The sequence below is a fragment of the Salmo salar genome, chromosome 03, assembly GCF_965601325.2.
Source record: "Salmo salar chromosome 03, fSalSal1, whole genome shotgun sequence".
Lineage (NCBI taxonomy): Eukaryota > Metazoa > Chordata > Actinopteri > Salmoniformes > Salmonidae > Salmo > Salmo salar.
The window spans coordinates 95,866,952-95,939,040 of NC_138293.1; positions in this window are offsets into that span (position 1 = coordinate 95,866,952).

Genomic DNA, 72,089 nt, shown 5'->3' on the forward strand with positions numbered 1-72,089 from the left:
TCCATAGTGATATTGATAGTTTATATTCCTCTCCAGAGATCTCCATGGTGATATTGATAGTGTATAATCCTCTCCAGAGATCCCCATGGAGATACAGATAGTTTATATTCCTCTCCAGAGATCTCCATGGTGATATTGATAGTTTATAATCCTCTCCAGAGATCTCCATGGTGATATTGATAGTTTATAATCCACTCCAGAGATCTCCATGGTGATATTGATAGTTTATAAACCTCTCCAGAGATCTCCATGGTGATATTGATAGTTTATAATCCTCTCCAGAGATCTCCATGGTGATATTGATAGTTTATATTCCTCTCCAGAGATCTCCATGGTGATATTGATAGTTTATAATCCTCTCCAGAGATCTCCATGGTGATATTGATAGTTTATATTCCACTCCAGAGATCTCCATGGTGATATTGATAGTTTACAATCCTCACCAGAGATCTCCATGGTGATATTGATAGTTTATATTACACTCCAGAGATCTCCATGGTGATATTGATAGTTTATAATCCTCACCAGAGATCTCCATGGTGATATTGATCGTTTATATTCCTCTACAGAGATCTCCATGGTGATACTGATAGTTTATAAATCTCTCCAGAGATCTCCATGGTGAACTTGATAGTTTATAAACCTCTCCCGAGATCTCCATAGTGACATTGATAGTTTATAATCGACTCCAGAGATCTCCATTGTGATATTGATAGTTTATATTCCTCTCCAGAGATCTCCATAGTGATATTGATAGTTTATATTCCTCTCCAGAGATCTCCATGGTGATATTGATTGTTTATAATCCTCTCCAGAGATCTCCATGGTGATATTGATAGTTTATATTCCTCTCCAGAGATCTCCATGGTGATATTGATAGTTTATAATCCTCTCCAGAGATCTCCATGGTGATATTGATAGTTTATATTCCACTCCAGAGATCTCCATGGTGATATTGATAGTTTACAATCCTCACCAGAGATCTCCATGGTGATATTGATAGTTTATATTACACTCCAGAGATCTCGTTGGTGCTATTGATAGTTTACAATCCTCTCCAGAGATCTCCATGGTGATATTGATAGTGTATAATCCTCTCCAGAGATCCCCATGGAGATACAGATAGTTTATATTCCTCTCCAGAGATCTCCATGGTGATATTGATAGTTTATATTCCTCTCCAGAGATCTCTATGGTGATATTGATAGTTTATAATCCTCACCAGAGATCTCCATGGTGATATTGATCGTTTATAATCCTCTCCAGAGATCTCCATGGTGATATTGATAGTTTATAATCCTCACCAGAGATCTCCATGGTGATATTGATAGTTTATAATCCTCTCCAGAGATCTCCATAGTGATATTGATAGTTTATATTCCTCTCCAGAGATCTCCATGGTGATATTGATAGTGTATAATCCTCTCCAGAGATCCCCATGGAGATACAGATAGTTTATATTCCTCTCCAGAGATCTCCATGGTGATATTGATAGTTTATATTCCTCTCCGGAGATCTCCATGGTGATATTGATAGTTTATATTCCTCTCCAGAGATCTCCATAGTGACATTGATAGTTTATAAACATCTCCAGAGATCTCCATGGTGATATTGATAGTTTATAATCCTCTCCAGAGATCTCCATGGTGATATTGATAGTTTATATTCCTCTCCAGAGATCTCCATGGTGATATTGATAGTTTATATTCCTCTCCAGAGATCTCCATAGTGACATTGATAGTTTATAATCCACTCCAGAGATCTCCATGGTGATATTGATAGTTTATATTCCTCTCCAGAGATCTCCATAGTGATATTGATAGTTTATATTCCTCTCCGGAGATCTCCATGGTGATATTGATAGTTTATATTCCTCTCCAGAGATCTCCATAGTGACATTGATAGTTTATAATCCTTTCCAGAGATCTCCATGGTGATATTGATAGTTTATAATCCTCTCCAGAGATCTCCATGGTGATATTGATAGTTTATATTCCTCTCCAGAGATCTCCATGGTGATATTGATAGTTTATATTCCTCTCCAGAGATCTCCATAGTGACATTGATAGTTTATAATCCACTCCAGAGATCTCCATGGTGATATTGATAGTTTATATTCCTCTCCAGAGATCTCCATAGTGATATTGATAGTTTATATTCCTCTCCAGAGATCTCCATGGTGATATTGATTGTTTATAATCCTCTCCAGAGATCTCCATGGTGATATTGATAGTTTATATTCCTCTCCAGAGATCTCCATGGTGATATTGATAGTTTATAATCCTCTCCAGAGATCTCCATGGTGATATTGATAGTTTATATTACACTCCAGAGATCTCCATGGTGCTATTGATAGTGTATAATCCTCTCCAGAGATCCCCATGGAGATACAGATAGTTTATATTCCTCTCCAGAGATCTCCATGGTGATATTGATAGTTTATATTCCTCTCCAGAGATCTCCATAGTGACATTGATAGTTTATAATCCACTCCAGAGATCTCCATGGTGATATTGATAGTTTATATTCCTCTCCAGAGATCTCCATAGTGATATTGATAGTTTATATTCCTCTCCGGAGATCTCCATGGTGATATTGATAGTTTATATTCCTCTCCAGAGATCTCCATAGTGACATTGATAGTTTATAATCCTTTCCAGAGATCTCCATGGTGATATTGATAGTTTATAATCCTCTCCAGAGATCTCCATGGTGATATTGATAGTTTATATTCCTCTCCAGAGATCTCCATGGTGATATTGATAGTTTATATTCCTCTCCAGAGATCTCCATAGTGACATTGATAGTTTATAATCCACTCCAGAGATCTCCATGGTGATATTGATAGTTTATATTCCTCTCCAGAGATCTCCATAGTGATATTGATAGTTTATATTCCTCTCCAGAGATCTCCAGGGTGATATTGATTGTTTATAATCCTCTCCAGAGATCTCCATGGTGATATTGATAGTTTATATTCCTCTCCAGAGATCTCCATGGTGATATTGATAGTTTATAATCCTCTCCAGAGATCTCCATGGTGATATTGATAGTTTATATTCCACTCCAGAGATCTCCATGGTGATATTGATAGTTTACAATCCTCACAAGAGATCTCCATGGTGATATTGATAGTTTATATTACACTCCAGAGATCTCCATGGTGATATTGATAGTTTATAATCCACTCCAGAGATCTCCATGGTGATATTGATAGTTTATAATCCTCTCCAGAGATCTCCATGGTGATATTGATAGTTTATATTCCTCTCCAGAGATCTCCATGGTGATATTGATAGTTTATATTCCTCTCCAGAGATCTCCATGGTGATATTGATAGTTTATATTCCTCTCCAGAGATCTCCATGGTGATATTGATAGTTTATAATCCTCTCCAGAGATCTCCATGGTTATATTGATAGTTTATTAACCTCTCCAGAGATCTCCACGGTGATATTATAGTTTATAATCCTCTCCCGAGATCTCCATGGTGATATTGATAGTTTATAATCCTCTCCAGAGATCTCCATGGTGATATTGATAGTTTATAATCCTCTCCAGAGATTTCCATGGTGATATTGATAGTTTATAATCCTCTCCAGAGATCTCCATGGTGATATTGATAGTTTATATTCCTCTCCAGAGATCTCCATGGTGATATTGATAGTTTATATTCGTCTCCAGAGATCTCCATGGTTATATTGATAGTTTATAATCCTCTCCAGAGATCTCCATGGTGGTATTGATAGTTTATAAGCCTCTCCAGAGATTTCCATGGTGATATTGATAGTTTATAATCCTCTCCAGAGATCTCCATGGTAAAATTGATAGTTTACAATCCTCTCCAGATATCTCCATGGTGATATTGATAGTTTATAATCCTCTCCAGAGATCTCCATGGTAATATTGATAGTTTATATTCCTCTCCAGAGATCTCCATGGTGATTTTGATAGTTTATAATCCTCTCCAGAGATCTCCAATGTGATATTGATAGTTTATAATCCTCTCCAGAGATCTCCATGGTGATATTGATAGTTTATAATCCTCTCCAGAGATCTCCATGGTGATATTGATAGTTTATATTCCTCTCCAGAGATCTCCATGGTGATATTGATAGTTTATTAACCTCTCCAGAGATCTCCATGGTGATATTGATAGTTTATAATCCTCTCCCGAGATCTCCATGGTGATATTGATAGTTTATAATCCTCTCCAGAGATCTCCATGGTGATATTGATAGTTTATATTCCTCTCCAGAGATTTCCATGGTGATATTGATAGTTTATAATCCTCTCCAGAGATCTGCATGGTGATATTGATAGTTTATCATCCTCTCCAGAGATCTCCATGGTGATATTGATAGTTTATAATCCTCTCCAGAGATCTCCATGGTGATATTGATAGTTTATATTCCTCTCCAGAGATCTCCATGGTGATATTGATAGTTTATATTCCTCTCCAGAGATCTCCATGGTTATATTGATAGTTTATAATCCACTCCAGAGATCTCCAATGTTGATATTGATAGTTTATATTCCTCTCCAGAGATCTCCATAGTGACATTGATAGTTTATAAACCTCTCCAGAGATCTCCATGGTGATATTGATAGTTTATAATCCTCTCTAGAGATCTCCATGGTGATATTGATAGTTTATAATCCTCTCCAGAGATCTCCATGGTGATATTGATAGTTTACAATCCTCACCAGAGATCTCCATGGTGATATTGATAGTTTATATTACACTCCAGAGATCTCCATGGTGCTATTGATAGTGTATAATCCTCTCCAGAGATCCCCATGGAGATACAGATAGTTTATATTCCTCTCCAGAGATCTCCATGGTGATATTGATAGTTTATATTCCTCTCCAGAGATCTCCATGGTGATATTGATAGTTTATAATCCTCACCAGAGATCTCCATAGTGACATTGATAGTTTATAAACATCTCCAGAGATCTCCATGGTGATATTGATAGTTTATAATCCTCTCCAGAGATCTCCATGGTGATATTGATAGTTTATATTCCTCTCCAGTGATCTCCATGGTGATATTGATAGTTTACTTTCCTCTCCAGAGATCTCCATGATGATATTGATAGTTTACAATCCTCTCCAGAGATCTCCATGGTGATATTGATAGTTTATAATCCTTTCCAGAGATCTCCATGGTGATATTGATAGTTTATAATCCTCTCCAGAGATCTCCATGGTGATATTGATAGTTTATATTCCTCTCCAGAGATCTCCATGGTGATATTGATAGTTTATATTCCTCTCCAGAGATCTCCATAGTGACATTGATAGTTTATAATCCACTCCAGAGATCTCCATGGTGATATTGATAGTTTATATTCCTCTCCAGAGATCTCCATAGTGATATTGATAGTTTATATTCCTCTCCAGAGATCTCCATGGTGATATTGATTGTTTATAATCCTCTCCAGAGATCTCCATGGTGATATTGATAGTTTATATTCCTCTCCAGAGATCTCCATGGTGATATTGATAGTTTATAATCCTCTCCAGAGATCTCCATGGTGATATTGATAGTTTATATTCCACTCCAGAGATCTCCATGGTGATATTGATAGTTTACAATCCTCACAAGAGATCTCCATGGTGATATTGATAGTTTATATTACACTCCAGAGATCTCCATGGTGCTATTGATAGTGTATAATCCTCTCCAGAGATCCCCATGGAGATACAGATAGTTTATATTCCTCTCCAGAGATCTCCATGGTGATATTGATAGTTTATATTCCTCTCCAGAGATCTCCATGGTGATATTGATAGTTTATATTCCTCTCCAGAGATCTCCATGGTGATATTGATAGTTTATAATCCACTCCAGAGATCTCCATGGTGATATTGATAGTTTATAATCCTCTCCAGAGATCTCCATGGTGATATTGATAGTTTATTAACCTCTCCAGAGATCTCCATGGTGATATTATAGTTTATAATCCTCTCCCGAGATCTCCATGGTGATATTGATAGTTTATAATCCTCTCCAGAGATCTCCATGGTGATATTGATAGTTTATAATCCTCTCCAGAGATTTCCATGGTGATATTGATAGTTTATAATCCTCTCCAGAGATCTCCATGGTGATATTGATAGTTTATATTCCTCTCCAGAGATCTCCATGGTGATATTGATAGTTTATATTCGTCTCCAGAGATCTCCATGGTTATATTGATAGTTTATAATCCTCTCCAGAGATCTCCATGGTGATATTGATAGTTTATAAGCCTCTCCAGAGATTTCCATGGTGATATTGATAGTTTATAATCCTCTCCAGAGATCTCCATGGTGATATTGATAGTTTACAATCCTCTCCAGATATCTCCATGGTGATATTGATAGTTTATAATCCTCTCCAGAGATCTCCATGGTAATATTGATAGTTTATATTCCTCTCCAGAGATCTCCATGGTGATTTTGATAGTTTATAATCCTCTCCAGAGATCTCCAATGTGATATTGATAGTTTATAATCCTCTCCAGAGATCTCCATGGTGATATTGATAGTTTATAATCCTCTCCAGAGATCTCCATGGTGATATTGATAGTTTATATTCCTCTCCAGAGATCTCCATGGTGATATTGATAGTTTATTAACCTCTCCAGAGATCTCCATGGTGATATTGATAGTTTATAACCCTCTCCCGAGATCTCCATGGTGATATTGATAGTTTATAATCCTCTCCAGAGATCTCCATGGTGATATTGATAGTTTATATTCCTCTCCAGAGATTTCCATGGTGATATTGATAGTTTATAATCCTCTCCAGAGATCTCCATGGTGATATTGATAGTTTATCATCCTCTCCAGAGATCTCCATGGTGATATTGATAGTTTATAATCCTCTCCAGAGATCTCCATGGTGATATTGATAGTTTATATTCCTCTCCAGAGATCTCCATGGTGATATTGATAGTTTATATTCCTCTCCAGAGATCTCCATGGTTATATTGATAGTTTATAATCCACTCCAGAGATCTCCAATGTTGATATTGATAGTTTATATTCCTCTCCAGAGATCTCCATAGTGACATTGATAGTTTATAAACCTCTCCAGAGATCTCCATGGTGATATTGATAGTTTATAATCCTCTCTAGAGATCTCCATGGTGATATTGATAGTTTATATTCCTCTCCAGAGATCTCCATGGAGATACTGATAGTTTATAATCCTCTCCAGAGATCTACATGGTGAACTTGATAGTTTATAATCCTCTCCCGAGATCTCCATGGTGATATTGATAGTTTATATTCCTCTCCAGAGATCTCCATGGTGATATTGATAGTTTATATTCCTCTCCAGAGATCTCCATGGTTATATTGATAGTTTATAATCCTCTCCAGAGATCTCCATGGTGATATTGATAGTTTATAAGCCTCTCCAGAGATTTCCATGGTGATATTGATAGTTTATAATCCTCTCCAGAGATCTCCATGGTGATATTGATAGTTTACAATCCTCTCCAGATATCTCCATGGTGATATTGATAGTTTATAATCCTCTCCAGAGATCTCCATGGTAATATTGATAGTTTATATTCCTCTCCAGAGATCTCCATGGTGATTTTGATAGTTTATAATCCTCTCCAGTGATCTCCAATGTGATATTGATAGTTTATAATCCTCTCCAGAGATCTCCATGGTGATACTGATAGTTTATATTCCTCTCCAGAGATTTCCATGGTGATATTGATAGTTTATATTCCTCTCCAGAGATCTCCATGGTGATATTGATAGTTTACAATCCTCTCCAGATATCTCCATGGTGATATTGATAGCTTATAATCCTCTCCAGAGATCTCCATGGTAATATTGATAGTTTATATTCCTCTCCAGAGATCTCCATGGTGATATTGATAGTTTATAAGCCTCTCCAGAGATTTCCATGGTGATATTGATAGTTTTTAATCCTCTCCAGAGATCTCCATGGTGATATTGATAGTTTACAATCCTCTCCAGATATCTCGATGGTGATATTGATAGTTTATAATCCTCTCCAGAGATCTCCATGGTAATATTGATAGTTTATATTCCTCTCCAGAGATCTCCATGGTGATTTTGATAGTTTATAATCCTCTCCAGAGATCTCCAATGTGATATTGATAGTTTATAATCCTCTCCAGAGATCTCCATGGTGATATTGATAGTTTATAATCCTCTCCAGAGATCTCCATGGTGATATTGATAGTTTATATTCCTCTCCAGAGATCTCCATGGTGATATTGATAGTTTATTAACCTCTCCAGAGATCTCCATGGTGATATTGATAGTTTATAATCCTCTCCCGAGATCTCCATGGTGATATTGATAGTTTATAATCCTCTCCAGAGATCTCCATGGTGATATTGATAGTTTATATTCCTCTCCAGAGATCTCCATGGTGATATTGATAGTTTATAATCCTCTCCAGAGATCTCCATGGTGATATTGATAGTTTATATTCCTCTCCAGAGATCTCCATGGTGATATTGATAGTTTATATTCCTCTCCAGAGATCTCCATGGTTATATTGATAGTTTATAATCCACTCCAGAGATCTCCATGTTGATATTGATAGTTTATATTCCTCTCCAGAGATCTCCATGGTGATATTGATAGTTTATATTCCTCTCCAGAGATCTCCATAGTGACATTGATAGTTTATAAACCTCTCCAGAGATCTCCATGGTGATATTGATAGTTTATAATCCTCTCTAGAGATCTCCATGGTGATATTGATAGTTTATAATCCTCTCCAGAGATCTCTATGGTGATATTGATAGTTTATAAGCCTCTCCAGAGATTTCCATGGTGATATTGATAGTTTATAATCCTCTCCAGAGATCTCCATGGTGATATTGATAGTTTACAATCCTCTCCAGATATCTCCATGGTGATATTGATAGTTTATAATCCTCTCCAGAAATCTCCATGGTAATATTGATAGTTTATATTCCTCTCCAGAGATCTCCATGGTGATTTTGATAGTTTATAATCCTCTCCAGAGATCTCAAATGTGATATTGATAGTTTATAATCCTCTCCAGAGATCTCCATGGTGATATTGATAGTTTATAATCCTCTCCAGAGATCTCAATGGTGATATTGATAGTTTATATTCCTCTCCAGAGATCTCCATGGTGATATTGATAGTTTATTAACCTCTCCAGAGATCTCCATGGTGATATTGATAGTTTATAATCCTCTCCCGAGATCTCCATGGTGATATTGATAGTTTATAATCCTCTCCAGAGATCTCCATGGTGATATTGATAGTTTACAATCCTCTCCAGAGATTTCCATGGTGATATTGATAGTTTATAATCCTCTCCAGAGATCTCCATGGTGATATTGATAGTTTATCATCCTCTCCAGAGATCTCCATGGTGATATTGATAGTTTATAGTCCTCTCCAGAGATCTCCATGGTGATATTGATAGTTTATAATCCTCTCCAGAGATCTCCATGGTGATATTGATAGTTTATAATCCTCTCCAGAGATCTCCATGGTGATATTGATAGTTTATATTCCTCTCCAGAGATCTCCATGGTGATATTGATAGTTTATATTCCTCTCCAGAGATCTCCATGGTGATATTGATAGTTTATATTCCTCTCCAGAGATCTCCAATGGTGATATTGATAGTTTATAATCCTCTCCAGAGATCTCCATGGTGATATTGATAGTTTATAATCCTCTCCAGAGATCTCCATGGTGATATTGATAGTTTATATTCCTCTCCAGAGATCTCCATGGTGATATTGATAGTTTATTAACCTCTCCAGAGATCTCCATGGTGATATTGATAGTTTATAATCCTCTCCCGAGATCTCCATGGTGATATTCATAGTTTATAATCCTCTCTAGAGATCTCCATGGTGATATTGATAGTTTATAATCCTCTCCAGAGATCTCCATGGTGATATTGATAGTTTATAAGCCTCTCCAGAGATTTCCATGGTGATATTGATAGTTTATAATCCTCTCCAGAGATCTCCATGGTGATACTGATAGTTTATATTCCTCTCCAGAGATTTCCATGGTGATATTGATAGTTTATATTCCTCTCCAGAGATCTCCATGGTGATATTGATAGTTTACAATCCTCTCCAGATATCTCCATGGTGATATTGATAGCTTATAATCCTCTCCAGAGATCTCCATGGTAATATTGATAGTTTATATTCCTCTCCAGAGATCTCCATGGTGATATTGATAGTTTATAAGCCTCTCCAGAGATTTCCATGGTGATATTGATAGTTTATAATCCTCTCCAGAGATCTCCATGGTGATATTGATAGTTTACAATCCTCTCCAGATATCTCCATGGTGATATTGATAGTTTATAATCCTCTCCAGAGATCTCCATGGTAATATTGATAGTTTATATTCCTCTCCAGAGATCTCCATGGTGATTTTGATAGTTTATAATCCTCTCCAGAGATCTCCAATGTGATATTGATAGTTTATAATCCTCTCCAGAGATCTCCATGGTGATATTGATAGTTTATAATCCTCTCCAGAGATCTCCATGGTGATATTGATAGTTTATATTCCTCTCCAGAGATCTCCATGGTGATATTGATAGTTTATTAACCTCTCCAGAGATCTCCATGGTGATATTGATAGTTTATAATCCTCTCCCGAGATCTCCATGGTGATATTGATAGTTTATAATCCTCTCCAGAGATCTCCATGGTGATATTGATAGTTTATATTCCTCTCCAGAGATCTCCATGGTGATATTGATAGTTTATAATCCTCTCCAGAGATCTCCATGGTGATATTGATAGTTTATCATCCTCTCCAGAGATCTCCATGGTGATATTGATAGTTTATAATCCTCTCCAGAGATCTCCATGGTGATATTGATAGTTTATATTCCTCTCCAGAGATCTCCATGGTGATATTGATAGTTTATATTCCTCTCCAGAGATCTCCATGGTTATATTGATAGTTTATAATCCACTCCAGAGATCTCCAATGTTGATATTGATAGTTTATATTCCTCTCCAGAGATCTCCATAGTGACATTGATAGTTTATAAACCTCTCCAGAGATCTCCATGGTGATATTGATAGTTTATAATCCTCTCTAGAGATCTCCATGGTGATATTGATAGTTTATAATCCTCTCCAGAGATCTCCATGGTGATATTGATAGTTTACAATCCTCACCAGAGATCTCCATGGTGATATTGATAGTTTATATTACACTCCAGAGATCTCCATGGTGCTATTGATAGTGTATAAACCTCTCCAGAGATCCCCATGGAGATACAGATAGTTTATATGCCTCTCCAGAGATCTCCATGGTGATATTGATAGTTTATATTCCTCTCCAGAGATCTCCATGGTGATATTGATAGTTTATAATCCTCACCAGAGATCTCCATGGTGATATTGATAGTTTATAATCCTCTCCAGAGATCTCCATGGTGATATTGATCGTTTATATTCCTCTACAGAGATCTCCATGGTGATATTGATAGTTTATATTCCTCTCCAGAGATCTCCATGGTGATACTGATAGTTTATAATCCTCTCCAGAGATCTCCATGGTGAACTTGATAGTTTATAATCCTCTCCCGAGATCTCCATGGTGATATTGATAGTTTATATTCCTCTCCAGAGATCTCCATGGTGATATTGATAGTTTATATTCCTCTCCAAAGATCTCCATGGTGATATTGATAGTTTATATTCCTCTCCAGAGATCTCCATGGTGATATTGATAGTTTATATTCCTCTCCAGAGATCTCCATGGTGATATTGATAGTTTATTATCCTCTCCAGAGATCTCCATGGTGATATTGATAGTTTATATTCCTCTCCAGAGATCTCCATGGTGATATTGATAGTTTATTAACCTCTCCAGAGATCTCCATGGTGATATTATAGTTTATAATCCTCTCCCGAGATCTCCATGGTGATATTGATAGTTTATAATCCTCTCCAGAGATCTCCATGGTGATATTGATAGTTTATAATCCTCTCCAGAGATTTCCATGGTGATATTGATAGTTTATAATCCTCTCCAGAGATCTCCATGGTGATATTGATAGTTTATCATCCTCTCCAGAGATCTCCATGGTGATATTGATAGTTTATAATCCTCTCCAGAGATCTCCATGGTGATATTGATAGTTTAGAATCCTCTCCAGAGATCTCCATGGTGATATTGATAGTTTATATTCCTCTCCAGAGATCTCCATGGTGATATTGATAGTTTATATTCCTCTCCAGAGATCTCCATGGTTATATTGATAGTTTATAATCCTCTCCAGAGATCTCCATGGTGATATTGATAGTTTATAAGCCTCTCCAGAGATTTCCATGGTGATATTGATAGTTTATAATCCTCTCCAGAGATCTCCATGGTGATATTGATAGTTTACAATCCTCTCCAGATATCTCCATGGTGATATTGATAGTTTATAATCCTCTCCAGAGATCTCCATGGTAATATTGATAGTTTATATTCCTCTCCAGAGATCTCCATGGTGATTTTGATAGTTTATAATCCTCTCCAGAGATCTCCAATGTGATATTGATAGTTTATAATCCTCTCCAGAGATCTCCATGGTGATATTGATAGTTTATAATCCTCTCCAGAGATCTCCATGGTGATATTGATAGTTTATATTCCTCTCCAGAGATCTCCATGGTGATATTGATAGTTTATTAACCTCTCCAGAGATCTCCATGGTGATATTGATAGTTTATAATCCTCTCCCGAGATCTCCATGGTGATATTGATAGTTTATAATCCTCTCCAGAGATCTCCATGGTGATATTGATAGTTTATAATCCTCTCCAGAGATTTCCATGGTGATATTGATAGTTTATAATCCTCTCCAGAGATCTCCATGGTGATATTGATAGTTTATCATCCTCTCCAGAGATCTCCATGGTGATATTGATAGTTTATAATCCTCTCCAGAGATCTCCATGGTGATATTGATAGTTTATAATCCTCTCCAGAGATCTCCATGGTGATATTGATAGTTTATAATCCTCTCCAGAGATCTCCATGGTGATATTGATAGTTTATAAGCCTCTCCAGAGATTTCCATGGTGATATTGATAGTTTATAATCCTCTCCAGAGATCTCCATGGTGATATTGATAGTTTACAATCCTCTCCAGATATCTCCATGGTGATATTGATAGTTTATAATCCTCTCCAGAGATCTCCATGGTAATATTGATAGTTTATATTCCTCTCCAGAGATCTCCATGGTGATTTTGATAGTTTATAATCCTCTCCAGAGATCTCCAATGTGATATTGATAGTTTATAATCCTCTCCAGAGATCTCCATGGTAATATTGATAGTTTATATTCCTCTCCAGAGATCTCCATGGTGATATTGATAGTTTATAATCCTCTCCAGAGATCTCCATGGTGATATTGATAGTTTATATTCCTCTCCAGAGATCTCCATGGTGATATTGATAGTTTATATTCCTCTCCAGAGATCTCCATGGTGATATTGATAGTTTACAATCCTCTCCAGAGATCTCCATGGTGATATTGATAGCTTATAATCCTCTCCAGAGATCTCCATGGTAATATTGATAGTTTATATTCCTCTCCAGAGATCTCCATGGTGATATTGATAGTTTATAAGCCTCTCCAGAGATTTCCATGGTGATATGGATAGTTTACAATCCTCACCAGAGATCTCCATGGTGATATTGATAGTTTATATTCCTCTCCAGAGATCTCCATGGTGATATTGATAGTTTATAATCCTCTCCAGAGATCTCCATGGTGATATTGATAGTTTATAATCCTCTCCAGAGATCTCCATGGTGATATTGATAGTTTACAATCCTCTCCAGAGATCTCCATGGTGATATTGATAGTTTATAATCCTCTCCAGAGATCTCCATGGTGATATTGATAGTTTATATTCCTCTCCAGAGATCTCCATGGTGATATTGATAGTTTATAATCCTCTCCAGAGATCTCCATGTGATATTGATAGTTTATAATCCTCTCCAGAGATCTCCATGGTGATATTGATAGTTTATAATCCTCTCCAGAGATCTCCATGGTGATATTGATAGTTTATAATCCTCTCCAGAGATCTCCATGGTGATATTGATAGTTTATAATCCTCTCCAGAGATCTCCATGGTGATATTGATAGTTTATAATCCTCTCCAGAGATCTCCATGGTGATATTGATAGTTTATATTCCTCTCCAGAGATCTCCATGGTGATATTGATAGTTTATAATCCTCTCCAGAGATCTCCATGGTGATATTGATAGTTTATAATCCTCTCCAGAGATCTCCATGGTGATATTGATAGTTTATAAGCCTCTCCAGAGATTTCCATGGTGATATTGATAGTTTATAATCCTCTCCAGAGATCTCCATGGTGATATTGATAGTTTACAATCCTCTCCAGATATCTCCATGGTGATATTGATAGTTTATAATCCTCTCCAGAGATCTCCATGGTAATATTGATAGTTTATATTCCTCTCCAGAGATCTCCATGGTGATTTTGATAGTTTATAATCCTCTCCAGAGATCTCCAATGTGATATTGATAGTTTATAATCCTCTCCAGAGATCTCCATGGTGATATTGATAGTTTATAATCCTCTCCAGAGATCTCCATGGTGATATTGATAGTTTATATTCCTCTCCAGAGATCTCCATGGTGATATTGATAGTTTATTAACCTCTCCAGAGATCTCCATGGTGATATTGATAGTTTATAATCCTCTCCCGAGATCTCCATGGTGATATTGATAGTTTATAATCCTCTCCAGAGATCTCCATGGTGATATTGATAGTTTATAATCCTCTCCAGAGATTTCCATGGTGATATTGATAGTTTATAATCCTCTCCAGAGATCTCCATGGTGATATTGATAGTTTATCATCCTCTCCAGAGATCTCCATGGTGATATTGATAGTTTATAATCCTCTCCAGAGATCTCCATGGTGATATTGATAGTTTACAATCCTCTCCAGAGATCTCCATGGTGATATTGATAGTTTATAATCCTCTCCAGAGATCTCCATGGTGATATTGATAGTTTATAAGCCTCTCCAGAGATTTCCATGGTGATATTGATAGTTTATAATCCTCTCCAGAGATCTCCATGGTGATATTGATAGTTTACAATCCTCTCCAGATATCTCCATGGTGATATTGATAGTTTATAATCCTCTCCAGAGATCTCCATGGTAATATTGATAGTTTATATTCCTCTCCAGAGATCTCCATGGTGATTTTGATAGTTTATAATCCTCTCCAGAGATCTCCAATGTGATATTGATAGTTTATAATCCTCTCCAGAGATCTCCATGGTGATACTGATAGTTTATATTCCTCTCCAGAGATCTCCATGGTGATATTGATAGTTTATATTCCTCTCCAGAGATCTCCATGGTGATATTGATAGTTTACAATCCTCTCCAGATATCTCCATGGTGATATTGATAGCTTATAATCCTCTCCAGAGATCTCCATGGTAATATTGATAGTTTATATTCCTCTCCAGAGATCTCCATGGTGATATTGATAGTTTATAAGCCTCTCCAGAGATTTCCATGGTGATATTGATAGTTTATAATCCTCTCCAGAGATCTCCATGGTGATATTGATAGTTTACAATCCTCTCCAGATATCTCCATGGTGATATTGATAGTTTATAATCCTCTCCAGAGATCTCCATGGTAATATTGATAGTTTATATTCCTCTCCAGAGATCTCCATGGTGATTTTGATAGTTTATAATCCTCTCCAGAGATCTCCAATGTGATATTGATAGTTTATAATCCTCTCCAGAGATCTCCATGGTGATATTGATAGTTTATAATCCTCTCCAGAGATCTCCATGGTGATATTGATAGTTTATATTCCTCTCCAGAGATCTCCATGGTGATATTGATAGTTTATTAACCTCTCCAGAGATCTCCATGGTGATATTGATAGTTTATAATCCTCTCCCGAGATCTCCATGGTGATATTGATAGTTTATAATCCTCTCCAGAGATCTCCATGGTGATATTGATAGTTTATATTCCTCTCCAGAGATTTCCATGGTGATATTGATAGTTTATAATCCTCTCCAGAGATCTCCATGGTGATATTGATAGTTTATCATCCTCTCCAGAGATCTCCATGGTGATATTGATAGTTTATAATCCTCTCCAGAGATCTCCATGGTGATATTGATAGTTTATATTCCTCTCCAGAGATCTCCATGGTGATATTGATAGTTTATATTCCTCTCCAGAGATCTCCATGGTTATATTGATAGTTTATAATCCACTCCAGAGATCTCCAATGTTGATATTGATAGTTTATATTCCTCTCCAGAGATCTCCATAGTGACATTGATAGTTTATAAACCTCTCCAGAGATCTCCATGGTGATATTGATAGTTTATAATCCTCTCTAGAGATCTCCATGGTGATATTGATAGTTTATAATCCTCTCCAGAGATCTCCATGGTGATATTGATAGTTTACAATCCTCACCAGAGATCTCCATGGTGATATTGATAGTTTATATTACACTCCAGAGATCTCCATGGTGCTATTGATAGTGTATAATCCTCTCCAGAGATCCCCATGGAGATACAGATAGTTTATATTCCTCTCCAGAGATCTCCATGGTGATATTGATAGTTTATATTCCTCTCCAGAGATCTCCATGGTGATATTGATAGTTTATAATCCTCACCAGAGATCTCCATGGTGATATTGATAGTTTATAATCCTCTCCAGAGATCTCCATGGTGATATTGATCGTTTATATTCCTCTACAGAGATCTCCATGGTGATATTGATAGTTTATATTCCTCTCCAGAGATCTCCATGGTGATACTGATAGTTTATAATCCTCTCCAGAGATCTCCATGGTGAACTTGATAGTTTATAATCCTCTCCCGAGATCTCCATGGTGATATTGATAGTTTATATTCCTCTCCAGAGATCTCCATGGTGATATTGATAGTTTATATTCCTCTCCAAAGATCTCCATGGTGATATTGATAGTTTATATTCCTCTCCAGAGATCTCCATGGTGATATTGATAGTTTATATTCCTCTCCAGAGATCTCCATGGTGATATTGATAGTTTATTATCCTCTCCAGAGATCTCCATGGTGATATTGATAGTTTATATCCTCTCCAGAGATCTCCATGGTGATATTGATAGTTTATAATCCTCTCCAGAGATCTCCATGGTGATATTGATAGTTTATAATCCTCTCCAGAGATCTCCATGGTGATATTGATAGTTTATTAACCTCTCCAGAGATCTCCATGGTGATATTATAGTTTATAATCCTCTCCCGAGATCTCCATGGTGATATTGATAGTTTATAATCCTCTCCAGAGATCTCCATGGTGATATTGATAGTTTATAATCCTCTCCAGAGATTTCCATGGTGATATTGATAGTTTATAATCCTCTCCAGAGATCTCCATGGTGATATTGATAGTTTATCATCCTCTCCAGAGATCTCCATGGTGATATTGATAGTTTATAATCCTCTCCAGAGATCTCCATGGTGATATTGATAGTTTATAATCCTCTCCAGAGATCTCCATGGTGATATTGATAGTTTATATTCCTCTCCAGAGATCTCCATGGTGATATTGATAGTTTATATTCCTCTCCAGAGATCTCCATGGTTATATTGATAGTTTATAATCCTCTCCAGAGATCTCCATGGTGATATTGATAGTTTATAAGCCTCTCCAGAGATTTCCATGGTGATATTGATAGTTTATAATCCTCTCCAGAGATCTCCATGGTGATATTGATAGTTTACAATCCTCTCCAGATATCTCCATGGTGATATTGATAGTTTATAATCCTCTCCAGAGATCTCCATGGTAATATTGATAGTTTATATTCCTCTCCAGAGATCTCCATGGTGATTTTGATAGTTTATAATCCTCTCCAGAGATCTCCAATGTGATATTGATAGTTTATAATCCTCTCCAGAGATCTCCATGGTGATATTGATAGTTTATAATCCTCTCCAGAGATCTCCATGGTGATATTGATAGTTTATATTCCTCTCCAGAGATCTCCATGGTGATATTGATAGTTTATTAACCTCTCCAGAGATCTCCATGGTGATATTGATAGTTTATAATCCTCTCCCGAGATCTCCATGGTGATATTGATAGTTTATAATCCTCTCCAGAGATCTCCATGGTGATATTGATAGTTTATAATCCTCTCCAGAGATTTCCATGGTGATATTGATAGTTTATAATCCTCTCCAGAGATCTCCATGGTGATATTGATAGTTTATCATCCTCTCCAGAGATCTCCATGGTGATATTGATAGTTTATAATCCTCTCCAGAGATCTCCATGGTGATATTGATAGTTTATAATCCTCTCCAGAGATCTCCATGGTGATATTGATAGTTTATATTCCTCTCCAGAGATCTCCATGGTGATATTGATAGTTTATATTCCTCTCCAGAGATCTCCATGGTGATATTGATAGTTTATAATCCTCTCCAGAGATCTCCATGGTGATATTGATAGTTTATTAACCTCTCCAGAGATCTCCATGGTGATATTATAGTTTATAATCCTCTCCCGAGATCTCCATGGTGATATTGATAGTTTATAATCCTCTCCAGAGATCTCCATGGTGATATTGATAGTTTATAATCCTCTCCAGAGATTTCCATGGTGATATTGATAGTTTATAATCCTCTCCAGAGATCTCCATGGTGATATTGATAGTTTATATCCTCTCCAGAGATCTCCATGGTGATATTGATAGTTTATAATCCTCTCCAGAGATCTCCATGGTGATATTGATAGTTTAGAATCCTCTCCAGAGATCTCCATGGTGATATTGATAGTTTATATTCCTCTCCAGAGATCTCCATGGTGATATTGATAGTTTATATTCCTCTCCAGAGATCTCCATGGTTATATTGATAGTTTATAATCCTCTCCAGAGATCTCCATGGTGATATTGATAGTTTATAAGCCTCTCCAGAGATTTCCATGGTGATATTGATAGTTTATAATCCTCTCCAGAGATCTCCATGGTGATATTGATAGTTTACAATCCTCTCCAGATATCTCCATGGTGATATTGATAGTTTATAATCCTCTCCAGAGATCTCCATGGTAATATTGATAGTTTATATTCCTCTCCAGAGATCTCCATGGTGATTTTGATAGTTTATAATCCTCTCCAGAGATCTCCAATGTGATATTGATAGTTTATAATCCTCTCCAGAGATCTCCATGGTGATATTGATAGTTTATAATCCTCTCCAGAGATCTCCATGGTGATATTGATAGTTTATATTCCTCTCCAGAGATCTCCATGGTGATATTGATAGTTTATTAACCTCTCCAGAGATCTCCATGGTGATATTGATAGTTTATAATCCTCTCCCGAGATCTCCATGGTGATATTGATAGTTTATAATCCTCTCCAGAGATCTCCATGGTGATATTGATAGTTTACAATCCTCTCCAGAGATTTCCATGGTGATATTGATAGTTTATAATCCTCTCCAGAGATCTCCATGGTGATATTGATAGTTTATCATCCTCTCCAGAGATCTCCATGGTGATATTGATAGTTTATAATCCTCTCCAGAGATCTCCATGGTGATATTGATAGTTTATAATCCTCTCCAGAGATCTCCATGGTGATATTGATAGTTTATATTCCTCTCCAGAGATCTCCATGGTGATATTGATAGTTTATATTCCTCTCCAGAGATCTCCATGGTTATATTGATAGTTTATAATCCACTCCAGAGATCTCCATGGTGATATTGATAGTTTATATTCCTCTCCAGAGATCTCCATGGTGATATTGATAGTTTATATTCCTCTCCAGAGATCTCCATAGTGACATTGATAGTTTATAAACCTCTCCAGAGATCTCCATGGTGATATTGATAGTTTATAATCCTCTCTAGAGATCTCCATGGTGATATTGATAGTTTATCATCCTCTCCAGAGATCTCCATGGTGATATTGATAGTTTATAATCCTCTCCAGAGATCTCCATGGTGATATTGATAGTTTATAATCCTCTCCAGAGATCTCCATGGTGATATTGATAGTTTATATTCCTCTCCAGAGATCTCCATGGTGATATTGATAGTTTATATTCCTCTCCAGAGATCTCCATGGTTATATTGATAGTTTATAATCCACTCCAGAGATCTCCATGGTGATATTGATAGTTTATATTCCTCTCCAGAGATCTCCATGGTGATATTGATAGTTTATAATCCTCTCCAGAGATCTCCATGGTGATATTGATAGTTTATATTCCTCTCCAGAGATCTCCATGGTGATATTGATAGTTTATATTCCTCTCCAGAGATCTCCATGGTGATATTGATAGTTTATATTCCTCTCCAGAGATCTCCATGGTGATATTGATAGTTTATAATCCTCTCCAGAGATCTCCATGGTGATATTGATAGTTTATATTCCTCTCCAGAGATCTCCATGGTGATATTGATAGTTTATAATCCACTCCAGAGATCTCCACGGTGATATTGATAGTTTATAATCCTCTCCAGAGATCTCCATGGTGATATTGATAGTTTATATTCCTCTCCAGAGATCTCCATGGTGATATTGATAGTTTATATTCCTCTCCAGAGATCTCCATGGTGATATTGATAGTTTATAATCCTCTCCAGAGATCTCCATGGTGATATTGATAGTTTATAATCCTCTCCAGAGATCTCCATGGTGATATTGATAGTTTATAATCCTCTCCAGAGATCTCCATGGTGATATTGATAGTTTATAATCCTCTCCAGAGATCTCCATGGTGATATTGATAGTTTATAATCCTCTCCAGAGATCTCCATGGTGATATTGATAGTTTATATTCCTCTCCAGAGATCTCCATGGTGATATTGATAGTTTATTAACCTCTCCAGAGATCTCCATGGTGATATTATAGTTTATAATCCTCTCCCGAGATCTCCATGGTGATATTGATAGTTTATAATCCTCTCCAGAGATCTCCATGGTGATATTGATAGTTTATAATCCTCTCCAGAGATTTCCATGGTGATATTGATAGTTTATAATCCTCTCCAGAGATCTCCATGGTGATATTGATAGTTTATAATCCTCTCCAGAGATCTCCATGGTGATATTGATAGTTTATTAACCTCTCCAGAGATCTCCATGGTGATATTATAGTTTATAATCCTCTCCCGAGATCTCCATGGTGATATTGATAGTTTATAATCCTCTCCAGAGATCTCCATGGTGATATTGATAGTTTATAATCCTCTCCAGAGATTTCCATGGTGATATTGATAGTTTATAATCCTCTCCAGAGATCTCCATGGTGATATTGATAGTTTATATTCCTCTCCAGAGATCTCCATGGTGATATTGATAGTTTATATTCCTCTCCAGAGATCTCCATGGTTATATTGATAGTTTATAATCCTCTCCAGAGATCTCCATGGTGATATTGATAGTTTATAAGCCTCTCCAGAGATTTCCATGGTGATATTGATAGTTTATAATCCTCTCCAGAGATCTCCATGGTGATATTGATAGTTTACAATCCTCTCCAGATATCTCCATGGTGATATTGATAGTTTATAATCCTCTCCAGAGATCTCCATGGTAATATTGATAGTTTATATTCCTCTCCAGAGATCTCCATGGTGATTTTGATAGTTTATAATCCTCTCCAGAGATCTCCAATGTGATATTGATAGTTTATAATCCTCTCCAGAGATCTCCATGGTGATATTGATAGTTTATAATCCTCTCCAGAGATCTCCATGGTGATATTGATAGTTTATATTCCTCTCCAGAGATCTCCATGGTGATATTGATAGTTTATTAACCTCTCCAGAGATCTCCATGGTGATATTGATAGTTTATAATCCTCTCCCGAGATCTCCATGGTGATATTGATAGTTTATAATCCTCTCCAGAGATCTCCATGGTGATATTGATAGTTTACAATCCTCTCCAGAGATCTCCATGGTGATATTGATAGTTTATAAACCTCTCCAGAGATCTCCATGGTGATATTGATAGTTTATCATCCTCTCCAGAGATCTCCATGGTGATATTGATAGTTTATAATCCTCTCCAGAGATCTCCATGGTGATATTGATAGTTTATATTCCTCTCCAGAGATCTCCATGGTGATATTGATAGTTTATATTCCTCTCCAGAGATCTCCATGGTGATATTGATAGTTTATAATCCTCTCCAGAGATCTCCATGGTGATATTGATAGTTTATAATCCTCTCCAGAGATCTCCATGGTGATATTGATAGTTTATATTCCTCTCCAGAGATCTCCATGGTGATATTGATAGTTTATATTCCTCTCCAGAGATCTCCATGGTGATATTGATAGTTTATAATCCTCTCCAGAGATCTCCATGGTGATATTGATAGTTTATAATCCTCTCCAGAGATCTCCATGGTGATATTGATAGTTTATAATCCTCTCCAGAGATCTCCATGGTGATATTGATAGTTTATATTCCTCTCCAGAGATCTCCATGGTGATATTGATAGTTTATATTCCTCTCCAGAGATCTCCATGGTGATATTGATAGTTTATATTCCTCTCCAGAGATCTCCATGGTGATATTGATAGTTTATAATCCTCTCCAGAGATCTCCATGGTGATATTGATAGTTTATAATCCTCTCCAGAGATCTCCATGGTGATATTGATAGTTTATAATCCTCTCCAGAGATCTCCATGGTGATATTGATAGTTTATAATCCTCTCCAGAGATCTCCATGGTGATATTGATAGTTTATATTCCTCTCCAGAGATCTCCATGGTGATATTGATAGTTTATATTCCTCTCCAGAGATCTCCATGGTGATATTGATAGTTTATAATCCTCTCCAGAGATCTCCATGGTGATATTGATAGTTTATAATCCTCTCCAGAGATCTCCATGGTGATATTGATAGTTTATAATCCTCTCCAGAGATCTCCATGGTGATATTGATAGTTTATAATCCTCTCCAGAGATCTCCATGGTGATATTGATAGTTTATAATCCTCTCCAGAGATCTCCATGGTGATATTGATAGTTTATAATCCTCTCCAGAGATCTCCATGGTGATATTGATAGTTTATAATCCTCTCCAGAGATCTCCATGGTGATATTGATAGTTTATAATCCTCTCCAGAGATCTCCATGGTGATATTGATAGTTTATAATCCTCTCCAGAGATCTCCATGGTGATATTGATAGTTTATAATCCTCTCCAGAGATCTCCATGGTGATATTGATAGTTTATAATCCTCTCCAGAGATCTCCATGGTGATATTGATAGTTTATAATCCTCTCCAGAGATCTCCATGGTGATATTGATAGTTTATTAACCTCTCCAGAGATCTCCATGGTGATATTATAGTTTATAATCCTCTCCCGAGATCTCCATGGTGATATTGATAGTTTATAATCCTCTCCAGAGATCTCCATGGTGATATTGATAGTTTATAATCCTCTCCAGAGATTTCCATGGTGATATTGATAGTTTATAATCCTCTCCAGAGATCTCCATGGTGATATTGATAGTTTATATTCCTCTCCAGAGATCTCCATGGTGATATTGATAGTTTATATTCCTCTCCAGAGATCTCCATGGTTATATTGATAGTTTATAATCCTCTCCAGAGATCTCCATGGTGATATTGATAGTTTATAAGCCTCTCCAGAGATTTCCATGGTGATATTGATAGTTTATAATCCTCTCCAGAGATCTCCATGGTGATATTGATAGTTTACAATCCTCTCCAGATATCTCCATGGTGATATTGATAGTTTATAATCCTCTCCAGAGATCTCCATGGTAATATTGATAGTTTATATTCCTCTCCAGAGATCTCCATGGTGATTTTGATAGTTTATAATCCTCTCCAGAGATCTCCAATGTGATATTGATAGTTTATAATCCTCTCCAGAGATCTCCATGGTGATATTGATAGTTTATAATCCTCTCCAGAGATCTCCATGGTGATATTGATAGTTTATATTCCTCTCCAGAGATCTCCATGGTGATATTGATAGTTTATTAACCTCTCCAGAGATCTCCATGGTGATATTGATAGTTTATAATCCTCTCCCGAGATCTCCATGGTGATATTGATAGTTTATAATCCTCTCCAGAGATCTCCATGGTGATATTGATAGTTTACAATCCTCTCCAGAGATTTCCATGGTGATATTGATAGTTTATAAACCTCTCCAGAGATCTCCATGGTGATATTGATAGTTTATCATCCTCTCCAGAGATCTCCATGGTGATATTGATAGTTTATAATCCTCTCCAGAGATCTCCATGGTGATATTGATAGTTTATATTCCTCTCCAGAGATCTCCATGGTGATATTGATAGTTTATATTCCTCTCCAGAGATCTCCATGGTTATATTGATAGTTTATAATCCACTCCAGAGATCTCCATGGTGATATTGATAGTTTATATTCCTCTCCAGAGATCTCCATAGTGACATTGATAGTTTATAAACCTCTCCAGAGATCTCCATGGTGATATTGATAGTTTATAATCCTCTCTAGAGATCTCCATGGTGATATTGATAGTTTATAATCCTCTCCAGAGATCTCCATGGTGATATTGATAGTTTACAATCCTCACCAGAGATCTCCATGGTGATATTGATAGTTTATATTACACTCCAGAGATCTCCATGGTGCTATTGATAGTGTATAATCCTCTCCAGAGATCCCCATGGAGATACAGATAGTTTATATTCCTCTCCAGAGATCTCCATGGTGATATTGATAGTTTATATTCCTCTCCAGAGATCTCCATGGTGATATTGATAGTTTATAATCCTCACCAGAGATCTCCATGGTGATATTGATAGTTTATAATCCTCTCCAGAGATCTCCATGGTGATATTGATCGTTTATATTCCTCTACAGAGATCTCCATGGTGATATTGATAGTTTATATTCCTCTCCAGAGATCTCCATGGTGATACTGATAGTTTATAATCCTCTCCAGAGATCTCCATGGTGAACTTGATAGTTTATAATCCTCTCCCGAGATCTCCATGGTGATATTGATAGTTTATATTCCTCTCCAGAGATCTCCATGGTGATATTGATAGTTTATATTCCTCTCCAAAGATCTCCATGGTGATATTGATAGTTTATATTCCTCTCCAGAGATCTCCATGGTGATATTGATAGTTTATAATCCTCTCCAGAGATCTCCATGGTAATATTGATATTTTATATTCCTCTCCAGAGATCTCCATGGTGATATTGATAGTTTATAATCCACTCCAGAGATCTCCATGGTGATATTGATAGTTTATAATCCTCTCCAGAGATCTCCATGGTGATATTGATAGTTTATAATCCTCTCCAGAGATCTCCATGGTGATATTGATAGTTTATAATCCTCTCCAGAGATCTCCATGGTGATATTGATAGTTTATATTCCTCTCCAGAGATCTCCATGGTGATATTGATAGTTTATTAACCTCTCCAGAGATCTCCATGGTGATATTATAGTTTATAATCCTATCCCGAGATCTCCATGGTGATATTGATAGTTTATAATCCTCTCCAGAGATCTCCATGGTGATATTGATAGTTTATAATCCTCTCCAGAGATTTCCATGGTGATATTGATACTTTATAATCCTCTCCAGAGATCTCCATGGTGATATTGATAGTTTATCATCCTCTCCAGAGATCTCCATGGTGATATTGATAGTTTATAATCCTCTCCAGAGATCTCCATGGTGATATTGATAGTTTATAATCCTCTCCAGAGATCTCCATGGTGATATTGATAGTTTATATTCCTCTCCAGAGATCTCCATGGTGATATTGATAGTTTATATTCCTCTCCAGAGATCTCCATGGTTATATTGATAGTTTATAATCCACTCCAGAGATCTCCATGTTGATATTGATAGTTTATATTCCTCTCCAGAGATCTCCATGGTGATATTGATAGTTTATATTCCTCTCCAGAGATCTCCATAGTGACATTGATAGTTTATAAACCTCTCCAGAGATCTCCATGGTGATATTGATAGTTTATAATCCTCTCCAGAGATCTCCTATGGTGATATTGATAGTTTATAAGCCTCTCCAGAGATTTCCATGGTGATATTGATAGTTTATAATCCTCTCCAGAGATCTCCATGGTGATATTGATAGTTTACAATCCTCTCCAGATATCTCCATGGTGATATTGATAGTTTATAATCCTCTCCAGAAATCTCCATGGTAATATTGATAGTTTATATTCCTCTCCAGAGATCTCCATGGTGATTTTGATAGTTTATAATCCTCTCCAGAGATCTCCAATGTGATATTGATAGTTTATAATCCTCTCCAGAGATCTCCATGGTGATATTGATAGTTTATAATCCTCTCCAGAGATCTCAATGGTGATATTGATAGTTTATATTCCTCTCCAGAGATCTCCATGGTGATATTGATAGTTTATTAACCTCTCCAGAGATCTCCATGGTGATATTGATAGTTTATAATCCTCTCCCGAGATCTCCATGGTGATATTGATAGTTTATAATCCTCTCCAGAGATCTCCATGGTGATATTGATAGTTTACAATCCTCTCCAGAGATTTCCATGGTGATATTGATAGTTTATAATCCTCTCCAGAGATCTCCATGGTGATATTGATAGTTTATCATCCTCTCCAGAGATCTCCATGGTGATATTGATAGTTTATAATCCTCTCCAGAGATCTCCATGGTGATATTGATAGTTTATAATCCTCTCCAGAGATCTCCATGGTGATATTGATAGTTTATAATCCTCTCCAGAGATCTCCATGGTGATATTGATAGTTTATAATCCTCTCCAGAGATCTCCATGGTGATATTGATAGTTTATATTCCTCTCCAGAGATCTCCATGGTGATATTGATAGTTTATAATCCTCTCCAGAGATCTCCATGGTGATATTGATAGTTTATATTCCTCTCCAGAGATCTCCATGGTGATATTGATAGTTTATATTCCTCTCCAGAGATCTCCATAGTGACATTGATAGTTTATAAACCTCTCCAGAGATCTCCATGGTGACATTGATAGTTTATAATCCTCTCTAGAGATCTCCATGGTGATATTGATAGTTTATAATCCTCTCCAGAGATCTCCAATGTGATATTGATAGTTTATAATCCTCTCCAGAGATCTCCATGGTGATACTGATAGTTTATATTCCTCTCCAGAGATTTCCATGGTGATATTGATAGTTTATATTCCTCTCCAGAGATCTCCATGGTGATATTGATAGTTTACAATCCTCTCCAGATATCTCCATGGTGATATTGATAGCTTATAATCCTCTCCAGAGATCTCCATGGTAATATTGATAGTTTATATTCCTCTCCAGAGATCTCCATGGTGATATTGATAGTTTATAATCCTCTCCAGAGATCTCCATGGTGATATTGATAGTTTATAATCCTCTCCAGAGATCTCCATGGTGATATTGATAGTTTATAATCCTCTCCAGAGATCTCCATGGTGATATTGATAGTTTATATTCCTCTCCAGAGATCTCCATGGTGATATTGATAGTTTATATCACACTCCAGAGATCTCCATGGTGCTATTGATAGTGTATAATCCTCTCCAGAGATCCCCATGGAGATACAGATAGTTTATATTCCTCTCCAGAGATCTCCATGGTGATATTGATAGTTTATATTCCTCTCCAGAGATCTCCATGGTGATATTGATAGTTTATATTCCTCTCCAAAGATCTCCATGGTGATATTGATAGTTTATTAACCTCTCCAGAGATCTCCATGGTGATATTATAGTTTATAATCCTCTCCCGAGATCTCCATGGTGATATTGATAGTTTATAATCCTCTCCAGAGATTTCCATGGTGATATTGATACTTTATAATCCTCTCCAGAGATCTCCATGGTGATATTGATAGTTTATCATCCTCTCCAGAGATCTCCATGGTGATATTGATAGTTTATAATCCTCTCCAGAGATCTCCATGGTGATATTGATAGTTTATAATCCTCTCCAGAGATCTCCATGGTGATATTGATAGTTTATATTCCTCTCCAGAGATCTCCATGGTGATATTGATAGTTTATATTCCTCTCCAGAGATCTCCATGGTTATATTGATAGTTTATAATCCACTCCAGAGATCTCCATGTTGATATTGATAGTTTATATTCCTCTCCAGAGATCTCCATGGTGATATTGATAGTTTATATTCCTCTCCAGAGATCTCCATAGTGACATTGATAGTTTATAAACCTCTCCAGAGATCTCCATGGTGATATTGATAGTTTATAATCCTCTCTAGAGATCTCCATGGTGATATTGATAGTTTATAATCCTCTCCAGAGATCTCCATGGTGATATTGATAGTTTATAAGCCTCTCCAGAGATCTCCATGGTTATATTGATAGTTTATAATCCACTCCAGAGATCTCCATGGTGATATTGATAGTTTATATTCCTCTCCAGAGATCTCCATGGTGATATTGATAGTTTATATTCCTCTCCAGAGATCTCCATAGTGACATTGATAGTTTATAAACCTCTCCAGAGATCTCCATGGTGACATTGATAGTTTATAATCCTCTCTAGAGATCTCCATGGTGATATTGATAGTTTATAATCCTCTCCAGAGATCTCCATGGTGATATTGATAGTTTATAAGCTTCTCCAGAGATTTCCATGGTGATATTGATAGTTTATAATCCTCTCCAGAGATCTCCATGGTGATATTGATAGTTTACAATCCTCTCCAGATATCTCCATGGTGATATTGATAGTTTATAATCCTCTCCAGAAATCTCCATGGTAATATTGATAGTTTATATTCCTCTCCAGAGATCTCCATGGTGATTTTGATAGTTTATAATCCTCTCCAGAGATCTCCAATGTGATATTGATAGTTTATAATCCTCTCCAGAGATCTCCATGGTGATATTGATAGTTTATAATCCTCTCCAGAGATCTCAATGGTGATATTGATAGTTTATATTCCTCTCCAGAGATCTCCATGGTGATATTGATAGTTTATTAACCTCTCCAGAGATCTCCATGGTGATATTGATAGTTTATAATACTCTCCCGAGATCTCCATGGTGATATTGATAGTTTATAATCCTCTCCAGAGATCTCCATGGTGATATTGATAGTTTACAATCCTCTCCAGAGATTTCCATGGTGATATTGATAGTTTATAATCCTCTCCAGAGATCTCCATGGTGATATTGATAGTTTATCATCCTCTCCAGAGATCTCCATGGTGATATTGATAGTTTATAATCCTCTCCAGAGATCTCCATGGTGATATTGATAGTTTATAATCCTCTCCAGAGATCTCCATGGTGATATTGATAGTTTATAATCCTCTCCAGAGATCTCCATGGTGATATTGATAGTTTATATTCCTCTCCAGAGATCTCCATGGTTATATTGATAGTTTATAATCCACTCCAGAGATCTCCATGGTGATATTGATAGTTTATATTCCTCTCCAGAGATCTCCATGGTGATATTGATAGTTTATATTCCTCTCCAGAGATCTCCATAGTGACATTGATAGTTTATAAACCTCTCCAGAGATCTCCATGGTGACATTGATAGTTTATAATCCTCTCTAGAGATCTCCATGGTGATATTGATAGTTTATAATCCTCTCCAGAGATCTCCAATGGTGATATTGATAGTTTATAATCCTCTCCAGAGATCTCCATGGTGATATTGATAGTTTATATTCCTCTCCAGAGATCTCCATGGTGTTATTGATAGTTTACAATCCTCTCCAGATATCTCCATGGTGATATTGATAGCTTATAATCCTCTCCAGAGATCTCCATGGTAATATTGATAGTTTATATTACTCTCCAGAGATCTCCATGGTGATTTTGATAGTTTATAATCCTCTCCAGAGATCTCCAATGTGATATTGATAGTTTATAAGCCTCTCCAGAGATCTCCATGGTTATATTGATAGTTTATAATCCACTCCAGAGATCTCCATGGTGATATTGATAGTTTATATTCCTCTCCAGAGATCTCCATGGTGATATTGATAGTTTATATTCCTCTCCAGAGATCTCCATAGTGACATTGATAGTTTATAAACCTCTCCAGAGATCTCCATGGTGACATTGATAGTTTATAATCCTCTCTAGAGATCTCCATGGTGATATTGATAGTTTATAATCCTCTCCAGAGATCTCCATGGTGATATTGATAGTTTATAAGCCTCTCCAGAGATTTCCATGGTGATATTGATAGTTTATAATCCTCTCCAGAGATCTCCATGGTGATATTGATAGTTTACAATCCTCTCCAGATATCTCCATGGTGATATTGATAGTTTATAATCCTCTCCAGAAATCTCCATGGTAATATTGATAGTTTATATTCCTCTCCAGAGATCTCCATGGTGATTTTGATAGTTTATAATCCTCTCCAGAGATCTCCAATGTGATATTGATAGTTTATAATCCTCTCCAGAGATCTCCATGGTGATATTGATAGTTTATAATCCTCTCCAGAGATCTCAATGGTGATATTGATAGTTTATATTCCTCTCCATAGATCTCCATGGTGATATTGATAGTTTATTAACCTCTCCAGAGATCTCCATGGTGATATTGATAGTTTATAATACTCTCCCGAGATCTCCATGGTGATATTGATAGTTTATAATCCTCTCCAGAGATCTCCATGGTGATATTGATAGTTTACAATCCTCTCCAGAGATTTCCATGGTGATATTGATAGTTTATAATCCTCTCCAGAGATCTCCATGGTGATATTGATAGTTTATCATCCTCTCCAGAGATCTCCATGGTGATATTGATAGTTTATAATCCTCTCCAGAGATCTCCATGGTGATATTGATAGTTTATAATCCTCTCCAGAGATCTCCATGGTGATATTGATAGTTTATAATCCTCTCCAGAGATCTCCATGGTGATATTGATAGTTTATATTCCTCTCCAGAGATCTCCATGGTGATATTGATAGTTTATATTCCTCTCCAGAGATCTCCATGGTTATATTGATAGTTTATAATCCACTCCAGAGATCTCCATGGTGATATTGATAGTTTATATTCCTCTCCAGAGATCTCCATGGTGATATTGATAGTTTATATTCCTCTCCAGAGATCTCCATAGTGACATTGATAGTTTATAAACCTCTCCAGAGATCTCCATGGTGACATTGATAGTTTATAATCCTCTCTAGAGATCTCCATGGTGATATTGATAGTTTATAATCCTCTCCAGAGATCTCCAATGTGATATTGATAGTTTATAATCCTCTCCAGAGATCTCCATGGTGATACTGATAGTTTATATTCCTCTCCAGAGATTTCCATGGTGATATTGATAGTTTATATTCCTCTCCAGAGATCTCCATGGTGTTATTGATAGTTTACAATCCTCTCCAGATATCTCCATGGTGATATTGATAGCTTATAATCCTCTCCAGAGATCTCCATGGTAATATTGATAGTTTATATTACTCTCCAGAGATCTCCATGGTGATTTTGATAGTTTATAATCCTCTCCAGAGATCTCCAATGTGATATTGATAGTTTATAATCCTCTCCAGAGATCTCCATGGTGATATTGATAGTTTATAATCCTCTCCAGAGATCTCCATGGTGATATTGATAGTTTATATTCCTCTCCAGAGATCTCCATGGTGATATTGATAGTTTATATCACACTCCAGAGATCTCCATGGTGCTATTGATAGTGTATAATCCTCTCCAGAGATCCCCATGGAGATACAGATAGTTTATATTCCTCTCCAGAGATCTCCATGGTGATATTGATAGTTTATATTCCTCTCCAGAGATCTCCATGGTGATATTGATAGTTTATATTCCTCTCCAAAGATCTCCATGGTGATATTGATAGTTTATAATCCTCTCCAGAGATCTCCATGGTGATATTGATAGTTTATAATCCTCTCCAGAGATCTCCATGGTGATATTGATAGTTTATATTCCTCTCCAGAGATCTCCATGGTGATATTGATAGTTTATTAACCTCTCCAGAGATCTCCATGGTGATATTATAGTTTATAATCCTCTCCCGAGATCTCCATGGTGATATTGATAGTTTATAATCCTCTCCAGAGATCTCCATGGTGATATTGATAGTTTATAATCCTCTCCAGAGATTTCCATGGTGATATTGATACTTTATAATCCTCTCCAGAGATCTCCATGGTGACATTGATAGTTTATAAACCTCTCCAGAGATCTCCATGGTGACATTGATAGTTTATAATCCTCTCTAGAGATCTCCATGGTGATATTGATAGTTTATAATCCTCTCCAGAGATCTCCAATGTGATATTGATAGTTTATAATCCTCTCCAGAGATCTCCATGGTGATATTGATAGTTTATATTCCTCTCCAGAGATCTCCATGGTGTTATTGATAGTTTACAATCCTCTCCAGATATCTCCATGGTGATATTGATAGCTTATAATCCTCTCCAGAGATCTCCATGGTAATATTGATAGTTTATATTACTCTCCAGAGATCTCCATGGTGATTTTGATAGTTTATAATCCTCTCCAGAGATCTCCAATGTGATATTGATAGTTTATAAGCCTCTCCAGAGATCTCCATGGTTATATTGATAGTTTATAATCCACTCCAGAGATCTCCATGGTGATATTGATAGTTTATATTCCTCTCCAGAGATCTCCATGGTGATATTGATAGTTTATATTCCTCTCCAGAGATCTCCATAGTGACATTGATAGTTTATAAACCTCTCCAGAGATCTCCATGGTGACATTGATAGTTTATAATCCTCTCTAGAGATCTCCATGGTGATATTGATAGTTTATAATCCTCTCCAGAGATCTCCATGGTGATATTGATAGTTTATAAGCTTCTCCAGAGATTTCCATGGTGATATTGATAGTTTATAATCCTCTCCAGAGATCTCCATGGTGATATTGATAGTTTACAATCCTCTCCAGATATCTCCATGGTGATATTGATAGTTTATAATCCTCTCCAGAAATCTCCATGGTAATATTGATAGTTTATATTCCTCTCCAGAGATCTCCATGGTGATTTTGATAGTTTATAATCCTCTCCAGAGATCTCCAATGTGATATTGATAGTTTATAATCCTCTCCAGAGATCTCCATGGTGATATTGATAGTTTATAATCCTCTCCAGAGATCTCAATGGTGATATTGATAGTTTATATTCCTCTCCAGAGATCTCCATGGTGATATTGATAGTTTATTAACCTCTCCAGAGATCTCCATGGTGATATTGATAGTTTATAATACTCTCCCGAGATCTCCATGGTGATATTGATAGTTTATAATCCTCTCCAGAGATCTCCATGGTGATATTGATAGTTTACAATCCTCTCCAGAGATTTCCATGGTGATATTGATAGTTTATAATCCTCTCCAGAGATCTCCATGGTGATATTGATAGTTTATCATCCTCTCCAGAGATCTCCATGGTGATATTGATAGTTTATAATCCTCTCCAGAGATCTCCATGGTGATATTGATAGTTTATAATCCTCTCCAGAGATCTCCATGGTGATATTGATAGTTTATAATCCTCTCCAGAGATCTCCATGGTGATATTGATAGTTTATATTCCTCTCCAGAGATCTCCATGGTGATATTGATAGTTTATATTCCTCTCCAGAGATCTCCATGGTTATATTGATAGTTTATAATCCACTCCAGAGATCTCCATGGTGATATTGATAGTTTATATTCCTCTCCAGAGATCTCCATGGTGATATTGATAGTTTATATTCCTCTCCAGAGATCTCCATAGTGACATTGATAGTTTATAAACCTCTCCAGAGATCTCCATGGTGACATTGATAGTTTATAATCCTCTCTAGAGATCTCCATGGTGATATTGATAGTTTATAATCCTCTCCAGAGATCTCCAATGTGATATTGATAGTTTATAATCCTCTCCAGAGATCTCCATGGTGATACTGATAGTTTATATTCCTCTCCAGAGATTTCCATGGTGATATTGATAGTTTATATTCCTCTCCAGAGATCTCCATGGTGTTATTGATAGTTTACAATCCTCTCCAGATATCTCCATGGTGATATTGATAGCTTATAATCCTCTCCAGAGATCTCCATGGTAATATTGATAGTTTATATTACTCTCCAGAGATCTCCATGGTGATTTTGATAGTTTATAATCCTCTCCAGAGATCTCCAATGTGATATTGATAGTTTATAATCCTCTCCAGAGATCTCCATGGTGATATTGATAGTTTATAATCCTCTCCAGAGATCTCCATGGTGATATTGATAGTTTATATTCCTCTCCAGAGATCTCCATGGTGATATTGATAGTTTATATCACACTCCAGAGATCTCCATGGTGCTATTGATAGTGTATAATCCTCTCCAGAGATCCCCATTGAGATACAGATAGTTTATATTCCTCTCCAGAGATCTCCATGGTGATATTGATAGTTTATATTCCTCTCCAGAGATCTCCATGGTGATATTGATAGTTTATATTCCTCTCCAAAGATCTCCATGGTGATATTGATAGTTTATAATCCTCTCCAGAGATCTCCATGGTGATATTGATAGTTTATAATCCTCTCCAGAGATCTCCATGGTGATATTGATAGTTTATATTCCTCTCCAGAGATCTCCATGGTGATATTGATAGTTTATTAACCTCTCCAGAGATCTCCATGGTGATATTATAGTTTATAATCCTCTCCCGAGATCTCCATGGTGATATTGATAGTTTATAATCCTCTCCAGAGATCTCCATGGTGATATTGATAGTTTATAATCCTCTCCAGAGATTTCCATGGTGATATTGATACTTTATAATCCTCTCCAGAGATCTCCATGGTGATATTGATAGTTTATCATCCTCTCCAGAGATCTCCATGGTGATATTGATAGTTTATAATCCTCTCCAGAGATCTCCATGGTGATATTGATAGTTTATATTCCTCTCCAGAGATCTCCATGGTGATATTGATAGTTTATATTCCTCTCCAGAGATCTCCATGGTTATATTGATAGTTTATAATCCACTCCAGAGATCTCCATGGTGATATTGATAGTTTATATTCCTCTCCAGAGATCTCCATGGTGATATTGATAGTTTATATTCCTCTCCAGAGATCTCCATAGTGACATTGATAGTTTATAAACCTCTCCAGAGATCTCCATGGTGACATTGATAGTTTATAATCCTCTCTAGAGATCTCCATGGTGATATTGATAGTTTATAATCCTCTCCAGAGATCTCCATGGTGATATTGATAGTTTATAAGCTTCTCCAGAGATTTCCATGGTGATATTGATAGTTTATAATCCTCTCCAGAGATCTCCATGGTGATATTGATAGTTTACAATCCTCTCCAGATATCTCCATGGTGATATTGATAGTTTATAATCCTCTCCAGAGATCTCCATGGTAATATTGATAGTTTATATTCCTCTCCAGAGATCTCCATGGTGATACTGATAGTTTATATTCCTCTCCAGAGATTTCCATGGTGATATTGATAGTTTATATTCCTCTTCAGAGATCTCCATGGTGATATTGATAGTTTACAGTCCTCTCCAGATATCTCCATGGTGATATTGATAGCTTATAATCCTCTCCAGAGATCTCCATGGTAATATTGATAGTTTATATTCCTCTCCAGAGATCTCCATGGTGATTTTGATAGTTTATAATCCTCTCCAGAGATCTCCAATGTGATATTGATAGTTTATAATCCTCTCCAGAGATCTCCATGGTGATATTGATAGTTTATAATCCTCTCCAGAGATCTCCATGGTGATATTGATAGTTTATATTCCTCTCCAGAGATCTCCATGGTGATATTGATAGTTTATATCACACTCCAGAGATCTCCATGGTGCTATTGATAGTGTATAATCCTCTCCAGAGATCCCCATGGAGATACAGATAGTTTATATTCCTCTCCAGAGATCTCCATGGTGATATTGATAGTTTATATTCCTCTCCAGAGATCTCCATGTTGATATTGATAGTTTATATTCCTCTCCAGAGATCTCCATGGTGATATTGATAGTTTATATTCCTCTCCAGAGATCTCCATGGTGATATTGATAGTTTATAATCCTCTCCAGAGATCTCCATGGTGATATTGATAGTTTATATTCCTCTCCAGAGATCTCCATGGTGATATTGATAGTTTATATTCCTCTCCAGAGATCTCCATGGTGATATTGATAGTTTATAATCCTCTCCAGAGATCTCCATGGTGATATTGATAGTTTATATTCCTCTCCAGAGATCTCCATGGTGATATTGATAGTTTATTAACCTCTCCAGAGATCTCCATGGTGATATTATAGTTTATAATCCTCTCCCGAGATCTCCATGGTGATATTGATAGTTTATAATCCTCTCCAGAGATCTCCATGGTGATATTGATAGTTTATAATCCTCTCCAGAGATTTCCATGGTGATATTGATACTTTATAATCCTCTCCAGAGATCTCCATGTTGATATTGATAGTTTATCATCCTCTCCAGAGATCTCCATGGTGATATTGATAGTTTATAATCCTCTCCAGAGATCTCCATGGTGATATTGATAGTTTATATTCCTCTCCAGAGATCTCCATGGTGATATTGATAGTTTATATTCCTCTCCAGAGATCTCCATGGTTATATTGATAGTTTATAATCCACTCCAGAGATCTCCATGTTGATATTGATAGTTTATATTCCTCTCCAGAGATCTCCATGGTGATATTGATAGTTTATATTCCTCTCCAGAGATCTCCATAGTGACATTGATAGTTTATAAACCTCTCCAGAGATCTCCATGGTGATATTGATAGTTTATAATCCTCTCTAGAGATCTCCATGGTGATATTGATAGTTTATAATCCTCTCCAGAGATCTCCATGGTGATATTGATAGTTTATAAGCCTCTCCAGAGATTTCCATGGTGATATTGATAGTTTATAATCCTCTCCAGAGATCTCCATGGTGATATTGATAGTTTACAATCCTCTCCAGATATCTCCATGGTGATATTGATAGTTTATAATCCTCTCCAGAAATCTCCATGGTAATATTGATAGTTTATATTCCTCTCCAGAGATCTCCATGGTGATTTTGATAGTTTATAATCCTCTCCAGAGATCTCCAATGTGATATTGATAGTTTATAATCCTCTCCAGAGATCTCCATGGTGATATTGATAGTTTATAATCCTCTCCAGAGATCTCCATGGTGATATTGATAGTTTATATTCCTCTCCAGAGATCTCCATGGTGATATTGATAGTTTATTAACCTCTCCAGAGATCTCCATGGTGATATTGATAGTTTATAATCCTCTCCAGAGATCTCCAATGTGATATTGATAGTTTATAATCCACTCCAGAGATCTCCATGGTGATATTGATAGTTTATAATCCTCTCCAGAGATCTCCATGGTGATATTGATAGTTTATAATCCTCTCCAGAGATCTCCATGGTGATATTGATAGTTTATAATCCTCTCCAGAGATCTCCATGGTGATATTGATAGTTTATATTCCTCTCCAGAGATCTCCATGGTGATATTGATAGTTTATTAACCTCTCCAGAGATCTCCATGGTGATATTATAGTTTATAATCCTCTCCCGAGATCTCCATGGTGATATTGATAGTTTATAATCCTCTCCAGAGATCTCCATGGTGATATTGATAGTTTATAATCCTCTCCAGAGATTTCCATGGTGATATTGATACTTTATAATCCTCTCCAGAGATCTCCAATGTGATATTGATAGTTTATAATCCACTCCAGAGATCTCCATGGTGATATTGATAGTTTATAATCCTCTCCAGAGATCTCCATGGTGATATTGATAGTTTATAATCCTCTCCAGAGATCTCCATGGTGATATTGATAGTTTATAATCCTCTCCAGAGATCTCCATGGTGATATTGATAGTTTATATTCCTCTCCAGAGATCTCCATGGTGATATTGATAGTTTATTAACCTCTCCAGAGATCTCCATGGTGATATTATAGTTTATAATCCTCTCCCGAGATCTCCATGGTGATATTGATAGTTTATAATCCTCTCCAGAGATCTCCATGGTGATATTGATAGTTTATAATCCTCTCCAGAGATTTCCATGGTGATATTGATAGTTTATCATCCTCTCCAGAGATCTCCATGGTGATATTGATAGTTTATAATCCTCTCCAGAGATCTCCATGGTGATATTGATAGTTTATATTCCTCTCCAGAGATCTCCATGGTGATATTGATAGTTTATATTCCTCTCCAGAGATCTCCATGGTTATATTTATAGTTTATAATCCACTCCAGAGATCTCCATGTTGATATTGATAGTTTATATTCCTCTCCAGAGATCTCCATGGTGATATTGATAGTTTATAATCCTCTCCAGAGATTTCCATGGTGATATTGATACTTTATAATCCTCTCCAGAGATCTCCATGGTGATATTGATAGTTTATCATCCTCTCCAGAGATCTCCATGGTGATATTGATAGTTTATAATCCTCTCCAGAGATCTCCATGGTGATATTGATAGTTTATAATCCTCTCCATAGATCTCCATGGTGATATTGATAGTTTATATTCCTCTCCAGAGATCTCCATGGTGATATTGATAGTTTATATTCCTCTCCAGAGATCTCCATGGTTATATTGATAGTTTATAATCCACTCCAGAGATCTCCATGTTGATATTGATAGTTTATATTCCTCTCCAGAGATCTCCATGGTGATATTGATAGTTTATATTCCTCTCCAGAGATCTCCATAGTGACATTGATAGTTTATAAACCTCTCCAGAGATCTCCATGGTGATATTGATAGTTTATAATCCTCTCTAGAGATCTCCATGGTGATATTGATAGTTTATAATCCTCTCCAGAGATCTCCATGGTGATATTGATAGTTTATAAGCCTCTCCAGAGATTTCCATGGTGATATTGATAGTTTATAATCCTCTCCAGAGATCTCCATGGTGATATTGATAGTTTACAATCCTCTCCAGATATCTCCATGGTGATATTGATAGTTTATAATCCTCTCCAGAAATCTCCATGGTAATATTGATAGTTTATATTCCTCTCCAGAGATCTCCATGGTGATATTGATAGTTTATAATCCTCTCCAGAGATCTCCATGGTTATATTGATAGTTTATAATCCTCTCCAGAGATCTCCATGGTGATATTGATAGTTTATATTCCTCTCCAGAGATCTCCATGGTGATATTGATAGTTTATTAACCTCTCCAGAGATCTCCATGGTGATATTGATAGTTTATAATCCTCTCCAGAGATCTCCAATGTGATATTGATAGTTTATAATCCACTCCAGAGATCTCCATGGTGATATTGATAGTTTATAATCCTCTCCAGAGATCTCCATGGTGATATTGATAGTTTATAATCCTCTCCAGAGATCTCCATGGTGATATTGATAGTTTATAATCCTCTCCAGAGATCTCCATGGTGATATTGATAGTTTATATTCCTCTCCAGAGATCTCCATGGTGATATTATAGTTTATAATCCTCTCCCGAGATCTCCATGGTGATATTGATAGTTTATAATCCTCTCCAGAGATCTCCATGGTGATATTGATAGTTTATAATCCTCTCCAGAGATTTCCATGGTGATATTGATACTTTATAATCCTCTCCAGAGATCTCCAATGTGATATTGATAGTTTATAATCCACTCCAGAGATCTCCATGGTGATATTGATAGTTTATAATCCTCTCCAGAGATCTCCATGGTGATATTGATAGTTTATAATCCTCTCCAGAGATCTCCATGGTGATATTGATAGTTTATAATCCTCTCCAGAGATCTCCATGGTGATATTGATAGTTTATATTCCTCTCCAGAGATCTCCATGGTGATATTGATAGTTTATTAACCTCTCCAGAGATCTCCATGGTGATATTATAGTTTATAATCCTCTCCCGAGATCTCCATGGTGATATTGATAGTTTATAATCCTCTCCAGAGATCTCCATGGTGATATTGATAGTTTATAATCCTCTCCAGAGATTTCCATGGTGATATTGATACTTTATAATCCTCTCCAGAGATCTCCATGGTGATATTGATAGTTTATCATCCTCTCCAGAGATCTCCATGGTGATATTGATAGTTTATAATCCTCTCCAGAGATCTCCATGGTGATATTGATAGTTTATAATCCTCTCCAGAGATCTCCATGGTGATATTGATAGTTTATAAGCCTCTCCAGAGATTTCCATGGTGATATTGATAGTTTATAATCCTCTCCAGAGATCTCCATGGTGATATTGATAGTTTACAATCCTCTCCAGATATCTCCATGGTGATATTGATAGTTTATAATCCTCTCCAGAAATCTCCATGGTAATATTGATAGTTTATATTCCTCTCCAGAGATCTCCATGGTGATTTTGATAGTTTATAACCCTCTCCAGAGATCTCCAATGTGATATTGATAGTTTATAATCCTCTCCAGAGATCTCCATGGTTATATTGATAGTTTATAATCCTCTCCAGAGATCTCCATGGTGATATTGATAGTTTATATTCCTCTCCAGAGATCTCCATGGTGATATTGATAGTTTATTAACCTCTCCAGAGATCTCCATGGTGATATTGATAGTTTATAATCCTCTCCAGAGATCTCCAATGTGATATTGATAGTTTATAATCCACTCCAGAGATCTCCATGGTGATATTGATAGTTTATAATCCTCTCCAGAGATCTCCATGGTGATATTGATAGTTTATAATCCTCTCCAGAGATCTCCATGGTGATATTGATAGTTTATAATCCTCTCCAGAGATCTCCATGGTGATATTGATAGTTTATATTCCTCTCCAGAGATCTCCATGGTGATATTGATAGTTTATTAACCTCTCCAGAGATCTCCATGGTGATATTATAGTTTATAATCCTCTCCCGAGATCTCCATGGTGATATTGATAGTTTATAATCCTCTCCAGAGATCTCCATGGTGATATTGATAGTTTATAATCCTCTCCAGAGATTTCCATGGTGATATTGATACTTTATAATCCTCTCCAGAGATCTCCAATGTGATATTGATAGTTTATAATCCACTCCAGAGATCTCCATGGTGATATTGATAGTTTATAATCCTCTCCAGAGATCTCCATGGTGATATTGATAGTTTATAATCCTCTCCAGAGATCTCCATGGTGATATTGATAGTTTATAATCCTCTCCAGAGATCTCCATGGTGATATTGATAGTTTATATTCCTCTCCAGAGATCTCCATGGTGATATTGATAGTTTATTAACCTCTCCAGAGATCTCCATGGTGATATTATAGTTTATAATCCTCTCCCGAGATCTCCATGGTGATATTGATAGTTTATAATCCTCTCCAGAGATCTCCATGGTGATATTGATAGTTTATAATCCTCTCCAGAGATTTCCATGGTGATATTGATACTTTATAATCCTCTCCAGAGATCTCCATGGTGATATTGATAGTTTATCATCCTCTCCAGAGATCTCCATGGTGATATTGATAGTTTATAATCCTCTCCAGAGATCTCCATGGTGATATTGATAGTTTATATTCCTCTCCAGAGATCTCCATGGTGATATTGATAGTTTATATTCCTCTCCAGAGATCTCCATGGTTATATTTATAGTTTATAATCCACTCCAGAGATCTCCATGTTGATATTGATAGTTTATATTCCTCTCCAGAGATCTCCATGGTGATATTGATAGTTTATAATCCTCTCCAGAGATCTCCATGGTGATATTGATAGTTTACAATCCTCTCCAGATATCTCCATGGTGATATTGATAGTTTATAATCCTCTCCAGAAATCTCCATGGTAATATTGATAGTTTATATTCCTCTCCAGAGATCTCCATGGTGATTTTGATAGTTTATAACCCTCTCCAGAGATCTCCAATGTGATATTGATAGTTTATAATCCTCTCCAGAGATCTCCATGGTTATATTGATAGTTTATAATCCTCTCCAGAGATCTCCATGGTGATATTGATAGTTTATATTCCTCTCCAGAGATCTCCATGGTGATATTGATAGTTTATTAACCTCTCCAGAGATCTCCATGGTGATATTGATAGTTTATAATCCTCTCCCGAGATCTCCATGGTGATATTGATAGTTTATAATCCTCTCCAGAGATCTCCATGGTGATATTGATAGTTTACAATCCTCTCCAGAGATTTCCATGGTGATATTGATAGTTTATAATCCTCTCCAGAGATCTCCATGGTGATATTGATAGTTTATCATCCTCTACAGAGATCTCCATGGTGATATTGATAGTTTATAATCCTCTCCAGAGATCTCCATGGTGATATTGATAGTTTATAATCCTCTCCAGAGATCTCCATGGTGATATTGATAGTTTATAATCCTCTCCAGAGATCTCCATGGTGATATTGATAGTTTATATTCCTCTCCAGAGATTTCCATGGTGATATTGATAGTTTATAATCCTCTCCAGAGATCTCCATGGTGATATTGATAGTTTATCATCCTCTACAGAGATCTCCATGGTGATATTGATAGTTTATAATCCTCTCCAGAGATCTCCATGGTGATATTGATAGTTTATAATCCTCTCCAGAGATCTCCATGGTGATATTGATAGTTTATAATCCTCTCCAGAGATCTCCATGGTGATATTGATAGTTTATATTCCTCTCCAGAGATCTCCATGGTGATATTGATAGTTTATATTCCTCTCCAGAGATCTCCATGGTGATATTGATAGTTTATAATCCTCTCCAGAGATCTCCATGGTTATATTGATAGTTTATAATCCACTCCAGAGATCTCCATGGTGATATTGATAGTTTATATTCCTCTCCAGAGATCTCCATGGTGATATTGATAGTTTATATTCCTCTCCAGAGATCTCCATAGTGACATTGATAGTTTATAAACCTCTCCAGAGATCTCCATGGTGACATTGATAGTTTATAATCCTCTCTAGAGATCTCCATGGTGATATTGATAGTTTATAATCCTCTCCAGAGATCTCCATGGTGATATTGATAGTTTATAAGCCTCTCCAGAGATTTCCTTGGTGATATTGATAGTTTATAATCCTCTCCAGAGATCTCCATGGTGATATTGATAGTTTACAATCCTCTCCAGATATCTCCATGGTGATATTGGTAGTTTATAATCCTCTCCAGAGATCTCCATGGTAATATTGATAGTTTATATTCCTCTCCAGAGATCTCCATGGTGATTTTGATAGTTTATAATCCTCTCCAGAGATCTCCAATGTGATATTGATAGTTTATAATCCTCTCCAGAGATCTCCATGGTGATATTGATAGTTTATAATCCTCTCCAGAGATCTCCATGGTGATATTGATAGTTTATATTCCTCTCCAGAGATCTCCATGGTGATATTGATACTTTATTAACCTCTCCAGAGATCTCCATGGTGATATTGATAGTTTATAATCCTCTCCCGAGATCTCCATGGTGATATTGATAGTTTATAATCCTCTCCAGAGATCTCCATGGTGATATTGATAGTTTACAATCCTCTCCAGAGATTTCCATGGTGATATTGATAGTTTATAATCCTCTCCAGAGATCTCCATGGTGATATTGATAGTTTATCATCCTCTCCAGAGATCTCCATGGTGATATTGATAGTTTATAATCCTCTCCAGAGATCTCCATGGTGATATTGATAGTTTATAATCCTCTCCAGAGATCTCCATGGTGATATTGATAGTTTATAATCCTCTCCAGAGATCTCCATGGTGATATTGATAGTTTATATTCCTCTCCAGAGATCTCCATGGTGATATTGATAGTTTATATTCCTCTCCAGAGATCTCCATGGTTATATTGATAGTTTATAATCCACTCCAGAGATCTCAATGGTGATATTGATAGTTTATATTCCTCTCCAGAGATCTCCATGGTGATATTGATAGTTTATATTCCTCTCCAGAGATCTCCATGGTGATATTGATAGTTTATAATCCTCTCCAGAGATCTCCATGGTGACATTGATAGTTTATAATCCTCTCCAGAGATCTCCATGGTGATATTGATAGTTTATAATCCTCTCCAGAGATCTCCATGGTGATATTGATAGTTTATAATCCTCTCCAGAGATCTCCATGGTGATATTGATAGTTTATAAGCCTCTCCAGAGATTTCCATGGTGATATTGATAGTTTATAATCCTCTCCAGAGATCTCCATGGTGATATTGATAGTTTACAATCCTCTCCAGAGATCTCCATGGTGATATTGATAGTTTACAATCCACTCCAGAGATCTCCATGGTGATATTGATAGTTTACAATCCTCTCCAGATATCTCCATGGTGATATTGATAGTTTATAATCCTCTCCAGAGATCTCCATGGTAATATTGATAGTTTATATTCCTCTCCAGAGATCTCCATGGTGATTTTGATAGTTTATAATCCTCTCCAGAGATCTCCAATGTGATATTGATAGTTTATAATCCTCTCCAGAGATCTCCATGGTGATATTGATAGTTTATAATCCTCTCCAGAGATCTCCATGGTGATATTGATAGTTTATATTCCTCTCCAGAGATCTCCATGGTGATATTGATACTTTATTAACCTCTCCAGAGATCTCCATGGTGATATTGATAGTTTATAATCCTCTCCCGAGATCTCCATGGTGATATTGATAGTTTATAATCCTCTCCAGAGATCTCCATGGTGAACTTGATAGTTTATAATCCTCTCCAGAGATCTCCATGGTGATATTGATAGTTTATAATCCTCTCCAGAGATCTCCATGGTGATATTGATAGTTTATAATCCTCTCCAGAGATCTCCATGGTGATATTGATAGTTTATAATCCTCTCCAGAGATCTCCATGGTGATATTGATAGTTTATAATCCTCTCCAGAGATCTCCATGGTGATATTGATAGTTTATATTCCTCTCCAGAGATCTCCATGGTGATATTGATAGTTTATATTCCTCTCCAGAGATCTCCATGGTTATATTGATAGTTTATAATCCACTCCATAGATCTCAATGGTGATATTGATAGTTTATATTCCTCTCCAGAGATCTCCATGGTGATATTGATAGTTTATAATCCTCTCCAGAGATCTCCATGGTCATATTGATAGTTTATAAGCCTCTCCAGAGATTTCCATGGTGATATTGATAGTTTATAATCCTCTCCAGAGATCTCCATGGTGATATTGATAGTTTACAATCCTCTCCAGATATCTCCATGGTGATATTGGTAGTTTATAATCCTCTCCAGAGATCTCCATGGTAATATTGATAGTTTATATTCCTCTCCAGAGATCTCCATGGTGATTTTGATAGTTTATAATCCTCTCCAGAGATCTCCAATGTGATATTGATAGTTTATAATCCTCTCCAGAGATCTCCATGGTGATATTGATAGTTTATAATCCTCTCCAGAGATCTCCATGGTGATATTGATAGTTTATATTCCTCTCCAGAGATCTCCATGGTGATATTGATAGTTTATTAACCTCTCCAGAGATCTCCATGGTGATATTGATAGTTTATAATCCTCTCCCGAGATCTCCATGGTGATATTGATAGTTTATAATCCTCTCCAGAGATCTCCATGGTGATATTGATAGTTTACAATCCTCTCCAGAGATTTCCATGGTGATATTGATAGTTTATAATCCTCTCCAGAGATCTCCATGGTGATATTGATAGTTTATTAACCTCTCCAGAGATCTCCATGGTGATATTGATAGTTTATAATCCTCTCCAGAGATCTCCATGGTGATATTGATAGTTTATAATCCTCTCCAGAGATCTCCATGGTGATATTGATAGTTTATAATCCTCTCCAGAGATCTCCATGGTGATATTGATAGTTTATATTCCTCTCCAGAGATCTCCATGGTGATATTGATAGTTTATATTCCTCTCCAGAGATCTCCATGGTTATATTGATAGTTTATAATCCACTCCATAGATCTCAATGGTGATATTGATAGTTTATATTCCTCTCCAGAGATCTCCATGGTGATATTGATAGTTTATAATCCTCTCCAGAGATCTCCATGGTCATATTGATAGTTTATAAGCCTCTCCAGAGATTTCCATGGTGATATTGATAGTTTATAATCCTCTCCAGAGATCTCCATGGTGATATTGATAGTTTACAATCCTCTCCAGATATCTCCATGGTGATATTGGTAGTTTATAATCCTCTCCAGAGATCTCCATGGTAATATTGATAGTTTATATTCCTCTCCAGAGATCTCCATGGTGATTTTGATAGTTTATAATCCTCTCCAGAGATCTCCAATGTGATATTGATAGTTTATAATCCTCTCCAGAGATCTCCATGGTGATATTGATAGTTTATAATCCTCTCCAGAGATCTCCATGGTGATATTGATAGTTTATATTCCTCTCCAGAGATCTCCATGGTGATATTGATAGTTTATTAACCTCTCCAGAGATCTCCATGGTGATATTGATAGTTTATAATCCTCTCCCGAGATCTCCATGGTGATATTGATAGTTTATAATCCTCTCCAGAGATCTCCATGGTGATATTGATAGTTTACAATCCTCTCCAGAGATTTCCATGGTGATATTGATAGTTTATAATCCTCTCCAGAGATCTCCATGGTGATATTGATAGTTTATCATCCTCTCCAGAGATCTCCATGGTGATATTGATAGTTTATAATCCTCTCCAGAGATCTCCATGGTGATATTGATAGTTTATAATCCTCTCCAGAGATCTCCATGGTGATATTGATAGTTTATAATCCTCTCCAGAGATCTCCATGGTGATATTGATAGTTTATATTCCTCTCCAGAGATCTCCATGGTGATATTGATAGTTTATATTCCTCTCCAGAGATCTCCATGGTTATATTGATAGTTTATAATCCACTCCAGAGATCTCAATGGTGATATTGATAGTTTATATTCCTCTCCAGAGATCTCCATGGTGATATTGATAGTTTATATTCCTCTCCAGAGATCTCCATAGTGACATTGATAGTTTATAAACCTCTCCAGAGATCTCCATGGTGACATTGATAGTTTATATCCTCTCCAGAGATCTCCATGGTGATATTGATAGTTTATAATCCTCTCTAGAGATCTCCATGGTGATATTGATAGTTTATAATCCTCTCCAGAGATCTCCATGGTGATATTGATAGTTTATAAGCCTCTCCAGAGATTTCCATGGTGATATTGATAGTTTATAATCCTCTCCAGAGATCTCCATGGTGATATTGATAGTTTACAATCCTCTCCAGATATCTCCATGGTGATATTGATAGTTTATAATCCTCTCCAGAGATCTCCATGGTAATATTGATAGTTTATATTCCTCTCCAGAGATCTCCATGGTGATTTTGATAGTTTATAATCCTCTCCAGAGATCTCCAATGTGATATTGATAGTTTATAATCCTCTCCAGAGATCTCCATGGTGATACTGATAGTTTATATTCCTCTCCAGAGATCTCCATGGTGATATTCATAGTTTATAATCCTCTCCAGAGATCTCCAATGTGATATTGATAGTTTATAATCCTCACCAGAGATCTCCATGGTGATATTGATAGTTTATAATCCTCTCCAGAGATCTCCATGTTGATATTCATAGTTTATAATCCTCTCCAGAGATCTCCATGGTGATATTCATAGTTTATAATCCTCTCCAGAGATCTCCATGGTGACATTGATAGTTTATAATCCTCTCCAGAGATCTCCATGGTGATATTGATAGTTTATAATCCTCTCCAGAGATCTCCATGGTGATATTGATCGTTTATAATCCTCTCCAGAGATCTCCATGGTGATATTGATAGTTTATATTCCTCTCCAGAGATCTCCATGGTGACATTGATCGTTTATAATCCTCTCCAGATATCTCCATAGTGACATTGATCGTTTATAATCCTCTCCAGAGATCTCCATGGTGATATTGATAGTTTATAATCCACTCCAGAGATCTCCATGGTGATATTGAGAGTTTATAATCCACTCCAGAGATCTATTAATATTATCATGCAGTGATAGATCTCAGAGAGCTACAGGCCCTAGTCCTAGTCAACACACAGACACACACACACACGCATGCACAGACAAACTCACACGCGCACACACGCACGCACGCACGCACGCACGCACACACACACACACACACACACACACACACACACACACACACACACACACACACACACACTACAGGCCTAGGGGAAAACATATTTTCCTCAGCTGCTCTCAGCTCTCTGTGACACCCTATCCCCTTTATGGTGCACTACTTTAGACCAGGTCCCATTTCAGTGCACTATAAAGGGAATAGAGTTCCATTTAGGATGCCGCCTCTGTGTGATTGCATTAGGAAGACTGTTATTCTGTCACTCACTCAAAACCTCCCTTGTTAAACCACTAAATCTGGACCCAATCTGCAGCAGGCACACATGTGTGTAGGGTCAGCAAGGGGTCAGGGCTGGCTGCAGAGATGGAGACCCCCCCCCCCCCCCCCCCCCCTGCTGCACACACACTCCGCCCCTCTGTATTTGGAATCCATTGGTCAGAATTTGTCTAATAATAATTGAAAGGAGACATTTTAAAAGTTCTCTCAGATTAACTGCTGTTCGCTGGGATCAGTCTGAGCCAAGACAAACATGCCACGGGTGAGGATAGGGGCCGAGGAGTGAGGATAGCGGCCACGGGTGGGGATTGGGGCGGAGGTGTGGGGATTGGGGCGGAGGGTACGGTTACAAAATTCTGGTAACTTTCCCAATTTTCCCCAATTCCCAGTTGGAAGATTCTTTGGATCAGGAGGATCATCTGAAATCCTTTCAACAGGATTGCTGGAAAACTTGGGAATTTGGGGGAAAGTTACCGTCATTTTGAAACCCTAGTTGAGGCTCAGGGCTAGGGGCAGGATCTTGGGATGGGATAGGGGCTTGGGGTGGGCCCTGGGGACGGGATAGAGCTTTAGGCTGCTAAGGTGAGGACGTGTTCTGGGGCTCAGGGGTGAGGATGGGGGCTGAAGGTTGGCATTCAGGGGCTGAAGACTTGATGCTGGGGCTCGGGGCAGGTTGATTGGCTAAGGCTAGGGGTTTAAGGCTAGGGGTTTAAGACTGGGGCTTAGGGCATGGGTAGGGGGCTGAGAGCTGTGGATGGGGTCAAAGGTGTTGATATAGGAACAGGCTGGGGGCTGGAGACAGAGGTGTTGCAATAGGAACAGGCTGGGGCCAGAGGTGTTGCAATAGGAACAGGCTGGGGGCTGGGGCCAGAGGTGTTGCTATAGGAACAGGCTGGGGCCAGAGATGTTGCAATAGGAACAGGCTGGGGCCAGAGGTGTTTCAATAGGAACAGGCTGGGGACAGAGGTGTTGCAATAGGAACAGGCTGGGGCCAGAGGTGTTGCCATAAGAACAGGCTGGGGCCAGAGGTGTTGCAATAGGAACAGGCTGGGGCCAGAGGTGTTGCTATAGGAACAGGCTGGGGCCAGAGGTGTTGCTATAGGAACAGGCTGGGGCCAGAGGTGTTGCTATAGGAACAGGCTGGGGCCAGAGGTGTTGCTCGCTCCGGGTTTGGAGCGAGCAGTCGTGCCGCATCTCGCACCGCAGGTAATATTACATTTCATTACATTACAACGGTTTGATTTGTTTGATCTGAGCAATTTTTTTTTAGCTAGCTACATAGCCGTCTTTGTATCTAAGATAATTGTGTAGTTTAGAGTAATTATCGAGGTTAGATAGCCAGCTATTTTCGTCCTCCGCGACGCATTCTCCAAACTCAGTCAACACTGCTAGCCAACTTCTACCGACTAGCAGCACTGTAGAAACTAATACATTACAACGGAACGATTTGATTAGTGTAGTGTTAGCTAGCTACATAGCTGTCTTTGCTGTCTTTGTATCTAAGATAATTGTGTAGTTTAGAGTAATCATCGAGGTTAGCTAGCCAGCTATTTTCGTCCGCCGCGACGCGACCCCGTTCCCCAGACTCCAGACTTAGTCAACACACCTAGTCATCATCAAACCCACTGCTAGCTAGCCAACCGTTACCGACTAGCAGCACTGTAGAAACTAATACATTACAACGGAACGATTTGACTAGTGTAGTGTTAGCTAGCTACATAGTTGTCTTTGTCATAGTTTGATAATTGTGTAGTTTAGAGTAATTATCGAGGTTAGCTAGCCAGCTATTTTTGTCCCCCGCGACGCCATCTTCCAAACCTAGCCAACTATTACCGACGAGCAGCATTGTAGAAACTAAATACATTACAAAGGAACGTCTTGATTAGTGATATGTTAGCTAGCTACATAGCTGCCTTTGTATCATGATAATGGTGTAGTACTGAAACTATCGAGGTTACCTAGCCAGCTACACTTTCAAACAAAGTCAACAACGCAGCCACTGCTAGCTAGCCTACTTCACCAGCCAGCAGTACTGTATCATTTTAGTCTTTTTAGTCAATAAGATTTTTGCAACGTAAGCTTAACTTTCTGAACATTCGAGACGTGTAGTCCACTTGTCATTCCAATCTCCTTTGCATTAGCGTAGCCTCTTCTGCAGCTTGTCAACTATGCGTCTGTCTATCCCTGTTCTCTCCCCTCTGCACAGGCCATACAAACGCTTCACACCGCGTGGCCGCTACCACTCTAACCTGGTGGTCCCAGCGTGCACAACCCACGTGGAGTTCCAGGTCTCCGGCAGCCTCTGGAACTGCCGATCTGCGGCCAACAAGGCAGAGTTCATCTCAGCGTATGCAACCCTCCAGTCCCTCGACTTCTTGGCGCTGACGGAAACATGGATTACCACAGATAACACTGCCACTCCTACTGCTCTCTCCTCATCTGCCCACGTGTTCTCGCACACCCCGAGAGCATCTGGCCAGCGGGGTGGTGGCACTGGAATCCTCATCTCTCCCAAGTGGACATTCTCTCTTTCTCCCCTGACCCATCTGTCTATCGCATCCTTTGAATTCCATGCTGTCACAGTTACCAGCCCTTTCAAGCTTAACATCCTTATCATTTATCGCCCTCCAGGTTCCCTTGGAGAGTTCATCAATGAGCTTGACGCCTTGATAAGTTCCTTTCCTGAGGATAGCTCACCTCTCACAGTTCTGGGTGACGTTAACCTGTTAGGGCTAGGGGGCAGTATTGACACGGCTGGATAAAAAAAACATACCCGATTTAATCTGGTTACCACTCCTACCCAGTAACTAGAATATGCATATACTTATTACATATGGATAGAAAACACCCTAAATTTTCTAAAACTGTTTGAATGGTGTCTGTGAGTATAACAGAACTCATTTGGCAGGCAAAACCCTGAGACATTTTCTGACAGGAAGTGGATACCTGATGTGTTGTATTACCTTTAAACCTATCCCATTGAAAAACACAGGGGCTGAGGAATATTTTGGCACTTCCTATTGCTTCCACTAGATGTCACCAGCCTTTACAAAGTGTTTTGAGTCTTCTGGAGGGAGATCTGACCGAACAAGAGCCATGGAACGATGATGGCCCATTAGACACCTGGCGCGCGAGTTCATGTTGGGTACCCTCGTTCCAATACGTTATAAAATAGTATGCATTCGTCCACCTTGAATATTATTCATGTTCTGGTTAAAAAAGGCCCTAATGATTTATGCTATACAACGTTTGACATGTTTGAACGAACGTAAATATATTTTTTCCCCTCGTTCATGACGAGAAGTCCGGCTGGCTTAGATCATGTGCTAACAAGACAGAGATTTTTGGACATAAATGATGAGCTTTTTTGAACAAAACTACATTCGTTATGGACCTGTGATACCTGGAAGTGACATCTGATGAAGAGAATCAAAGGTAATGGATTATTTACATAGTATTTTCGATTTTAGATCTCCCCAACATGACGTCTATTCTGTATCGCAACGCGTATTTTTCTGGGCGCAGTGCTCAGATTATTGCAAAGTGTGATTTCCCAGTAAGGTTATTTATAAATCTGGCAAGTTGATTGCGTTCAAGAGATGTAAATCTATAATTCTTTAAATGACAATATAATATTTTCTAATTTTAATTATTTAATTTGTGACGCTGACTTGACTGCCGGTTATTGGAGGGAAACGATTTCCTCAACATCAATGCCATAGTAAAACACTGTTTTTGGATATAAATATGAACTTGATAGAACTAAAAATGCATGCATTGTCTAACATAATGTCCTAGGAGTGTCATCTGATGGAGATTGTAAAAGGTTAGTGCATTATTTTAGCTGGTTTTATGGTTTTGGTGACCCTGTCTTTGAATTGACAAAACATTACACACAACTCTTGTAAATGTACTGTCCTAACATACTCTAAATTTATGCTTTCGCCGTAAAACCTTTTTGAAATCGTAAAACGTGGTTAGATTAAGGAGATGTTTATCTTTCAAAGGGTGTAAAATAGTTGTATGTTTGAAAAATTTGAATTTTGACATTTATTTGGATTCAAATTTGCCGCTCTTGAAATGCACCTGCTGTTGATGGAGTGCACCACGGGTGGCACGCTAGCGTCCCACCTAGCCCATAGAGGTTAACCTCCCCACGTCTACCTTTGACTCATTCCTCTCTGCCTCCTTCTTTCCACTCCTCTCCTCTTTTGACCTCACCCTCTCACCTTCCCCCCCTACTCACAAGGCATACGCTTGACCTCATCTTTACTAGATGCTGTGCTTCCACTAATCTCATTGCAACTCCCCTCCAAGTCTCCGACCACTACCTTGTATCCTTTTCCCTCTCGCTCTCCTCCAACACTTCTCACTCTGCCCCTACTCGGATGGTATTGCGCCGTCGCAACCTTCGCTCTCTCTCTCCCGCTACTCTCTCCTCTTCCATCCTATCATCTCTTCCCTCTGCTCAAACCTTCTCCAACATATCTCTTGATTCTGCTCCTCAACCCTCCTCTCCTCTCTTTCTGCATCCTTTGACTCTCTATGTCCCCTATCCTCCAGGCCGGCTCGATCCTCCCCTCCTGCTCCGTGGCTTGACGACTCATTGCGAGCTCACAGAACAGGGAAATGCAGCCGAGCGGAAATGGAGGAAAACTCGCCTCCCTGCGGACCTGGCATCCTTTCACTCCCTCCTCTCTACATTTTCCTCTTCTGTTTCTGCTGCTAAAGCCACTTTCTACCACTCTAAATTCCATGCATCTGCCTCTAACCCTAGGAAGCTCTTTGCCACCTTCTCCTCCCTCCTGAATCCTCCTCCCCCTCCCCCTCCTCCCTCTCTGCGGATGACTTCGTCAACCATTTTGAAAAGAAGGTCGACGACATCCGATCCTCGTTTGTCAAGTCAAACGACACCGCTGGTCCTGCTCACACTGCCCTACCCTGTGCTTTGACCTCTTTCTCCCCCCTCTCTCCAGATGAAATCTCGCGTCTTGTGACGGCCGGCCGCCCAACAACCTGCCGCTTGACCCTATCCCCTCCTCTCTTCTCCAGACCATTTCCGGAGACCTTCTCCCTTACCTCAACTCGCTCATCAACTCATCCTTGACCGCTGGCTACGTCCCTTCCATCTTCAAGAGAGCGAGAGTTGCACCCCTTCTGAAAAAACCTACACTCGATCCCTCCGATGTCAACAACTACAGACCAGTATCCCTTCTTTCTTTTCTCTCCAAAACTCTTGAACGTGCCGTCCTTGGCCAGCTCTCTCTCTCTCTCTCTCAGAATGACCTTCTTGACCCAAATCAGTCAGGTTTCAAGACTGGTCATTCAACTGAGACTGCTCTTCTCTGTGTCACGGAGGCTCTCCGCACTGCTAAAGCTAACTCTCTCTCCTCTGCTCTCATCCTTCTAGACCTATCTGCTGCCTTTGATACTGTGAACCACCAGATCCTCCTCTCCACCCTCTCCGAGCTGGGCATCTCTGGTGCGGCCCACGCTTGGATTGCGTCCTACCTGACAGGTCGCTCCTACCAGGTGGCGTGGCGAGAATCTGTCTCCGCACCACGTGCTCTCACCACTGGTGTTCCCCAGGGCTCAGTTCTAGGCCCTCTGCTATTCTCGCTATACACCAAGTCACTTGGCTCTGTCATATCCTCACATGGTCTCTCCTATCATTGCTATGCAGACGACACTCAATTAATCTTCTCCTTTCCCCCTTCTGATAACCAGGTGGCGAATCGCATCTCTGCATGTCTGGCAGACATATCAGTGTGGATGACGGATCACCACCTCAAGCTGAACCCCGGCAGGAAGGACTGCCCGTTCCATGATCTCGCCATCACGGTTGACAACTCCATTGTGTCCTCCTCCCAGAGTGCTAAGAACCTTGGCGTGACCTTGGACAACACCCTGTCGTTCTCCACTAACATCAAGGCGGTGACCCGATCCTGTAGGTTCATGCTCTACAACATTCGCAGAGTACGACCCTGCCTCACACAGGAAGCGGTGCAGGTCCTAATCCAGGCACTTGTCAACTCCCGTCTGGATTACTGCAACTCGCTGTTGGCTGGGCTCCCTGCCTGTGCCATTAAACCCCTACAACTCATCCAGAACGCCGCAGCCCGTCTGGTGATCAACCTTCCCAAGTTCTCTCACGTCACCCCGCTCCTCCGCTCTCTCCACTGGCTTCCAGTTGAAGCTCGCATCCGCTACAAGACCATGGTGCTTGCCTACGGAGCCATGAGGGGAACGGCACCTCCGTACCTTCAGGCTCTGATCAGTCCCTACACCCAAACGAGGGCACTGCGCTCATCCACCTCTGGCCTGCTGGCCCCCCTACCTCTGAGGAAGCACTGTTCCCGCTCAGCCCAGTCAAAACTGTTCGCTGCTCTGGCACCCCTATGGTGGAACAAGCTCCCTCACGACGCCAGGACAGCGGAGTCAATCACCACCTTCCGGAGACACCTGAAACCCCACCTCTTTAAGGAATACCTGGCATAGGACAAAGTAATCCTTCTAACCCCCCCCCCCCCCCCCCCCCTAAAAGATTTAGATGTACTATTGTAAAGTGGTTGTTCCACTGGATATCATAAGGTGAATGCACCAATTTGTAAGTCGCTCTGGATAAGAGCGTCTGCTAAATGACTTAAATGTAAATGTAAATGAACAGGCTGAGGGTGGTGAAAGAACTTGTTCTGGGCCAGGGCTGTGGATAACACAGGCTAAGGAAAGCACCAGATGCCCCCACATTCCTATATTGGTGCTGTGGGCCCACCAAGGACCCAACTGGTCTCCTAACCATGCTTTTTGGCTGATGGAGTTGGCCGGGTAACAGCGAGGTCAGACTCTCACTGTGATTGGATGTCATGGGGTATGACATCATCCAGTGGTGCTGGTGAGATCTGGTCCGATCAGGTTCTCTGTTCATCTCAGTAATTGCTTTTGAAATGTTGACTTTTTTATTATTCATTTTTGGCTTGGATTACTATTTACCTTCCATTTATACATTTTTAATTTCATTGAGTTAATATTTTCTATTTCATTTTCTGCCCTCTACAATTAACATTCTGTTAAACATGAGAATAAAAAACAACACTTTTAAGGATGGATGAAATTAAGAAGGAAAGCCCCTCTTTCCATGAAGCATTAATTCAATTTAGATGAAATCATAATATCATGCCGTATGAACTCTGAGGGAGAGGGAACAGTTCAGCTGTAATATGAACTCTGAGGGAGAGAGAACAGTTGTCATGGGAACTCTGAGGGAAAGAGAACAGTTGTCATATGAACTCTGAGGGAGAGAGAACAGTTCAGTTGTCATGTGAACTTTGAGGGAGAGAGAACAGTTCAGTTGTCATGTGAACTCTGAGGGAGAGAGAACAGTTCAGTTGTCATATGAACTCTGAGTGAGAGAGAACAGTTCAGTTGCCATATGAACTCTGAGGGAGAGAGAACAGTTCAGTTGTCATATGAACTCTGAGAGAGAGAGAACAGTTCAGTTGTCATATGTTCTCTGAGGGAGAGAGAACAGTTCAGTTGTCATTTGATCTCTGAGGGGGAGAGAACAGTTCAGTTGTCATGTGAGCTCTGAGGGGGAGAGAACAGTTCAGTTGTCATATGAACTCTGAGGGGGAGAGAACAGTTCAGTTGTCATATGAACTATAAATAGCTACTAATATTATACTATTTATATACTGTATACCACTTAGCTACTAATGTTATACTATTTATATACTGTGTACCACATAACTACTAATATTATACTACTAATATACTGTATACCACATAACTACTAATATTATACTACTAATATTCTGTATACCACATAGCTACTAATATTATACTATTTATATACTGTATACCACATAGCTACTAATTGTATACTACTAATCTACTGTATACCACATAGCTACTAATATTATACCACTAATATATTGTATACCACTTAGCTACTAATATTATACTATTTATATACTGTATACCACTTAGCTACTAATATTATACTACTAATATACTGTATACCACATAGCTACTAATATTATACTATTTATATACTGTATACCACATAGCTACTAATTTTATACTACTAATATACTGTATACCACATAGCTACTAATATTATACTATTTATATACTGTATACCACTTAGCTACTAATATTATACTACTAATATACTGTATACCACATAGCTACTAATATTATACTATTTATATACTGTATACCACATAGCTACTAATTTTATACTACTAATATACTGTATACCACATAGCTACTAATATTATACTATTTATATACTGTATACCACATAGCTACTAATATTATACCACTAATATACTGTATACCACTTAGCTACTAATATTATACTATTTATATACTGTATACCACTTAGCTACTAATATTATACTACTAATATACTGTATACCACATAGCTACTAATATTATACTATTTATATACTGTATACCACTTAGCTACTAAGATTTTACTAGCAATATACTGTATACCACTTAGCTACTAATATTCTGCAACTAATATACTCTATACCACTTAGCTACTAATATTATGCTACTAATATGCTGTATACATTACATTTACATTTACATTACATTTAAGTCATTTAGCAGACGCTCTTATCCAGAGCGACTTACAAAATGGTGCATTCACCTTATGATATCCAGTGGAACAACCACTTTACAATAGTGCATCTAAATCTTTTAAGGGGGGGGGGGGGGGTTAGAAGGATTACTTTATCCTATCCTAGGTATTCCTTAAAGAGGTGGGGTTTCAGGTGTCTCCGGAAGGTGGTGATTGACTCCGCTGTCCTGGCGTCGTGAGGGAGCTTGTTCCACCATTGGGGTGCCAGAGCAGCGAACAGTTTTGACTGGGCTGAGCGGGAACTGTGCTTCCTCAGAGGTAGGGGGGCCAGCAGGCCAGTGGTGGATGAACGCAGTGCCCTTGTTTGGGTGTAGGGCCTGATCAGAGCCTGAAGGTATGGAGGTGCCATTCCCTTCACAGCTCCGTAGGCAATCACCATGGTCTTGTAGCGGATGCGAGCTTCAACTGGAAGCCAGTGGAGAGAGCGGAGGAGCGGGGTGACGTGAGAGAACTTGGGAAGGTTGAACACCAGACGGGCTGCGGCGTTCTGGATGAGTTGTAGGGGTTTAATGGCACAGGCAGGGAGCCCAGCCAACAGCGAGTTGCAGTAATCCAGACGGGAGATGACAAGTGCCTGGATTAGGACCTGCGCCGCTTCCTGTGTGAGGCAGGGTCGTACTCTGCGAATGTTGTAGAGCATGAACCTACAGGATCCGGTCACCGCCTTGATGTTAGTGGAGAACGACAGGGTGTTGTCCAGGATCACGCCAAGGTTCTTAGCACTCTGGGAGGAGGACACAAGGGAGTTGTCAACCGTGATGGCGAGATCATGGAAGGGGCAGTCCTTCCCCGGGAGGAAGAGCAGCTCCGTCTTGCCGAGGTTCAGCTTGAGCTGGTGATCCGTCATCCACACTGATATGTCTGACAGACATGCAGAGATGCGATTCGCCGCCTGGTTATCAGAAGGGGGAAAGGAGAAGATTAATTGTGTGTCGGCTGCATAGCAATGATAGGAGAGACCATGTGAGGATATGACAGAGCCAAGTGACTTGGTGTATAGCGAGAATAGGAGAGGGCCTAGAACAGAGCCCTGGGGGACACCAGTGGTGAGAGCGCATGGTGCGGAGACAGATTCTCGCCACGCCACCTGGTAGGAGCGACCTGTCCGGTAGGACGCAATCCAAGCGTGGGCCGCGCCGGAGATGCCCAACTCGGAGAGGGTGGAGAGGAGGATCTGATGGTTCACAGTATCAAAGGCAGCAGATAGGTCTAGAAGGATGAGAGCAGAGGAGAGAGAGTTAGCTTTAGCAGTGCGGAGAGCCTCCGTGACACAGAGAAGAGCAGTCTCAGTTGAATGCCCAGTCTTGAAACCTGACTGATTAGGATCAAGAAGGTCATTCTGAGAGAGATAGCAGGAGAGCTGGCCAAGGACGGCACGTTCAAGAGTTTTGGAGAGAAAAGAAAGAAGGGATACTGGTCTGTAGTTGTTGACATCGGAGGGATCGAGTGTAGGTTTTTTCAGAAGGGGTGCAACTCTCGCTCTCTTGAAGACGGAAGGGACGTAGCCAGCGGTCAAGGATGAGTTGATGAGCGAGGTGAGGAAGGGGAGAAGGTCTCCGGAAATGGTCTGGAGAAGAGAGGAGGGGATAGGGTCAAGTGGGCAGGTTGTTGGGCGGCCGGCCGTCACAAGACGCGAGATTTCATCTGGAGAGAGAGGGGAGAAAGAGGTCAAAGCACAGGGTAGGGCAGTGTGAGCAGGACCAGCGGTGTCGTTTGACTTAGCAAACGAGGATCGGATATCGTCAACCTTCTTTTCAAAATGGTTGACGAAGTCATCCGCAGAGAGGGAGGAGGGGGGGGGGGAGGGGGAGGAGGATTCAGGAGGGAGGAGAAGGTAGGAAAGAGCTTCCTAGGGTTAGAGGCAGATGCTTGGAATTTAGAGTGGTAGAAAGTGGCTTTAGCAGCAGAGACAGAAGAGGAGAATGTAGAGAGGAGTGAGTGAAAGGATGCCACATAGCTACTAATATTATACTATTTATATACTGTATACAACATAGCTACTAATATTATACTTCTAATATACTGTATGCCACATAGCTACTAATATTATACTACATATATACTGTATACCACATAGCTACTAATATTATACTATTTATATACTGTATACCACTTAGCTACTAATATTATACTACTAATATACTGTATACCACATAGCTACTAATATTATACTATTTATATACTGTATACCACTTAGCTACTAAGATTTTACTAGCAATATACTGTATACCACTTAGCTACTAATATTATGCTACTAATATGCTGTATACCACTTAGCTACTAATTAGATACTACTCATTTACTGTGTACCACTTAGCTACTAATATTATACCACTAATACACTGTATACAACTTAGCTACCAATATTATACTACCAATATACTCTATACCACCTAGCTGCTAATATTATACCACTAATGTACTGTATACCACTTAGCTACTAATATTATACTATTTATATACTGTATACCACTTAGCTACTAATATTATACTACTAATATACTGTATACCACATAGCTACTAAAATTATACTATTTATATACTGTATACCACTTAGCTACTAAGATTTTACTAGCAATATATTGTATACCACTTAGCTACTAATATTCTGCAACTAATATACTCTATACCACTTAGCTACTAATATTATGCTACTAATATGCTGTATACCACATAGCTACTAATATTATACTATTTATATACTGTATACAACTTAGCTACTAATATTATACTTCTAATATACTGTATACCACATAGCTACTAATATTATACTACATATATACTGTATACCACATAGCTACTAATATTATACTTTTTATATACTGTATACCACTTAGCTACTAATATTATACTACTAATATACTGTATACCACATAGCTACTAATTTTATACTATTTATATACTGTATACCACTTAGCTACTAATATTCTGCTACTAATATACTGTATACCACTTAGCTACTAATATTATGCTACTAATATGCTGTATACCACTTAGCTACTAATTAGATACTACTCATTTACCGTATACCACTTAGCTACTAATATTATACCACTAATACACTGTATACAACTTAGCTACCAATATTATACTACCAATATACTCTATACCACCTAGCTGCTAATATTATACCACTAATGTACTGTATACCACTTAGCTACTAATATTATTATACTAATATACTCTATACCACTTAGCTACTAATATTATACCACTAATATACTGTATACCACTTTGCTACTAATATTATGCCACTAATATACTGTATACCAATTAGATACTAATTTCATACTGTCACGCCCTGACCTGAGAGAGACTTTTTATGTCTCTATTTAGGTTTGGTCAGGGTGTGATTTGGGTGGGCATTCTATGTCCTTTTTTCTATGTTTTTGTATTTCTTTGTTTTGGCCTGGTATGGCTCTCAATCAGGGACAGCTGTACATCGTTGTCGCTGATTGGGAGCCATACTTAGGCACCCTGTTTTCCTTTGGGGTTTTGTGGGTAGTTGTTTTCTGTCTTGTGTGTTCACCTGGCAGAACTGTTGACTTTTGTTTTCTTGTGTTATTTAAAGTGATTCATTAAAGTTAATATGAGCACTTACCACGCTGCATCTTGGTCCCCTCTGTCAGACGATCGTTACACCTACTGCTAATATATGCTGCTAGGCAGACGCTTTTACCCAACAGTTGCACTACATTGACTGCGTGCCAAATGGTCCCGTATTCCTTATATGTTTAAAAGCGTCCCATTGGGGACATTCAGTTGAGGTATGAATGTGTGATACTTGTACTAATTGAACCCATGATCTTGTCATCTATGTTGATGTCATCTATCTATCTCAGACTCATCCTGTTTTCTCCATAGGTAGATGGACTATCTGTAATGCTTTTCAGCCCTGGTCGGTAATAAAGGTTAAATAAAAAAAAGATGGACAGAGAGTGCATGTGTTCTATTTGACTCAGTAAAAAACATAAAGAAGATGATGTCACATCCACTTGAGAAGACCAAGATGATTCAGTGTTGGTGACATCAGTAGAGATGAACACAGCATGTGTTCTATTTCACTCTGTGATTGATGACATCATTAGAACTGTCAAGTGCAGAATGTCATTGTTCTATATCTAGCAGGTGTTAATATGAGTCATATTTTCCACTGATCGTCTGTCTTTATCTCTGCTGTCATCTGTCAGAGTCAGCTCAGAGTGTCTGTCTGGCAGATCCTCAGGGCCGTTTTCCACCATGCAGATCCTCAGGGATGTTTTCTACCATGCAGATCCTCAGGGCCGTTTTCCACCATGCAGATCCTCAGGGACGTTTTCCACCATGCAGATCCTCAGGGCTGTTTTCCACCATGCAGATCCTCAGGGACGTTTTCCACCATGCAGATCCTCAGGGCCATTTTTCACCATGCAGATCCTCAGGGACGTTTTCCACCATGCAGATCCTCAGGGATGTTTTCTACCATGCAGATCCTCAGGGATGTTTTCCACCATGCAGATCCTCAGGGCCATGTTTTCCACCATGCAGATCCTCAGGGACGTTTTCCACCATGCAGATCCTCAGGGCCATTTTTCACCATGCAGATCCTCAGGGATGTTTTCTACCATGCAGATCCTCAGGGCCGTTTTCCACCATGCAGATCCTCAGGGACGTTTTCCACCATGCAGATCCTCAGGGACGTTTTCCACCATGCAGTTCCTCAGGGACGTTTTCTACCATGCAGGTCATGTGACGGACATGAGACTAAGGCTTAGATTCAATTCAGACCACGGAAGATCTGCGCGATATAGCGCGATTGACATTTAAAGGTAATTTCCGATTGAGCCGACATATGCAGTCTTTAAAACGTGTATAATGGATAAAACTTGATGGGATTGAATCTAGCCCTGAGACCTTTAACAGCACTGGATGAACAACCTCTGGGTGCTGAACAACCTCTGGACGTGGAACAACCTCTGGACGATGAACAACCTCTGGACGTTGAACAACCTCTGGACGATGAACAACCTCTGGACGTTGAACAACCTCTGGACGGTGAACAACCTCTGGACGTTGAACAACCTCTGGACGATGAACAACCTCTGGACGATGAACAACCTCTGGACGATGAACAACCTCTGGACGATGAACAACCTCTGGACGTGGAACAACCTCTGGACGTTGAACAACCTCTGGACGATGAACAACCTCTGGACGTGGAACAACCTCTGGACGTGGAACAACCTCTGGACGATGAACAACCTCTGGACGGTGAACAACCTCTGGACGTTGAACAACCTCTGGACGTTGAACAACCTCTGGACGATGAACAACCTCTGGACGTGGAACAACCTCTGGACGATGAACAACCTCTGGACGGTGAACAACCTCTGGACGTTGAACAACCTCTGGACGTTGAACAACCTCTGGACGTGGAACAACCTCTGGACGTGGAACAACCTCTGGACGATGAACAACCTCTGGACGTTGAACAACCTCTGGACGTTGAACAACCTCTGGACGATGAACAACCTCTGGACGTTGAACAACCTCTGGACGATGAACAACCTCTGGACGTTGAACAACCTCTGGACGGTGAACAACCTCTGGACGATGAACAACCTCTGGACGATGAACAACCTCTGGACGATGAACAACCTTTGGACGTGGAACAACCTCTGGACGTGGAACAACCTCTGGACGATGAACAACCTCTGGACGATGAACAACCTTTGGACGTGGAACAACCTCTGGACGTGGAACAACCTCTGGACGTGGAACAACCTCTGGACGTTGAACAACCTCTGGACGATGAACAACCTCTGGACGATGAACAACCTCTGGACGGTGAACAACCTCTGGACGTTGAACAACCTCTGGACGGTGAACAACCTCTGGACGATGAACAACCTCTGGACGATGAACAACCTCTGGACGGTGAACAACCTCTGGACGATGAACAACCTCTGGACGTGGAACAACCTCTGGACGATGAACAACCTCTGGACGTTGAACAACCTCTGGACGATGAACAACCTCTGGACGTTGAACAACCTCTGGACGGTGAACAACCTCTGGACGATGAACAACCTCTGGACGATGAACAACCTCTGGACGATGAACAACCTTTGGACGTGGAACAACCTCTGGACGTGGAACAACCTCTGGACGTGGAACAACCTCTGGACGATGAACAACCTCTGGACGATGAACAACCTCTGGACGATGAACAACCTCTGGACGATGAACAACCTTTGGACGTGGAACAACCTCTGGACGTGGAACAACCTCTGGACGTGGAACAACCTCTGGACGTTGAACAACCTCTGGACGATGAACAACCTCTGGACGATGAACAACCTCTGGACGGTGAACAACCTCTGGACGTTGAACAACCTCTGGACGGTGAACAACCTCTGGACGATGAACAACCTCTGGACGATGAACAACCTCTGGACGGTGAACAACCTCTGGACGATGAACAACCTCTGGACGTGGAACAACCTCTGGACGGTGAACAACCTCTGGACGGTGAACAACCTCTGGACGGTGAACAACCTCTGGACGGTGAACAACCTCTGGACGTTGAACAACCTCTGGACGGTGAACAACCTCTGGACGGTGAACAACCTCTGGACGGTGAACAACCTCTGGACGGTGAACAACCTCTGGACGTTCCATGTCGGCTTTTTTTGCAGTCATGCTCTGATATGCATGCATCTCACAAGATTTCTTTATCATATGTGATTCCTGTGGAGTCTTGACCAACAAATCGTTAAAACAAGAGTATCTCTTAGCTGAACCATCTTCAGCCACACAACCCACACACACCATCTTCAGACAGCATGTGGTTAAACATGTGATAATGTGATCAGTTCACAGCAGAGCAGAGCCCCTAGGTAGGGTCAGTTCACAGGGAGGTGGGGGTGGGGGGGGGGGGGGGGGGTGGATGAGCTGTTTTAGACCCTGAACTTGTGATGTGCAGTAAAGGGGGGGCCTCAGGGTTCCTGGGTGGAGAGAGAGGGGCCTTCAATAAGCTATCACAGAAACCGCTGATTAGATTAGATCTGACGGTTTCCGCATTTGTGCGTGTGTGTGTGTGTGTGTGTGTGTGTGTGTGTGTGTGTGTGTGTGTGTGTGTGTGTGTGTGTGTGTGTGTGTGTGTGTGTGTGTGTGTGTGTGTGTGTGTGTGTGTAACTCTACACTTATGATCCTCTGTCATATTATATCATTGATTATATCCTCTCAGGGCTTTAGACCCTCCATGTTTCCCGTTGGTTCCATGTTTCCCGTTGGTTCCATGTTTCCTGTTGGTTCCATGTTTCCCGTTGGTTCCATGTTTCCTGTTGGTTCCATGTTTCCTGTTGGTTCCATGTTTCCTGTTGGTTCCATGTTTCCCGTTGGTTCCATGTTTCCCGTTGGTTCCATGTTTCCTGTTGGTTCCATGTTTCCTGTTGGTTCCATGTTTCCTGTTGGTTCCATGTTTCCTGTTGGTTCCATGTTTCCCGTTGGTTCCATGTTTCCCGTTGGTTCCATGTTTCCCATTGGTTCCATGTTTCCCGTTGGTTCCATGTTTTCCGTTGGTTCCATGTTTCCCGTTGGTTCCATGTTTCCTGTTGGTTCCATGTTTCCCGTTGGTTCCATGTTTCCCGTTGGTTCCATGTTTCCCATTGGTTCCATGTTTCCCGTTGGTTCCATGTTTTCCGTTGGTTCCATGTTTCCCGTTGGTTCCATGTTTCCCGTTGGTTCCATGTTTCCCATTGGTTCCATGTTTCCCGTTGGTTCCATGTTTTCCGTTGGTTCCATGTTTCCTGTTGGTTCCATGTTTCCTGTTGGTTCCATGTTTCCTGTTGGTTCCATGTTTCCTGTTGGTTCCATGTTTCCCGTTGGTTCCATGTTTCCCGTTGGTTCCATGTTTCCCATTGGTTCCATGTTTCCCGTTGGTTCCATGTTTTCCGTTGGTTCCATGTTTCCTGTTGGTTCCATGTTTCCCGTTGGTTCCATTTTTCCTGTTGGTTCCATGTTTCCTGTTGGTTCCATGTTTCCTGTTGCTGTTAGACTAGCGGTCATGCTTTACCGTGCTGGAGAGAGAGAGAGGGGGGGGGGAGGGGGCGAGGGAGAGAGCGAGAGGGAGACAGAGAGAGAGAGAGAGACCTTGTTTGTTTGTCTTTCAGAGTTCTAGAATGACCTGAGACAGGTAATATCACTGGGTCACTGACCTTGACCCAGTGATATACTATTGGTCAGGTCAGGGTGTGTGTGGGTGTGCGTGCGCAGGTGTTGGTGTGTTTGTGTGTGGACTCAATTATATACAATTTCTCAGGTTAGGGTTACAGTGGTCTGGTGTTAGTCACTTAGATGAATGAGATCTATGGTCTTCACCAGTACTCCCAGACACTTCACCATTGCAATCCTTTGCTGGTTTGGAAGCATCAGTACGGGTGGCTGTAAAAATGCTTTTCACTCTCTAGGACATTCTTTGAAGGACATTAGGGAAGTGTTCAGATACAGGCATGTCTTTGTATGTGAATATATGAGGAGTGTATTGAGTTTGGCCCAACTGACTGTACAATGCTTTCCTCTTTCTATGTTCTTTGAGGGACATTAGGCCAGGGAAATGTTATTTCAGAGCTCTGCATATTATTCACATGTGTTTGTCTGTCTGTCTGTGTGTCAAAAATAAAGAAAATGTCTGAATCGTGGTTGTGGTCAGTGTTCGTTCATGTCTGGTTAAACTCAAAGAGAGAGACAGCTCAATGTCTGTGTTCGAAACGCTTTTGTCTTTTCTGCTACCTCGAAATGACTTTTCCGGGTTTATTTTAACGTGCTGGAGAAAAACACTATTTCAACCCAGAAAAATGTTTTTATTTTATTTTGGCCCCCAGACCTGGGTTCAAATAGTATTCTTTTTCATTTAAATATGGCTGTCATTGTAAATACGAATTTGTTCTTAACTGACTTGCCTAGTTAAATAAAGGTTTAATAAAAATAAATTAATACAAATACTTAATCTGCGCTTGATTGATTTTGTCTGGCGAAATGGAATCAATGGAATCGTCCCAAAAGTGTTAACCCCTGCTCAGTTGGCACTCCAGACAGGCTCAATAACATGTCCACATTTAAACCCATTGCTACATCCCAAATGGCACCCTATTCCCTGTATAGTGCACTACTCCCCCTTGGGCCCTGGTCACAATTAGTGCACTATATAGGGAATAGGGTGATGTTTGGGACAACCCCTATGTCTATTGACCTGTTAAGTAAATGTTACTGCCTTGTCTTTAGTAAACGCTACTGCCTTGTCTTTTGTAAATGTTACTGCCTTGTCTTCAGTAAATGTTACTGCCTTGTCTTTAGTAAATGCTGCTGCCTTGTCTTTAGTAAATGTTTTTGCCTTGTCTTTAGTAAATGCTGCTGCCTTGTCTTTAGTAAATGTTTTTGCCTTGTCTTTAGTAAATGCTGCTGCCTTGTCTTTAGTCAATTGTACTGCCTTGTCTTTAGTAAATGTTAGTGTCTTGTCTTTAGTAAATGTCACTGCCTTGTCTTTAGTAAATGTTAGTGCCTTGTCTTCACCAGAGGTCCACATTACCTCCTGGAGCAAGACCTGACTGTCAGGTGGTTGAATTATGCACTAAGATTCACCTCTGCTTCCAGACACACATGCACGGATGCATATGGGCAATCCCCCCCCCCCCCCCCCCCCCCCCCCCCCCCCCCCACACACACACACACACACACACACACACACACACACACACACACACACACACACACACACACACACACACCGCGCGCGCCACACACACACACACACACACACACACACACACACACACACACACACATAATGACATTATTACTCTGGGGCTGTAGTCCTCTTCAGAGCCCTGTGACATGCCTCTATAATGACATTATTACTCTGGGGCTACATGCACTGAGACTCCACTCTGGTTAGATGTCCTACTGTACTCACTAACACCAATCTGTTCTACTCTGGTTAGATATCCTTCTGTACTCACTAACACCAATCTGTTCTACTCTGGTTAGATATCCTTCTGTACTCACTAACACCAATCTGTTCTACTCTGGTTAGATATCCTACTGTACTCACTAACACCAATCTGTTCTACTCTGGTTAGATATCCTACTGTACTCACTAACACCAATCTGTTCTACTCTGGTTAGATATCCTACTGTACTCACTAAAAGCTATCTGTTCCACTCTGGTCAGATATCCTACTGTACTCACTAACACCAATCTGGTCTACTCTGGTTAGATGTCCTACTCTACTCACTAAAAGGTATCTGTTCTATTCTGGTTAGATGTTCTACTCTACTCACTAAAAGGTATCTGTTCTATTCTGGTCAGATATCCTACTGTACTCACTAAAAGCAATCTGTTCCACTCTATAGGAATGTACAGTATGACAGAGCTACATTGTGTGGCTGAAAACACAGCAGAAGTCTTGTGATTCATCTTCGTCAAATATCTCCGGTCTCTTCCCCCTGGCTTTCCCTGTGACAATGTCATGTTTGTGTACCCCCTGCTCTCTATGGAGCCCGTAGTCACCTTGATAATGACTGTGAGCCCTTGTGGGATTATAGACTGGTCTGTCTGCTGTCTGTATGGGACCTTCACCTACTCCTACATTGACCTGTTCAGAAAACCTTGGGAGGCCTTGACCTTTGACCTAGAGAGATGCTCTGTCACCCACTGGGTTTGTACCCGGGTCTCCTCTTGTTAGCCCGCTCCTTCATTTGTTGCCTGCAGAATACCGCCCTGCATCCCACTGCTGGCTTGTTTCTGAAGCTCAGCAGGGTTGGTCCCAGTCGGTCCCTGGATGGGAGATCCGATGCTGCTGGAAGTGGTGTTGGAGGGCCAGTAGGACGCAACCTTTCCTGGTAGAAAGTAAAAGCCCCAGGGCTGTGATTGGGGACATTGCCCTGCATACGGTGGAAACTTCTGGATGGGATGTTAAATGGGTGTCCTGACTTTCTGCCGTCACTAAAGATCCTATCAAATCAATCTGTATTTGTCACATGCACCGAATACAACAAGTGTGGACTTTACTGCTTACTTACAAGCCCTTAACCAACAATGCAGTTCAAGAAGAGTTAAGAAAATATTTCCCAAGTAGACTAAAATAAAAAGTAATCATAAAAAAGTAACACAATTAGAACAACAATAATGAAATGATGTACAGGGGCTACCGGTAGCGAGTCAGTGTGCGGGGGTAGAGGTTAGAGGTCATTTGTACATGTAGGTGGGGGTGAAGTGACTATGCATTTAATGCATAGCACTTATCATAAGAGTAGAGGTGTTAACCCCGGTGTCCTGGCTACATTTCTAATCTGGATCTTATACCGTCATGACCATCTAACTCTCCCCAGCTTTGGCTCATCCCTCCTCTCCCCTGTAACTATTCCCCAGGTCGTTGCTGTAAATGAAGATGTGTTCTCTGTCAATTTACCTGGTAAAATAAAGATGAAATAAAAACAGAACTCAAGCCTAGGACTCTAGTAGAATAATTCTTCAGGTCTCAGGCAAGGTTACCACTGGTGAAGACCTGACATTTAGCAGGAGGAATGATGCTTATCTGTGGCTAGAACTGAGAAGGCTGGAGTCTCCATCAGACAACATGATAATGGAGGTTAACCAGACATATCAGGTCTACTCTGTGGTCTACTCTGTGGTCTACTGTCGTCAGAGCATTGATAGCCTGGTCAAGCTGTTGAAAGCTGGCCTCAGTACGGGACAGTTATCTGTTCTGCATGATGTCAGATCTAAGAACATATAGAATAGAGAATATGGAGGCAGTCTAGAATATAACAATAAAATGAGCAATTCTAATGCAAGGACATATAGCTTTTTATTTAAAAACAGAAACAGATGCCAGTTTCCAACGTTTCAGATGAATGCCTTTATCAAAAGCATAAACAATAATGAAATAATACAATTAAACTATGTTACCTCCAATATTGTGCAGAAATTACTTAATCGTCCAGAAAGGGGTACACCTCCCCACGCCCATGAGTTAAGAAATGTATCAAATACATGTGTCATGAACCATATACAGGCTACACTCAAGCAACACCTTTGGTTAGAGCGTTGGACTAGTAACCGAAAGGTTTTAAGTTCGAATCCCCGAGCTGACAAGGTAAAAAACTGTCGTTATGCCCCTGAACAAGGCAGTTAACCCATTGTTCCTAGGCTGTCATTGAAAATAAGAATTTGTTCTTAACTGACTTGCCTAGTTAAATACATTAAAAAAAACTAGCAACACATTTAGCTAAACAAGTAGCAACCCATTTAGTTAAACACCTAGCAACTGCATTTAGGTAAACAACTAGAAACTACATTTGGTTAAAGAAATAGCAACTACATTTAATTAAAAAACTAGCAACACATTTAGTTTTAAACAACTAGCAACTAGATTTAGTTAAACAACTAGCAACTGCATTTAGTTCAACAACTAGCAACTGCATGTTGTTAAACAACTAGCATCTACACAAAGTTAAACAACTAGCAACTACCTTAGTTAAACAACTAAAAACTACATTTAGTTAACAACTAGTAACTACAATTAGTTGAACAACTAGCAACACATTTAGTTAAACAAATAGCAACGTGATTTAGTTAAACAACTAGCAACACATAGAGTTATTAACTAACAACACATTTAGTTAAACAACTAGCAACTACATTTTGGTAAACAAATAGCAAATAAATTTAGTTAAAACATTTGCAACAACATTTAGTTAAACAACTAGCAACTACATTTCTGTACAAAACTCTTCGATTGATGTTCAAATAAAATAACTGCATCGTGGTCATTCATGTATAGTCATTAATAACTGCTTCATTGTCATTGGTCATTTATGTATTGTCATTCACAGCAGCACACAGTAGTTGTTAACTGAAATACAACCGAAATTAGCTAAATCACACCCTTTTTCAGTTCCTCTTAGCAACAAATATACAAACAAAGATATGTCTTAGCAATTAGGTGTTTAAAAATACAAATAGGATCTGATAAAATTTTGGCAATTTAAAAAATGTATTGGCTTTTTTTTATGAGCAATTTATATAAGATTATTTCTAAGCAATTTCAGATGAATCACAAAAGGTACACTCCATACAGAGCATTTAAAAGGAATTGTTAAAACAAATCTCAAACAGTGGAAGACATTTTGTATGTAGGACTTTTAACAACAAATTCATCACCTCAGCATATGTGTCAACATTACAACTTCATTAGCACAAGGTTCTACACCAACCTCTGAAGACACATTTCAGTCCATAAGGTTCTACACCATCCTCTGAAGACACATTTCAGTCCACAAGGTTCTACACCAACCTCTGAAGACACATTTCAGTCCACAAGGTTCTACATCATCCTCTGAAGACACATTTCAGTCCACAAGGTTCTACACCAACCTCTGAAGACACATTTCAGTCCACAAGGTTCTACACCAACCTCTGAAGACACATTTCAGTCCACAAGGTTCTACACCATCCTCTGAAGACACATTTCAGTCCACAAGGTTCTACACCAACCTCTGAAGACACATTTCAGTCCACAAGGTTCTACACCAACCTCTGAAGACACATTTCAGTCCACAAGGTTCTAAACCAACCTCTGAAGACACATTTCAGTCCACAAGGTTCTACACCAACCTCTGAAGACACATTTCAGTCCACAAGGTTCTACACCAACCTCTGAAGACACATTTCAGTCCACAAGGTTCTACACCAACCTCTGATCTCATGCTTCAGTCGGAGGTTTCAGTTTAGCCCACAGTCTGTCCCAGAATGCCTGGTGCTGATTGGGGTCTTGGGGCCAGTCCAGATAAGTCCTGAACCATTCACATTTCATTACCAGGAAGGCTGTACTGAAGCTGTGAGAGGGGAGGAGAGGTTGTCCCCCTGTGCCAGACGTGTGTGTAAGTTATTAACATGATACATTACACACAAGCTACATTACACAAAGACACCCACTCAGAGTTATGCCTAGGTGAGCCCTGCACATGTTTCAAATAAAACCCCAGCTCTACAGTAGAAGTAGCCAGGAAGGGAAGCTATCTCTACCTCTACAGTAGAAGGAGTAGCCAGGAAGGGAAGCTATCTCTACCTCTACAGTAGAAGTAGTAGCCAGGAAGGGAAGCTATCTCTACCTCTACAGTAGAAGTAGCCAGGAAGGGAAGCTATCTCTACCTCTACAGTAGAAGGAGTAGCCAGGAAGGGAAGATATCTCTACATCTACAGTAGAAGGAGTAGCCAGGAAGGGAAGCTATCTCTACCTCTACAGTAGAAGGAGTAGCCAGGAAGGGAAGCTAGCTCTACCTCTACAGTAGAAGCAGTAGCCAGGAAGGGAAGCTATCTCTACCTCTACAGTAGAAGGAGTAGCCAGGAAGGGAAGCTACACTAGACGGCCAGGACCTTCAGAGGCATTCTCTCTTGTATCAGGAAATGTGGGACTCTTTCTCTTTGTATGTGTGGTGGTGTGTCTTTGTGTGTGGTGTGGTGTGTCTGTGTGTGGTGGTGTGGTGTGTCTGTGTGTGGTGGTGTGGTGTGTCTGTGTGGTGGTGTGGTGTGTCTATGTGGTGGTGTGGTGTGTCTATGTGGTGGTGTGGTGTGTCGATGGTGTGGTGTGTCTGTGTGTGGTGGTGTGGTGTGTCTGTGTGTGGTGGTGTGGTGTGTCTGTGTGGTGGTGTGGTGTGTCTATGTGGTGGTGTGGTGTGTCTATGTGGTGGTGTGGTGTGTCGATGTGGTGGTATGGTGTGTCGATGTGGAGGTGTGGTGTGTCGATGTGGTGGTGTGTCTATGTGGAGGTGTGGTGTGTCTATGTGGTGGTGTGTCTATGTGGTGGTGTGGTGTGTCTATGTGGTGGTGTGTCTATGTGGTGGTGTGGTGTGTCTGTGTGGTGGTGTGGTGTGTCTATGTGGTGGCGTGGTG